The sequence below is a fragment of the Apium graveolens genome, chromosome 6, assembly GCF_009905375.1.
Source record: "Apium graveolens cultivar Ventura chromosome 6, ASM990537v1, whole genome shotgun sequence".
NCBI lineage: Eukaryota > Viridiplantae > Streptophyta > Magnoliopsida > Apiales > Apiaceae > Apium > Apium graveolens.
This window is the reverse complement of record NC_133652.1, coordinates 272,613,023-272,685,111: the sequence shown is the minus strand read 5'-3', so window position 1 is coordinate 272,685,111 and position 72,089 is coordinate 272,613,023. Positions and strand designations below refer to the sequence as shown.

General features: G+C 34.9%; 7 protein-coding genes across 7 annotated transcripts; 4 read left to right on the top strand and 3 right to left on the bottom strand.

Moving 5' to 3' along the window:
• Window positions 1–9,425: 9,425 nt before the first annotated feature.
• LOC141666056 (uncharacterized) lies at window positions 9,426–12,764 on the bottom strand. The gene is made up of 4 exons (XM_074472039.1): window positions 11,863–12,764; window positions 10,906–11,620; window positions 10,138–10,260; window positions 9,426–9,773 (listed from the first exon to the last, which is right to left on the bottom strand). Exons 1-4 carry the CDS (start codon window positions 12,762–12,764, stop codon window positions 9,426–9,428), a joined length of 2,088 nt encoding a protein of 695 aa, XP_074328140.1.
• Window positions 12,765–27,567: 14,803 nt separating this feature from the next.
• LOC141666055 (uncharacterized) lies at window positions 27,568–28,521 on the bottom strand. The gene has a single exon (XM_074472038.1). The coding sequence runs from the start codon at window positions 28,519–28,521 to the stop codon at window positions 27,568–27,570; it is 954 nt and encodes a 317-aa protein (XP_074328139.1).
• A 2,154-nt stretch (window positions 28,522–30,675) lies between these two features.
• Window positions 30,676–32,124, top strand: LOC141666054 (pectinesterase 2-like). Its single transcript, XM_074472037.1, has 2 exons — window positions 30,676–31,333; window positions 31,439–32,124. The coding sequence occupies exons 1-2, from the start codon at window positions 30,676–30,678 to the stop codon at window positions 32,122–32,124; spliced, it is 1,344 nt and encodes a 447-aa protein (XP_074328138.1).
• A 977-nt stretch (window positions 32,125–33,101) lies between these two features.
• On the top strand, window positions 33,102–35,055 carry LOC141668221 (pectinesterase-like). The gene is made up of 2 exons (XM_074474996.1): window positions 33,102–34,117; window positions 34,315–35,055. The coding sequence occupies exons 1-2, from the start codon at window positions 33,256–33,258 to the stop codon at window positions 34,983–34,985; spliced, it is 1,533 nt and encodes a 510-aa protein (XP_074331097.1). The 5' UTR covers window positions 33,102–33,255; the 3' UTR covers window positions 34,986–35,055.
• An 878-nt stretch (window positions 35,056–35,933) lies between these two features.
• On the top strand, window positions 35,934–37,259 carry LOC141666053 (F-box protein At5g49610-like). The gene has a single exon (XM_074472036.1). It carries the CDS (start codon window positions 35,934–35,936, stop codon window positions 37,257–37,259), a length of 1,326 nt encoding a protein of 441 aa, XP_074328137.1.
• A 721-nt stretch (window positions 37,260–37,980) lies between these two features.
• LOC141668081 (uncharacterized) lies at window positions 37,981–38,547 on the bottom strand. Its single transcript, XM_074474773.1, has one exon. The coding sequence runs from the start codon at window positions 38,478–38,480 to the stop codon at window positions 38,148–38,150; it is 333 nt and encodes a 110-aa protein (XP_074330874.1). The 5' UTR covers window positions 38,481–38,547; the 3' UTR covers window positions 37,981–38,147.
• An 8,102-nt stretch (window positions 38,548–46,649) lies between these two features.
• LOC141668197 (uncharacterized) lies at window positions 46,650–50,209 on the top strand. Its single transcript, XM_074474971.1, has 4 exons — window positions 46,650–47,671; window positions 48,055–48,300; window positions 48,390–48,481; window positions 49,202–50,209. The coding sequence occupies exons 1-4, from the start codon at window positions 46,826–46,828 to the stop codon at window positions 49,929–49,931; spliced, it is 1,914 nt and encodes a 637-aa protein (XP_074331072.1). The 5' UTR covers window positions 46,650–46,825; the 3' UTR covers window positions 49,932–50,209.
• The last annotated feature ends 21,880 nt before the right edge of the window (window positions 50,210–72,089 follow it).

The following is a 72,089-nucleotide window of genomic DNA, read 5'->3' as shown; positions in this document are numbered from 1 at the left end:
CCAGCCACAACTTCAGAACTCTGAACATCATCCTTGATATTCATGTTGAATGTTCGGGCCTGAGCAGGATAAGAGAGAGGAAATACTAGAGTTGCAGATTCAAAAGTTTGATTTGAAGGAAGTTGAAGAGTTGGAACTCAAGATGGCATTGCTTGATTGTAAGGAGCGGCCGTCAATTGCATCAACTTATTGTTTCCGGGGGTCTTGCAATCCCTCGACATGTGACCGGTCTTTCCACACTTAAAGCATGTAACAGGAGGCTTTGGGTTTCGGCACTCATTCGCATAATGACCTTTCGAATTGCACTTGTAACAAACGATGTCAGCCTTATTGCAGTTACCCATGTGTCTCTTGTTGCAGAATTTACACTCCGATTTGTTGCTTACTGGGATCTTTGTTCACTTGCCCCTTGAATCCTATTCTTCTGACTCTTATTATCACCCTTCTTAAAGCTTCAGGGTCCTTCTTGGTTCTGGAATCCAAACTTCTTAAAATTCCTTCCACTTTTGCTCCCTTGAGCCGATTCTTCACCATTATTTCCAAACTTTCTTTTATTACTCTCTTTCTCCTTCAAGTTTTGATCACTTTCTCCTTCGATCACCATCGCCTTCTGGACCACTTCAGTATATGTGGCCAATTCAAAAGCAGCCACTCTGCTTCATAGCCAAGGCTTCAATCCTTGCTGAAATCTCTTCGCTCTCTTTTCATCCGTGTCCACATAATCTCCAACAAACCTAGCCAATTCAATGAATTTCTTCTCGTACTCTCCCACAGTCATTCCTTCTTACTTCAATTCAAAGAACTTCAATTCCATTTGAGTCTGCATATACCTCGGGAAATACTTATCTAAGAAAATCTTCTTGAATCTATCCCAAGTGATAACATCTTCTTCTTCTAAAGTACGGGCTGACTCCCACCAATAGTTCGCTTCGCCTTTTAAAAAATAAGACGCATAATCGACCTTCTTTTCTTCCCTTACAACAGCTAGCGTGAAAGCTTTCTCCACCTCTTTAAGCCAAGATTGGGCTTCTACAGGGTCTTGAGTTTCAAAGAACTCCGGTGGTTTTACAGTTTGGAATGATTTGAAAGTTGTAGGGGTTGGTGGTGGTAGAAGTGGTTGTTGTTGAATTTGTTGCTAAAGGAGTTGTTGTTGAGCAAGGGAAACAGATTGTTGGTGAAGTATTTGCATAAGTTGAGCCAAGTTGGGTGGTGGATCTTCATGATCCCCGGTATTGGTATCGTGAGCTCTACGAGGAGGCATGATTCTAAATATAGAAAAGAGGGGTTAATTCACAGTTCAAATTTGTATACACAAGTTATAATAAGGGTAAATATCAAGTAATGAGGTCTTATTCAAGGGATATCTTAGGGAAAGATTAAACATGATCAAGCTCTAAAGGGGTCAACAGTTTTTAAACAACAAAATTATATCTAAGAAAGTATATAACATGGTAATGAGATGGAAATATTATAGAGATAATCAAAGTGCGAATTTAACATTAGTTCGAATGAAAAGTGCGAATAAAGTACGAACATGAAATAAAGTGCAAATAAAGTCTTCCCGAAATAATCCGGGTACAAGGTACAAATGGAAATCAAAGTACTAATCAACAACGATGCTGGAGATAGGTAGACTATATGATAGTCTAAGAGGATGGTGGTGGGGGAATAGGGGCACGAAGACTGCTAATCACTCGGCGAGCTCGTCAGCAATGGCGGTAAGAGTGATCTGACTCTCTCTCTCTCACGATGCGGAATCATCACTGCCAATCGGTCCTCAGCCATCTGGATGATCTCCTCGAGTCTGGCAATCAGTCGGGGTCAGTTGGGCTCGTCATCAAAGTTCTCGTGGTACAACTGGTCCACCCTATATCGAAGATTCGCGTTCTCCCCTTCCAGTCGATCAACCATCATTACAATCTGCTCGTGAAGAGAGAATGGCACAGTAGAAGGGAATCTGGGAGTCGATGAGGATGATGCCTGTCAAATAGTTATATATATATATATATATATATATATATATATATATATATACTCGGTTATAAATAAAAGGGTCAGAAAACCTATAGATTCTAACGTCCCAAAAACCCAAATGATCTAAGTTCATCTTATCCTCTAAATTCTTATCTTATATTCATTTATCCTATGTTGTTCAGTGACTCAAACATGTAGCTCTTATACCAACCTATGACGGACCCACACTACCAACTAGCAGAAATATCCATAATATTAATTAAACAGTATAGTACTATAAAAGATAGAATATTAAGGCTACAACCCTTAACGACAATCCCCGAATCTACAGGAATGAGTTTGAACAACATCTAACATCTTTATTATTACAGACCAAAAATATCTTAAGCCAAATTACTACCAAATTTTTAAACCCAAGGTTTATAACCCTTAGAGAACTACTAGTTCCCTACCTGCTCCAACATCTAATGGTAGGCATACCCCGAGTCCCTAGAAATCTTACGCGCGGTTTGCTTGAAATGAATCATCTTCGGGTTTCACTGAAGGGATAACATCAATAACAATATTAATGAGCAAAATGCTCAGCAAGTGAATAATAGTGAATAACAATACATCATATACTCAATAAAATGATAACAGAAGATAATCAATAATATGAAATCTCAAATAAAAAATCAAGTTTTTAATAAGTGAATGGAATTGAAATCTCATAGCACTATGAGCGATGAGGGGTGATCATCCCACATCAAAGCTTTGAACCACATAACAAGTGATTCACAACTATTAAGGATCCTCGGCACATATTGGCCATATAAAACCATCAGGCTCCCTACTACTGAGGTTTTAACAGTGACTGGCGCCTCAGTCTTATCAGAAGATACCATCCAATTCCTTTTAATAACTCATTTTAATATAAAATGGTTCTTGATCAAGGACAAGATAACAAGGGTTAGTATTGTCAAAGTTCAAATGAGAGGATGTTATTAGTGTTTGGGTTTCCAAAAGAAATGATTCTAATTTATGAGGATTTTAGGATTCACTTGATATATTAAGGAACTATTATAGGGTATTCACATGGGTACGAGGTAATATGTGATGAAAAGGGATCAATTTAAGTATGAAAGCGATTAACTAAATTCAAGATCTAATCATTGAGTGATGTCAGGGACTAAAAATCTCATTGAAACTGTAGTCATGCATTCACAGGGTAATTAATCACAGGAACAGAATTATAGAGGTAAGTTGAGAGTTCACTTGCCTGGACTACGCTTATTGAGTACTTGAATGGAATCGTCTATGGGCTCCTTTCCTGGCCTCCTACTCGAACCTATAATAAAAAGTATCATCGTCACAACTCTTGCTAACTACACTTTCACGTATACTATATATATACATATATATAGACACACTTAAACACTATTAATTTCAAGTAATATATGTTTCACATATTCCACATAACACTTAGCAAGAAATGGCATGGCAATAGTACACTTAGATTTTACTACCCTGATCACTCAAGCAATTATCCATTTAACAAATAATTATCAAGACAAATACTCCTAATCCTCCTTTACAAACCTCAACTCAACCTAGGTTTAGTAAGACACACTTGTGCCTCAACTCACATGACTCACAAATGCAATGCACCCTACTTAACTTACTCGAATGTACACATTGGCACCAATTGTGTGCCTTGGCAAAAATATGAATTTCTACCTTGTGCCTTTACTATATTCTGACTCCTATGACTTCTTATGACTTTTATATAACTTTAACAATTGTTTTGGCATCAAGGCCTCACTTAAAAGATATACAAATGCACTGCACTTCTCTAAAGTTTCCAAAGACAACCCTAATGGTGACTCTCGGGTGTTTTGGTAGAAATAAGGTATCTACACCTTGGGCCTTCACTCCAAAAAAACTCTAAAGGGTTATTAAGACTCTTAATGACTCTCAAAGTTGGAATGACTCAAAGGCCTCACTCAGGCCTCCCTAGGCCTCAAGTGGAAGTTGACACAAAACTGTCTTCCCTGATTTCCAAACTGCCTTAATTTTACCAACTTAAAACTTATTTATCTAATTTAATTATTGGTTTTAATGACTTGTCAATATTTCTAAGACTTCATTCTATCTATTTAGACCAAGGCCCCATGAATTCCGAACCTATGACATGATGATAATCAATCAAAAGTCAAGTTTACTCAAATCTGCCCTGTCTTGAAATGCTCTCGGGTTTATGTGTGTGCCTAACCAAATGCAAGTTTTTATTCAATCTAAAGCCACTGGACTCAAGTATAAACCAATTCCCAACTCCCGTGAGCTCATTCCTACCAAGACCTTGCTAAAACTCACCTAAAATGACCTAAACTTCTAGTACAAAAATCTGCCCAGCTATAATCAATGTGACTCCTTCCACCTTAACACCCTACTTTTCATCAAAACCAAATAACAATCGACAACCAACCAAGGAAAGTCTTAACGTACACTAACACCTACTTATTAACAACATATAAGGTTCATCTACAATTTATTTAGCATGAAGATCACTTATAAAAACAAGCAAAGTAACACATCACAAGACAAGCCATCACTTGGCAGTTTTAAGCAAGAATTCGAAGTAAACATGCATGGTAACTTCATGACACCTACTGACCTTAAGTTTATATAATTATATATAATCTAAACTAGCATTTTATCAAAGGAAATATGGCATGCAACTCATAAAAATCAAGTATCAAAGCACAAAATCGACAAGTATGGTTTCCACTTAGAATATCACTTGTAAATCGACATGCAAGTACTATATCCAACATGCAAGTGCTAAAATCGACATGCAAGGTATCTTGAAGGAAAAATAACATGCAAGTGTTTAAACTTGATAAAAAAACATTTTTAAAGAACAATACTTTCAAAATCAACATGCATGATCATTCTTTATAAGAACTACCCAAGATCAACATTCTAAACATTCGGCTCTTAAGAAATCATTGTCAAATGTTAATGAACAAAATTATGACTTGGAAAAAATAGAAGTTTAACGCCTCTCCAAGATCACATCTTGCTCATTTTTATAAGCCACCATGGTTGCAACCTAGAGTTCATAAGAACTAAGGCCTCAACTTCGGCTTTATCAACATGCCCACACAAAAGTTACCTTAAAATGATGCTACTCCACTAAATGATGAAGATCTTGGTTTGACTAGCTTGAGAAGTGAAAGAACATGAAGAGAAAGTGAAGAAAATGGCAAGAATGGGGGGTGAGTTCAGCCGAGAGGGAGAGAGGAGAGGGTGAGGTGTTTGAGTGTGTGTGTGAGATGAAAATGAGAGTATCCTCTTGGTTTTTTTTACTAAAATGTGGTAGTGGAATGGAGAATTTACTCTAATAACCCTCTTGCTATTTGTAACAAAATTGCATGCAAGGTTAAAGAGGTAAACTAGCAAGTTAGTGGGGTTGGAATTGACGGTCTTAGCCTTGGACTCTTTTATAAACCAAAATGCATGCAAGGGTATACTAGTAATCTATTAATTAATAAAAGGATGATTAAAAAGAAAGGATTTTAGTAAATAAAATACAACTTCATAAATCACAAAATTAATACCATAAATACTATGAAATTTTAGAAGTTTTATAAAATTAATTTTAAAATTTTGAACAAGAATATTATTTTAAAAGAATTTTCTAAGATCAATACCCTATTAAACAAGCCACAATAAACATAATTAAATGTTCTAAGCCACATAAGAAAATGCAAATAATTTGATTCTAAGCCGAATGATAATCTATCGTCTAATCGTAACTATTACACTTATTATCTAATCGCAATAACTCAAATATTATTTAATCGCGTAACAAAATTTGCTTGCGTACATTTAATTATACGCTTATAAATAATCTAACGATATTCGCAATGTCATACAACGAAGAATATACACGAACACATTGAATTCACATAATTTCTGGTATCGAATACACAAAATTTATATAGCACAAAACAGAATATCATATTATATTCATTTCAAATATTTACAGGCGTTACAGTAATTCAAGAGGACACTACAAGAACATATCTGCTGAGACCAAGGGTTTGATGTTAATAGTATTGCCAGAGTCTATTTCTTAAGTGATCCAGATGGTGGAGTAACGATTAGAAGGGCTACTAAGTATGAATGAGTATTTCTCTAGTTTTCTATCTGAAGAAGAAACTAAGAAAGTTACAGAAGCTTTGGTAGATTCGGATTGATTGGGTGATTGCAAAATAAGATGAACTCAATCAGTCAGCAAGCAGATTGTAGGGAAGATGGTATCCAAACCAAATGACAATTTTATAATTGGTACAAGGATACCAAGAAGTCAAAAATGGATGACAATGTCATTGTTACGTGGGACAAGGATAAACTGGATGCTAGGTTACCATCTGGAAGCAGTATCTGACAGAAAGCACCAGTAACAAGACTTGGGAATACTACGATAAATCAGGCACCTGATGCACATTCAAACTTGACATTGGACTCTAGTAGATGTGTATAAGTGTATCCTGGTTGGTGAGTCAAAAGAGGAAGTCAATGCACAACAGTTCATGGACTTTGCAGTTGCAGATCTATTGCACTATGTATATCTCTTCTTCACAAGCTCACTTCAGGTTGTTATGAACTAGTATACTACTCAATAAATCATCAAGGACATGGTATGGCACTCTAACTAAAGTTACAGTTAAATATGAACTAGTAGATTCGTCATATTAATAACTCTCTTATCACGAGGCACAAACATAATGTTATATATGTGCAGCATATAATGATAATGTTATATGTTGGTCTACTAACAAAAACTTGTGCAAGATTATTTTATAAGTAATTGTAGAGTAGGTATGGAGGAGCGTGTTGGAAAGGTTGCAATTCTATTTGGAATTACTACAAGCATGCCAAAAGAATATTTCTTTTAGAAGCTCAAGTAAACCAAAAGAATGATGACAATAAAAGTAAGTTAAGGATCTTTGAAGATGTAAAATTTTGGAAGATTCTGAACATGCCAAGACTACTTACCAACAGAAACCACTAAAGCTTGATCAATGCAACTCGGGTATAAGGACAGGCTCACCCTTTTACTCAAATGCTAATAGACAACATGTAATGTTCTCAAGATGCCAATGTGCAAGGTGCCAAGTGGATCCTAAAGAATCTAATCTTATAGCTATTAACAATATTATTAGATATCTTAAGGGACTATCAACTCTTGGAGTAAAGTATCCTAAAGATATTGTTTTTAACATATTTGGCTATAGAGGTATAGGTTACGCAGGTTGTAAGAAATAAAGGAGAAGCATCTCTGAAGATGTCAACCTAAGTTACAGGACAAGCATCTCGGGAAGCTGTCAACTTCGTGGAAGAAGATTGATTTCTTGTTATGATAAGAAACAACCTCAAATCTAACAACTCTGTGGAACACTCTAAGTCAGTGGACCTTCACATCAGGTATCATTACTTTAGAGAGCATATCTTTTGGTCAAAGAGTCACTTGTAGAAATACTTATTAAATCACTTGTTAAAGTTAATCTTTCAAGACTGGTTTGTAAGTGTGGGATATCATTCATTGCATATTAGTTAGAAATCCCATATGTAAGGGATTCTTAATATAAGTTCACAAGTATTAAATCTTCATTATTTAAAGGATTTGTGAGTTTATCAGTAATCCAGTACCTCGTACTTAGTGCTACTATCTTGATTATCAAGATTACAATGTCATATACATTTGTGGTAATTAAGTATTATAGCTTTAAGTTTAAATATTAGTTTAATTAATTTAAATTATGATGGTAGACAATTCCATTCCATATCAGTCTCATAATTTAAATTATATTAAAATAATATGCAGCACAGTTATTTTTATCATGTACGAATAATTGTGATACGTTTAGCATTATTGATATTATTTAGAATTTTCATTCTATGTAATCAATGCTTATTTCTAAAATAACTAATATTGAAAGTTGAAGTATTTTCTAAGTTATGTGTATAAAACTCTCAATATTTTATATGCTTAGAAAGTATTTCTAAAATTACTAATTATCCAGAGAGTGATTGCCATGTATATAAGTCATATATCCTACTGGTGATTATTCAAGGATAATTATAAATTTTAAGTGCTAGTATCTAACTTATAGATATTTAGTATTTATTTATTTAATATTTATTTTGGATAGTTTGGATTATGGAAATTGAAGTAATTCAATGATTTTATTTGCCCCATAATTCAAACTAACCTAAAATAAATAATCAACATGATTGATCATGACTAAATCTGTTAATATTGATATTTAGTATATTGATTGTAACTAAATGGTTATAGGTTAATTGTGAGACTAAGGTCTTAGTGAATTTAACAGTGGTTATATATCTTCAGAATTCACTGAAATCAGAATCATGATTGTAGCATGATTAGTTGTATGCTAATTTTTGACTTATATCAGTTAATGATATTTAATTAAGATTTTAAGTACGAACTAATTGTAAGGTATTAGTATTTGTGACATTACTTAGAACTCCTCTAAGTAATCAAAGCTTATCCTCAGTCACTTATACTAATATAAAAAGTGTAAAAATCTTTCTTAAGTACAATGATGGTCAATGTGGATAATGCTTTATTAGAAGTAAACATATGTTGTCCACTTAAAATAAATTTTATACTTATTTTCAAATTCCTAAACACTTTGATAATAGATGCAATACACAACGGATCAAAGTATATGGAACTTAGAATGTTTTTCTAAGATTGCAAACAAGGCAATGCTGGTTCATGTTGCTTTATTTATCGAACCAATATTGTTTGAGATATTACAGTTGTTAGGAGTTAACAATTGTATAGTATATGAAATTGAATGTTAATGTATATTTAATAGACAGTTGGTATTTAATTCACTAATATCTTATTTTAATATATTTGAATTATGATGTTAGATAATTTCATGTCAAATCAGTTTCATGATTTAAGATATATTAAAATCAAGTGCAACATAATTATTGGTATCTAAAATACTTGACAAGTATCAGTCAATGATATATTGTTAAAATTTTGTTGCAGATAATTGTGAGATTTTAAATTCTAATGGATTTATATGAGTTGCTATATCTGGAAGATTCACTATAATTTGAAATTAGCAGCATAGTCATTCTTATTAAGATTAGTTATCTATAAATAATGTTGTTGGTAATAATTTTATAAAGATAGATTATGGAGCTGTTGACATGAATGAGAATTACTTAAACTTTTTTTTTTTGCTAAGTTTGTTTGTATTAGAAAAAGGAAGAATATACAAGGGATCAATCATAAGCTCTATGACAGGCCATAGAGAGGACTATTTATAACTAATCTATCTAGAAGAGATTGGAGATAGAAAGCAAAAAAGTGAGGCAGCTGTACAGGCTAAACTACCGCTCGCAACTAAACTACACAACTAAACAACAGAGATAATCAAATCTGGTCTATTACAAGCTAGTCTACTAAACCAAGAATTGGCTGATAGGCGAGCTCGAATATCCAAAACAATGCCTTGGAGCAGCTTCTTTGGGTCAAAGACCCCTTTGTCATGAGTGCAAGCATTGCGTTCCCTCCATATGTGATAATAAAAAACTTGAGCATAGCAAAGAGCAATGAGCCTACGAGGCCAGTCATCAATAGCTAGGATGCCCAAGAGAAAATCAACCCAGATATGACCAAAATCCAAAATACGCAGCTGAGAAAAGATGGCTACCAAAATCCGAATATAAGTGCAATGTAAAAAAAGATGGTTGCAACTCCCTCCCTGCAATGCACAACGAGCACTGCTGAGAACATTGAATACCAAAACGAGCAAGCCTTGAGAATGTGTTAAGACGCCCGAGGCAAACCAGCCACTGATGATGAGCATATCTAACAATGCTAAGTTGATGCCAAATTGCATTAAACCATGGCACTACATCTCCCCTCGTGCGAATAATTTGCCAAATATGTCAAACCTTAACTTTACTGATATATATCCCATCCCAGAGCACTCTATCATGAGTCATTAGAGAAAGGCTAGGAAAATCAATTAGATTCAACCAATGGAGTAACAACGGGTCAAGGTGATGGTGTCTCGGGTTTGGGATAGGCAAAGTCCACACACCTTAAGATAAGATCTCACTAACCTTAGCATCAGGTTGAAGACCATATTGTCTTATAATAGGAGACATAGAAGACGAAGCAAGACCATGATTCCACCAAGGGTCAAACCATAGCGAAGTGGATGCGCCATTAGTAAAGCAACAGGCCTAAGATGGAGGATCTTCTTCCACACCCAGGAGAAATCTAAAGGAATTAGAATTTTCCAGAAATGCTTTCTTTTAAAGCTGTAGCATTAGCCCAGATTGCCCACAAAGAAGGTGCAGAAGAAACTACTTGAAACAAGTGCAGCTGCGATTTATTTAATTCCACCATATTTTTAACACCAAGGCCCCCTTCCACATGAGGCAGGCACAAAAAGGCCCAAGACACCTTAGCTCCACCCTTCTGATTAATATTGCCTTTTCAAAGAAACCTAGTCAAAAGAGATTGAATTTGAGCGTGGACAGATATGGGAAGAAGGAAATGATTGCACCAAAACACCGCAATCGTTGTGATGACTGACTTGATCAACTGTACTCTTCCAGCAAGAGAAAGAAGTAAGTTTGCCCAAGAATTGAGTTTAGCAGTTATCCTATCAATTAGAGGCATGCATTCATTAATACTGAAATGACCTAAGATCAATGGCACCCCTAAAAATTTGACAGGCAAAACACTTCTAGGAATTGAATATGTCGAGTCAAACAATTGAGTAAAATCGATAGAGCAGTTGCACATGAAGCTAGAACTCTTATGCACAGTAGGAAGCAAACCACTCCACTTAGAAAATTGCTCAATGCTTTTCATAATATGACCAATAGAGACCCTGTTCGCACTAGCAAAAAAAAGTACGTCATCTGCGAAAAATAGGTGAGACAAGCCAAGTTCCTTGCATTTCCAATGGTGTTTAAATTGAGGAGGCGTAGATCAATTTTGAGTGCACAACGGGGTACCCCTATTTCTCGATCATAACCCCAAAATAATTCATGTGCCATCAAGATGTTGTCAGAGATTGATCTACCAGGGATAAAAGCTGATTGAGATTGATGGACAATAAAAGGCATGACAGCCTTAAGTCTAGCAGCAAGGACTTTAGAAATGCACTTGTAAGCCACCATGCACAAGGATATGGGTCTAAAGTCTTGCATGCGAGTAGGAGCCAAAACCTTAGGAATGAGAGAAATAAAATTTGAGCTTATGCCCGGGTGCAAAGAGCCCGAGGCAAAGAATGCCTTAGTAGCTTCAAAAAAACATTCGTCAGTCACCTCACAAGAAGCTAGGAAAAATTCAACATTAAACCCATCGGGGCCCAGGGATTTCTTCTTTTTTATGGACTTCAAAGTTTTCAAAATGATAGAATTTGTGACATGCATCTCAAGAGATAACAACTGATTGTGAATGAGCACAGGGGCATCAAATCCTGACAAATCAATGTTCACATGTTGGGTAGTTGAAGGCCCAAGAATTTGTTGAAAATAATCAACAGCCACATCTGCACACTTATCATGACCAGTAACAAGAAGCCCCTCACTATTTTCAATCGAAAAATCTTATTACAATTCCAGTTTTCCTTACACTGCTGATGAAAAAAAGAGTTATTGTCATCCCCTTTGTGCATCCATTTTACTCTAGACTTTTGAATCAGCAATTCTTACTCACGAAGCAGAGCAGTGTTGAGGCTTTGAATAAGAGAATTTTCTAAAGCTATACAGGCATGATTCTTATCATGAACCAGCTAAAGTTGCACCTCACTAAGTTGTTCTAGTAGAGACTGAACATTAGAGTGAACATTCCCTTGAGCTTTGTTAAACACTCGAAGAGCCTTTTTTGTGACTTGCAATTTTTTAATGAGGATTGTCATTGGTTCACCATGACAATCAGGGGTTGAAGCTTGTCTAACAACATCCAAGAAGCCTGGAAGATGTAGCATGAAGTTGAAAAATTGGAATGGCTTACGAATTTTTTGCAGATGCAAAGGGTCTTCATAAAACAGGGGATTATGATCCATTATGCCTCTATTTTTGACATAAACATTTCCTTCAGTAAACTTGAGAAACCAGTGAGAATTCCCCAACATGCGATCAAGTCGCTTGAAAATAGGATTATTTGGGCGTTTGTTGTACCAGGTGAAGTTATCCCCTAAAGTGCGCACCTCGCCTAAGCCATTAGAGGTGATACAATTTTTAAAGACCTGCATATCAGGAGTGAAATGTTCTTTACCCCCCATACCTTCCTCAAGAGCAATAGTGCAGTTGAAGTCACCAAGAATGCACCAAGGAGAAAGAGTTGAACTGAGTTGATTAAGGTTAGTCCAAAGAGGGACCCTGTCACAAGCATCATTGAAGGCATACACATACGAGACTAAGAAACTGATATCATTGTCAATAAGAGTAGCATTGCAGGTTATGTGTTGAGCAGACGTACTACAAAGAGAAACATTCCAAATAGTGGAATTCCAGCCAACCCAAACTCGACCATTGTAATGGTAATCATAATTAAAAATCCAAGCCCACTTCTTATTAATCTTCTTAGAGATAGAGGCAGCTTTATCCACTTTAACTTTTGTTTCTAGAATACCCATAAATTCAATATTATTCAAGGAAATAAAATTAAGCAACTCATCTTGATGGGGGCTCTTTTTTAGCCCGTGCACGTTCCATGAGGCGAACCTCATCTAAGACGTTTGAGGATAGCTGAGTTCCCTTTTAGCTTAGGGCTTTTCCTGTTCACAACCATGGTGAAACCATCTTCATCAACTAATGCTTTAGAAGGTAATTTTGGAATATTTGATTTTGGTGTAGGAATAGCAAGGTCACTAACAATTTCACCAGCCTGTGTTGTGGGTGTTTTGGAGCAGTTTTTCTTTCTTAGACATTCAAATCATTTCCCTTAGAAATCAAACATAACTTACTGGATTATACTCAGATCTTACATGAAATCATCAATTTACTTCTTTTAAACCAAAAACCATTCTAATTTCCCACTATTATTCTAAAACAATAATCCACAATCATTTTGTTCAACAAAAATCAACTTAATAACTTCAAAAATCAAAAACTCATTAGGTTTCTTAGGCAATCACCACATGCAAATACCGAAATTAAGTTTTATGAATATTAGAGCTCATATGCCCTCATTCGAGGGTGTCCAACCATAAAACCCCCGATTTTCCATCAATTTCTCAAAATAACTAACATGCACATCTTAGATATCATTCATTTTCAAGGAATCATGCTTAAACAAGGTAACAACAACAAAAACAACAAGAACCGAGAGGTTCTCGAAGAACACACACACATCGAACATACACAACACACATACACCTACATGCAAGTGTATTCTTGCATCTTTAGAGTATAAGAAGCTTAAATCTTGATTCTAGATTGAATTTTAATGGAGGTTATGGAAGGAACAAGAAGAGAGAGAGATTATACCGAGAGAGAGAGAGAGAGAGAGAGAGAGAGAGAGAGAGAGAGAAAGAAAAAAAGAAAAAGAAAAAGCCGAGAGATAGATGAGAGAGAAAGAGAGTGAACCGGGTGAAGAAAAAGAAAAAGGGGAGGGGAGTGAGGTTATATATAGTGAGTATCCAAGGGTATAAAGGTCTTTTACCCATTAGCTTTTAGGATTTTCTCTTTATTCCTTAATTCCAATTTCTAAAAACAATTTTAATAAATGAACAACCCTCTCGGAAAAGATGGGAATGCAAAGAATAAAAAATTTTAAAATGTAGATCTCGAAATTAGCTTTCCATCCATATCTTCAGAATAATTTTTAAGCGAACGGTCGATTTGATACGGATTTTATAAAATTACGCTGAAAATGGCATTTTAACTCCATAAAATAATTTTAAAATGCAACGATCACGAAATAAATCCGCCAAACATTTTTAGAAAGTCTCTAGGACTATTTTGAAGATGACAAAACAAATTTCATGCCTTGACCATTCTCGAATAATTTTATAAAAATGTATAAAGGTTCAATAAACCTTATTTTAAATCAAATAATTCCCATAAATCCGTTTAAAAAAATTAACAGATCACGTATTCATGCATACAGACAAGAAAGCATATATATTCACACACCACAACTCATGTCTGATCATAAAATTTCTCTTTTTATCATTATTCCTCTTTTCGCGTACCAGGTCACGTTCTGCCTGACGGCCCGACGCTTAGCGTTACAATTATGCTTGATAATTATCTTTACCAACCGACACGTCACTAGAACGCAATATTTACTTAAACATTCCATTTCGCATAAAAACACACATTTCACATTTAAACATTTTATTCCCTTTTTAAGACGGGTTTCATTCTACCTGACGGCCCGATAACACAGCTTAACCCCTAAGCTGACTCTTTAAATTGGAACGCATCATCTACGCTCCCAGATACTAATATACAATAAAGACAATTAACCATCACTTAATCACATAATTCATAATTATACCACAAAAATATACTTTATTCACTTTAATTACGTCGCGAAATTCCTAGTCGTTACAGCATTATACCTTGATTCTCGATGATAGTCAGCGTCCTACTCACCCACCTCATCCAACATCCTCTGAAACCTTGTTACTCATAGCGTTCGACGGTTGAGTAACCTCACTTCCAACCTCTTTCGAGGGGGATTACCACCTACATCACCAACAATCCTTTCAGAACCACCTGCGACTTTGTTCCCAAACTCGTCCAACAGCTCAATAGAAACTAATTGAGAGGAGGGATTCTCATCGACCCTTGGCTTATCAACAGCCCCGGCAACGGATTTCTTTACAAGCATCATCATGGCCTTCTATATCTCTCCTAAAACTCCACTCTCCAATAGCTTTCTCAAAACATTCCCAGCAACTGAACAAACAAAATGATTACTAAAATAATAAAATAAAACAAAAATGATAGTAACATACCTACAACACCATAAACTTTAATCTCTTATGATGATGCTCCTCTAAGAATCGGGGATCTTTTAGGTCAGTATGCGTATAAACGGGTCTCGACCCCTGGAAAGCATCAAGATATGTCGTGTCATATTTATCTAGGTTATTCAGATAATCGACAGACGACTGAGTCACCTTCCGACAAGGTCTAACAAACTTTAAATCCTTTCCCCTACATAAACCCATTTGGGATGGTAACCAGAATTCGAGAATTTTATGATAATAATCTTCGAACATTTAGTTCGAGTGTCTAAATAGACCTGCCCAGTATGGTATCGAATACAATATATAGAGAAAAATAATTTTATAGAAGGAATTCGATCCTTTTCATTACACAAAACTATAAAACCATAAATCTGAGCAGCAGAATTAGGTGACAGATGAGCAATTCCCCAACCTATAGCTTCATACATCACTAAGTGAAATGGATGCACCAACAGCCGAAGTCCTTACTCAAACATAATTAAGGGAATGTTGTGCATCCCGAATTCCGGCATTACCCACATAGGGTCATCGGCCGCCGGCACCCGGAACCTGTACCCACTATTAGATTCTACCCATAAACCCAATTTTGTCATATTTAGCTTGTGATTAGAAAAATGACTAATATAGTCAAGGCTACTACCATGTATGAACTCAACTAGGCCTAATTCTAAGCTTTCACGAAGCACTCTCTCCCTATATGCTATTGTGTCGGGACTCATTGGAGGGGAAACCTTCGACAGTACTGACTCAAAACCTGAGAAAAGATCTTCTTCGTTCATAAAATTGAACGAGTTGCAAGAGTTGAAGTTAGGAATTTCTAAGTTATCAAGATTAAAAGTTGACTCTTCTTCCCCTTCCTCAAGTGGACGTTTTCCTGGGTTACGGGTAGGGATTGTTTTACAAGAAGAAGAAACTAAATCTAGTAGAGATTCAAATGTATTCTATATAGATTTTGAAAACAATGGACCAGGCTCAGCCACTGATGGGAGAGTTAAGTGGCATGGCTATCATATTATAACAGACTCGTCTGATGTTGAGCAATATAGTGTTGCAAAATCATAAGTGGCGAATCCTGGCTACCAAAACTATTACTGTTCGAAAACTATCATAACCAAAAAAACCAAGTGCCTGATAAACCATATAAGATACATTGTTCTTCCCTGTAATTTAAGAAAACAATTGCATTGCCATACAGTTTACACCAAAAGGAAAGAATGCTAGATAAAATTATACAGTTTGCACAAACTGTTGTTTGCTATTTGTTTGTTGTCTAAAATATGATCTTTTATGGATAAAAAACTATGATATATAATTGCTGTATTTATTACTAAGGAACGTGAGCTTCGAGGCTCGATTTGACTGCTCTTGTATTTCGTGACTCAATCTGCCTTAACAAGATGCCTACGTACCTTGCTGATTGCAAAGGATCAAGTCAAAAAACGTAATTCTGATTTGTGGGGTGAGGTCCCTTATATAGATGTTGGGAGTCCTTAAATTGGACTTGGTGTAGGAGACTTGGTAGTCAAGTCTCAGAATTAGAATGGACTTTGGAGTCCTAAGTGGTAGGAAATTGATTCCTTATCCTTCTAGGTCCCTTGGAGGCTAATCTACAAGGAGTTATATCCTTATTGGGACTCTTCTTGATAGCTGATTTTTCCCTTATTAATTAATTAAAAAATTAATTAATATTCAGGGTTTTGGGCCTTCTTTGTTCCATCAGGCCTGATCAATGTGTTAACCTTTTTGGTCTGAATGTCGTACACCTTTTTATTGGGCCTTATAGCCCAAATCATGTGTAATTAATGCAATATTTAATTACGTAATCACGATTTATTTATTCCCTATCATTTTCCCCCCAACTTTTGGGAAACCGTAAAAGTTTTCGCAAAAGTTAAGTTCACTTGTTCCCTTATAGGGTATCGTTTTGGTGTAAAGTGTGGAGCGACCTACACATTTACAATGATTTGCCTCGTATACGGCTTCAGAGTTGTTTTAAAAACTTCCCTATTATTTTCTTACCTTTTTCCCTCTTTTTAGGAATTTTCTGGTATTTTTTAGGAATCTTCCCTTAATTTCCGGGACTTTTTTCTTAATTTCTGGAACTTTCCGAATTTTCTGCAATTTTTCAGAAACGTTTTCCAATTTTCAGCCCTTTTTCGACCAGGATTCTAGTCAAAAATTTGACCTGGATCCTAGTCGAATTTTGGGCCAGCTTTTCAATCATGGTCGAAGAATTTCGACTAGGTTCCACGACCTGGATTTCGACCAGGATCCTGGTCGATCCTTCGACCTGGATTTTAGTCGAAATTACTGTCCTTGTTTGATTCATGTTCGTGATGTTTCGACTAGGAATCACGACCAGGGTTTCGACCTGGATCCTAGACGAACCCACGACCTGGATCTTGGTCGAAGTTCTGGTCCCCTTTTGACTTCTGTTCATAATGTTTCGACTAGGAATCACGACCAAGGTTTCGACCTGGATCCTAGTCGAACCCACGACCTGGATCTTGGTCGAAGTTTTTTTTTGAATCCTTCTCGAAAAATTTCGAGCTTGATCCACGACCAGGATTTCGACCTGAATCCTGGTCTTTTTGATAGGTGTTTTTCTGGCTTTTGTTCGAAAGAATTCGAACTGGATCCACGACTTCAACTTCGACCTCCCTCCTGGTCTTTTTAACGCGCATTTTTCGGGCGTTTATTCGAAAGAATTCGAACAGGATTCACGACCTCAAATTCGACCTCAATCCTGATATATGGTCTTTATTGGGATTTTCCGAATCCAACTTGGATTAGGCCTTTTACTAGCTTATTTTTCCAAATCCTATTTGGACTTGGGCCTCGTTTGGGCCTTTGCTTTTCCAAATCCTTTTTGGATTTGGGCCTTGTTTGGGCCTCTACTTTTCTAAATCCTTTTTGGATTTGAGATGGGCCTTTATAATTATTGAAGATATTCTGGAAAGTTCCCGAACTCAACAAGCCCAAAGATGTTCTGGAACATTTCAGAATTTGCACTTTTTTTGGGCCTTCAGCTTAATGGGCTTTTATGCCCTTTCATCTAACCTTTTTCTCCTTATATAAAGAAGCGAGTGGAGTCACTCACTTTTCACTTCTCATTTCTTACCTCTTGAGCTCTCTTCCTTTCTCTTCGCAAAAAAAACCCTAGGTCTTTTTTCAGAGTTTTCTAAGTTTTTGCTTGCTTTCTCTTCAGGCTTTACGAGTTTCTAGGTATATTTCTCTTTTCTTGTCTTCTCATGCTTAGTCTATGCATCAATCTTTTATTTAAAATTTTCCCCCTTTTTCAGATGGCTGACAAGAAAATGACCCGTTTGGCCAAGATGAACGTGGCCAAAAAGTCAAATGAGTTCCCCATTCGATCAAGGTACACTTCCTTGATTGATATGATCAACACTCGAGGGGACGAGTACCCGTCTAAAGCGCATCTGGACGCGCATGATCACATCAGTATCTTCCGGGATCCAAAGAAGCTGGATAAGTTGAGTACTTATTTCAAGATCAAGGAACCCATCAAGCTGGTTCTTGCGGGTCCGGCCGACAGGGCCTGTCAACGGAAGAAAGATGCTCTATGCGTCTACAGGGACACTCTAAGGGCAGGTATCAGACTCCCCTTTCATCCTTTTATCCCTGTTCTGCTAGCTGATGTGGGCATTAGCCCTTGCCAACTCCCTCCAAACTCTTGGAGATTAATTCTTGTCACAATGCGCCAAGCACAACCTTTCTACTTCGGTTGCGGTGTTTAGAAAAAAAATTCAGTTTAAGAACAGCCCCGACAAGAATCTGGGGTGGGTTTCTTTGAACCAGCGCCTAACTGTGCCCCACCTAGTGAATGAGAAGTCCATCCCTGACAATAACTTGGGGTGGAAGAAGGAGTTTCTCTACTTCCTTTGGGAGGGCGGCGACTGGGGCACCCTCTTTCGTTCGTCTTTTGGGCTAGTTGTGGATGAGATCCTGAATAATATAGTTTTATCTGAGGAGTAGACCAGGGCCTTCAACCTCCTTACTCAAGATAATGGGACTTCCCACTCTTGGGATCTTATCAGGCAGACCGTTCTTGTGGAACTTGGCCTTTCTCCCGTTTCTAAAAAAGGTATTTTTTCTTCCCTTCTCAAGTTGCCTTTGTTTTTTCCACTTTTTACTTTGCTAATTCCTCAATCCACTTCACTTATTCGTTACAGTTGCTGAAAAAATTAAAGAGGCTACCAAGCCTAAAGACCTGGAAATGACCAGGATGAAACGCGCCGGGAAGGTCTTCAAAGACCTGCGCCTTGGGGATCATTTCCCAAAGTTCCTTCTCCAGAAGAAGGAAGGATACGAAGAAGGCCCCAGCCAACCTTTACGTACAAAACAAAAACCTGGGGCTTTCTTTCAACCTGCCTGGGGAATCTGGGGAAAGGATTCGATTGTTGGCAACACAGCACTTGCCAAAGAATGGTCTATGCATTCTATTTCCCCTGTAGATTATCATGACCTTGTCCTTCAACAGGACTTGGAGGCTAACGAGCTTTTCGGAGCTCAGGCCTTGGTGACGGTACGTCTTTCTCTTTTGGTATTCCATAGCTTTCTGGTCGTAATTTTCTTGTTTTCTCACTTTTCCTTTGTCTCTTGTAGGCGAACGTCCACTTTCAAAGGGCAATTCACCAAGTCAAGGCTTGGAAAGTTGGCCTAGAAGACATAAATAAGAAACTGGAGGAGGCTAACCAGCGTATAGAGGCTCTTGAAGCCCAACTTACCTCCTCAACTTCCGATCTTGAAAGGGCCCGGGCTGAGATTGTTATTCTCAAGGCTCAAAAAGACAAGGCCTTTGACGGCTGGATGGATACTCAAGAATTCAAGGATTTAATGGTGGAGCACGATGCCCTCCTCCATCCAGTCAGTTATAAGGAAGGCTGGGATGCTGCTGTGGAGGTTATCCAGGATGAGTTTCCTGAGGTTCTTGAACAATCTTCCTTCCCTTGTCATGTGCAAGTCCCAGCACTTGAAGGCGTTGCAGATAAGCTCGCTGATCTTATTAAGGAGGGCACTTCAGCGTCCCCGATCAGAGCGTCATCAGGAAGCCAGGGTCGAGGCCAAAAAAGGAGAGAGCCCGAATCCATCTCTGAAGAGAAGGAATCTTCTTCTGAGGAGGAGGTCGAGCCCCTTATTAAGAAGGCGAGGGTGGAAGAGCCTCCAAAACCAGCGTCCCCTAAGGCATCTAAGCCGTCCGAGGGTAGTTCTGAGGAGACCTTGACAGAGACTTCTGAAGAAACTTCCGAGGGGCCAATTCAGGAGACGTCCGAGGAGACTTCAGATAGCGGCTCCAAAGAATCCGAGCCTTTTAAGGCCTAACTCTCTTGCATTATGTACTTTCCTTTTTTCAGACATTTTTGAATTTTGTAATCGACTTTGGATGTTTTGATTTGTTTTGTCTAAGTATTGTCATAGTTTTTTCAAACTCAAATTCATGATTTGGTTTTACCCTCATAATACAACAATTCAGCAGGCTAAATCAAACTGAATATTTTTCATTATGACTTGGTATTCTCGCTAGCTTGCATGAGATGGGTTCAACCCTGATAAATCCTAAACATATCTTCTACCAAATATATAAAAATCCTAAGCCGGCAAAGCTTCAAGGTGCTTTTAAACCTACTTGTCATTCCGACAAGTGAGAATTATGTTTTAACTATTTTACACATAGTAAACCTTCAGGTTTTGGGCATGCCAAGTTCTCGGGACTTCAAAACCATCCATAGTCTCAAGCTTGTAGGTTCCTCTACCCTGAACGCTCTTGACCTTGTACGGCACTTCCCAATTTGGGGCAAGTTTCCCTTTCTGCCCTACACCAGAAGCTTCCACCTTCCTCAAGACTAAGTCACCTTATTTGAACAACCTTTCTCTAACCTTTAGGTTGTAGTAGAACGAAGCCTTTTTCTGATATTCCACTATCTTCGCATGTGCCTCATCTAGCACTTCATCAATTAGATCCAGGGCTAACCTTTGCCCTTCTTCATTTTTCGCATTTAAAGCTTGAGTCTTGGGGGAGGAATGTGATATCTCTACAGGAACAACTGCTTCTGCCCCATATGCTAACATGAAGGGAGTTGCTCCAGTTGTGACTCTACATGTAGTCCTATAGGCCCATAGTATTGGGAGTATTTCATCCACCCAGTTATTCCTCGACTTCTCGATCCTCTTTTTTAGTCCATCCAGGATTATTCGATTTGCCACTTCCGCTTTCCCATTGGCTTGCGGGTGAGCCACAGAGGTAAATCGTAACTCAATCTCATTCTCCCTACAATACTTCTTGAATTCATCATTGTTGAACTGTGTTCCATTGTCAGTGACTAGGATGCGGGGAATTCTATACCGGCAGATGATATTTTCCCACAAGAATTGTGCAACCTGCTTAGTTGTGATCTTGGCCAAAGATTTGGCTTCAATTCACTTAGTAAAATAATCAATGGCTACAATCAGGAACTTCCTTTGTGCCGTGGCCATGGGGAAGGCCCCAATATATCCATTCCCCACATAGCAAAGTGGATGGGTGAGTTGATGGAGTTCAGCATCTCGGGGGGTTTTCTGACGACAGGTGCATGCTTCTGGCAGCGGTCATACTTCTTCACATACTCTTTGGCATCGGCCATCATTTCCGGCCAATAGAAGCCTAAACGGGTTATCTTATGAGCTAGCGCTCTGCCTCCCAAGTGTTGCCCACATATACCTTCATGTACTTCTTCAAGAGCCAAGCGTGCCTCATCGGGCCTGAGACACCTTAAGTAAGGAACCACATAAGTTCTTTTATACAAAATCCCATCTATCAAAGAGTATCTTAGTGCTCGAACAGCCAACTTCCGTGCCTCAGTAGCATCGTTTGGCAACCAACCGGTTTGAATATGAGTCTTAATGGAATCTATCCATGGCGTTCCCAGACCTATAGGAGCTACAAGCTTAACATCAATGCTCTGTGTCTTCAAAATGCGGAAGTATACACTTCCTGAACTTTCCTCTATCTCGGATGAAGCAAACTTGGATAAGGCATCTGCCTTAGCATTTTCCTCCCTTGGAATGTGCTCAACATGGCATTCATCGAATTGGGTCATCACAGCCCTTATTAGGCGGACATACTTAGCCATCGTATCATCCCTTGCCTCAAACTCTCCCTTCACCTGGGATATGACCAACTTCGAGTCTCCACATACCTTCAAGTTCTTGACTCTCAGTGTCCCTTCTAGGCCAAGGCCAGCTATCAGAGCTTCATATTCTGCCTCGTTGTTTGTGGTCGGGAAATCTAACTTCATAGCATATTCAATCAAGAACCCATCAGGGCTTTGTAAAACCAAACCTGCTCTACTTGAATTTATTTTTGATGCTCAATCAAAATAGAGGACCCAATATTCCTTATCCTCCTGTTCTTTATTCCCTTTATCAACTTCCTTGTCTTGAGGTATTGTATCCTCCTGCCCCCCGACTTCTTGGTTGGGTATGGTACATTCCACCACGAAGTCAGCCAGTGCCTGGGCTTTTATTGCCGTTCGTGGCTTATACTTGATGTTGAATTCTCCCAGCTCTATTGCCCACTTGATCAACCTCTCACTGGCCTTGGGACTATGAATGATATTTCTCAGGGGTTGGTTTGTTAGAACCTCAATCTTATGAGCCTGGAAGTAAGGACGCAACTTTCTCAAAGCCATTACCAAGGCTAAAACAAACTTCTTAATAGTTGAATAATTCAACTCAGCTCGATGCAGAATTTTGCTGACATAGTATAGGGGTTTTTGGATTTTCAGTTCCTCCTTAACCAACACATCGCTCAAGGCACTCTCTGAAATGGCCAAATACAAGTATAAACCTCATTTAAAGCTGTCTTAGCCAACAATGGGGCCTTAGCCATATATTTCTTCAATTCCTCGAATGCCTTCTGGCTTTCCTCACTCCATACAAAATTCGTAACCTTCTTTAAGGACTTGAAGAACGTCAAACACTTGTCCCCTGATTTAGAGATGAATCGTCCCAACGCAGCAACCCTTCCAGTGAGCTTTTGAACATCTTTGATAATTTTTTGTGGTTTCGTATCTAGGATTGCCTTTATTTTGTCGGGATTGGCCTCGATTCCTCTCTTGGAGACCATCAATCACAAAAAATTTCCAGATCCTACTCCGAAAGCACACTTCACAGGATTTAACATCATCTTGTGGTATCTTAGGACCTCAAAAGCTTGCCTCAAATGGGTTATATGGTCAATCTTTACTAGACTCTTGACTAACATGTCATCTACGTAGACTTCCATGGTCTTGCCAATAAGATCCTTAGAAATCTTATTTACCAACCTTTGATAGGTTGCTCCTGCATTCTTGAGACTAAATGCCATAACAAGATAACAAAAAACACCAAAGTTAGTAATGAATGATACATTTGGGATGTCGTTCTTGTGCATCTTGATCTGATTATATCCACTGAATCCATCCATGAAGCTCAGCATCTCATGTCCAGCAGTAGCATCTATTAATGTATCTATCCTTGGTAACGGGAAACAATCCTTGGGGTATGCGTCATTCAAATCAGTGAAATCTACACACATCCTCCACTTTCCATTGGATTTCTTTACCATCACAGGGTTCGCTAACCATTCTGGAAATTGTATCTCCTCAATGAAACCAGCCTCTAGGAGCTTCTCTACTTCTTGTTTTATAGCTTATTGCCTCTCTGGAGCAAAATTTCTTTTTTTTGCTTCACTGTCTTCCTATTTGGATCCACATTCAGTTTGTGAGTGATCAGTTCTGGGTCTATGCCTGGCATATCAGCTGCCGACCATGCAAACACATCACTATTTTCTTGTAAAAACTTCACCAACTTCCCTCTAAGGGGCTCCTCTAGTGTTGCTCCAATGAAAGTCACATTCTTTGGATCCTCGTGAGCTAAAGGAATCGGAACCAAGTCTTCTGCTGGCTTCCCCCTTTTCTCATCATTCTCTCGGATATCCAGATCTTCAATAGGCAGAACCTATCCCCTGACTCCATCTGCCCTTAAAGAGGCTACATAATAACTTCTAGCCATTTTTTGATCTCATCTTTCTTCTCCAATCCCATTCCGGGTGGGAAACTTCATAACTGAATGGTAGGAAGAAGGGACTGCCTTGAAGGCGTGTATCCCCGTTCTTCCCATGATAGCGTTATAAGTTGAACTAGCCTTCACCACCACAAAGTCCAATATCTGTGTTGCTTTCCTTGGTTCCTGACCTATGATTGTTGGTAACTTGATTATTCCTTCCACGGGGCACTCCACTCCCGCAAATCCATATATCGGCATATCGGTCGGGGTTAGTTGAGAATCATTATAACCCATCCTTAAAAAGGTGTCATGGAGAAAGATATCCACCGAAGCACCATTATCCACGAGGACTCTCTTGACCGGGCTATTTCCTATTATCGGTGCTATGACCAGCGGATCGTCATGAGGAAATTTCACACCCTCTAGGTCAGAATCATCAAAAGCCAATGTTACTTCTGTCATGGCCCTCTTCGGGGCTTCTCCAATAATATGCATAACCTCTTTAGTATATGCTTTCCTGGAGTTCCTGGATAATCTAGTAGTAGTTGGTCCTCCAAAGATTGTGTTTATCATAGGCCCTCGGGGTCGTGGTCCTCCAAAGATTGTGTTTATCACAGGCCCTCAAGGTTGGGGATTTCGCCCCTGATCATCTTAGTCCCTCCTACGATCTTCAAAGTTCTTTCTTCCATTGTTATTCCTATCTCCTCCTTCCCCGGTGTATTTATTCAACCTTCCTTTTCGAATAAGGAACTCAATTTCATCTTTCTGTTGTCTACACTCATCGGTGTCATGGCCAACATCCTTGTGAAATCTACAATACTTGCTCTTATCTAGCTTGGCAAGATCAACCTTCAAGGGTTTGGGCCAATGAATATCTCGATCTTTCTCGATTTCCATCAAGATCTGGCTTCTAGGAGTATTTAACTTGGCATATTCAGTGAACTTTTTCCCAGGTCCTCCCTTCTTTGGGGTTGAATCAGGGTTTTGCTCAGTTCTGGGATACTTGTCCTTAGCAATATATTCCAGATCAGTTTTCCGCTTCTTGCCTCCAGTAGGCTCGTTACTTACTATTGTCTTCCTCATGCTCTCCTCCACCTTGATGTACTTCCCGGCCCTATCTTGGAGCTGTAACATGCTTTCAGAGGGGCGCTTGGCCAAGGACATCTTGAAGAACTCATCTCTAGTTCCTTGTTGCAGTGCTATCATGGGTACCTTGTCATCAAGGTCCGGGACTTTTAAAGCCTCCTTTGTGAAACGATTCAGGTAGTGTCTCAAGGATTCCTTTGCTCCCTGCACAATGCTCATGAGGGATACTGAACTTTTCTCATGCATTCTCCCACTGATGAATTGCTTGATAAAAGCCTGACTTAATTCTCTGAAGGATCCAATGGAGTTCGGGGGCAAACGACTATACCATCTTTGAGCCATTCCCGGCTGGGTTTTAGAAAAGGCCCGACACTTAATAGCGTCATTCACGGGCTGTAGCAACAGTGCATTAGAGAATGTCCTGACATGATTGGCGGGATCTCCAGTGTCATCATAAGCTTTGATAGTGGGCATCTTGAACTTCCTTGAGATATGTGCATTCATCATCTCTTCAATGAATGGTGGGGTAGGATCATCAGGATCTCCAAGGGGAAGAAGATTGCTTGGATCAGCCCTTGGGATAACAGCCCTTCACTGTATTGGACCATCCAGGTCTATGATAGGAGGAGGATTCCTCCCCCTTGGAGGTAGTGGGGGTCTGGTGTTCTGGTGCGCCTCCAAGTCGCGCTTCAGCCTTTGAATCTCAGCCTCGTGAGCCCTGATCTTTTCCTGCACTTCTTGATAATTCGTCCCTTGGGTGCTCCTAGGACGTTGGCGACCATCAGTCATCGGTTCTTTGCCAGCACGCCTCCTTCTTGGGGCCACTTCATCATCCGAAAATTCGGAGTCTCTCTCAGTGTAAGGACCAGAAAATTCCTGATCCTCAGGGATAGGAGCCAAACCTTGTATATAGGGGGCGATCGCCCTCGTGCTTCACTCCGTCCAGCATGTCCACTTCCTCCAACCTCGGGGTAAAGGGGCATCTCATAAGGGGGGTTAGTAGTCACAACAGTTGAATACTCATACCCAATGGGTCGAGAACTCATAGGTGTATGTAGTTGTTGAAGTTGGGGATTCGTACCTTGAGGAGACGGGGGAATTGTCCCTTGAAGTTGAGGTTCAGTTGCCCCTACCTGGGCTCCTCCTTGGGTGACGGCATAAGTTGAATGTGGAGGTACCTCCACGGTTGACGAAATCATTTGGGTTGTCCCCGCGGGTGTCCCTCCTTCAAGGACGCTGCTTGTTCTCCGTGTTCTCGCCCTGGTTGTTGTTGCGGTTTCCCACAGACGGCGTCAAATGTTATGGATCAAAAACTATGATATATAATTGTTGTATTTATTACTAAGGAACGTGAGTTTCGAGGCTCGATTTGACTACTCCTGTGTTTCGTGACTCAATCTGCCTTAACAAGATGTTTACGTACCTTGCTGATTGCCAAGGATCAAATCAAAAAACGTAGTTCTGATTTATGGGGTGAGGTCCCTTATATAGATGTTGGGAGTCCTTGAATTAGACTTGGTGTAGGAGACTTGGTAGTCAAGTCTCAGAATTAGAATGGACTTTGGAGTTCTAAGTGGTAGGAAACTGATTCCTTATCCTTCTAGGTCCCTTGGAGGGTAATCTACAAGGATTTATGTCCTTATTTCTCAGAATTAGAATGGACTTTTGAGTTCTAAGTGGTAGGAAACTGATTTTTTATCCTTCTAGGTCCCTTGGAGGGTAATCTACAAGGATTTATGTCCTTATTGAGACTCTTCTTGATAGCTGATTTTTCCCTTATTAATTAATTACGAAATTAATTAATATTCAGGGTTTTGGGCCTTCTTTGTTCCATCAGGCCTGATCAATGTGTTAACATTTTTTGTCTGAATGTCATACATCTTTTTATTGGGGCTTGTAGCCCAAATCATGTATAATTAATACAATATTTAATTACGTAATCAGGAAAGATTTCCCATTCCTTAGCCTAATCCTATCTCTTACTAAATATAAGTACAATCATACTTTAGGATGAAGGAAAAGTATACTTTACATCATTAAAATTAGGCAACGAAGAGATCACACTCGAAACGAGGAAAAAAATTATAAATGAACAAGTTCTTCAATATTAACAACTTGGATTATCTTATTTTGAATATAAACAAATTTAAAAAAACTAAACATCAATACTTTTGTTAATATTGAATAAAATAAATACATTAAAAAATAACTCGTACGTTACACTGCCCTTATAGAGTTAACATTACAGAAGCATGCATATTGCAAATTTATTTAAACTCTAGCATGCATCTTGCTAGATACGGAATTATGAGTATACTATAATATTATATACAGTGAAAATTCGGGTACACATAGTGCAAAATACTCTAAATACTCTTAAAGAAGTTTGATTGAAAGAATATAGTATCTGATGCACCTCTTAATTAATCGTCGACGTTGTACCCATTGGTATATATACAACTGTGATGTCATATGCCATCATGGAGTAGCCGCTTTGCGCAAAACATGTAAGTTCATGCCAGAACAACCTTGCATGCTCAAACAAAAAACCCCTCAAAGGTCCCAAATATTCCTCCTCTTCCACCGGGATACCCATCCGCTTTTTATCTTCAAAATTCTCGTAGATGGGGATAATCATATACACAATCAAAGTAGGATCTGGAATCCCGGTAACAGCTTGCAGTTCCCGAAATAACCAATCCTCTATATCATCCGTTATTTCCAATGGGGTCTCAAGAGGCACTGCTTGCAACTGCTCATCATATATGCTTTTACGCCATCGTTTAATCCTTTCTTTTATTATCTCAGGAGCCACAGTTCTTGCATCTCCAAACCATCTAGCTCTACGCGGTTGCTCTTGGTTTCTTCTCCTTACAGAATTCACACCATATGATCTTGCTAAATTAACACCATAGGACCAGGTTAAATTAACAGGATCATATGGAGTAGTGTTGCTATATTCATTAATTACTACATCTAGAGGCGGCAATCTGTGTATTAGAATATTAACGTCAGATCCTGAAAAGGTTCTTCGTCTAACATCTTCAGATTTTAGATTGACGAGTTCCTTAACACCGTGTTTACTGAAATCACAAGTAGACCATGAGTCAAATTTTAATTTACAGAGGGGGCACTTTCGATTTATATTGCTCCACTTATGTATGCAGTCGACACAATAAGCATGCATGCACTGTGTAATTACGGCTGCTTTTTCATGGTCAATGCGATTTAAGCAGATTGCACATGGATTTCTTTCAATCGCCTCTGCAAGATGCTTGAATGAAACCTTTTTGCGTACTGAACTCTTCTGTAATTTTGTGCGTGTAGACAGGGGTGATAAAGAGAAAGAAACGCGTGAACTGCTGCGTTTCATCGTCAGGGTTAAGCTATCAACTATACCTCAGCCCTCCGACTAAATTTGTATGTATTTATACAGGAAGAATAATTTCTAATCTGATTATTAGTAGGACTATTACCTAGGTTGGATTCGGAAACCTAACCGGGTAACCCTAAGATCACGTCGACAAATTGTTTAATATATATAGTAAATTTATTTTAAAATTTATAAGAGTAATATTATTATCAACGTAAGTAATTTAGATATTCAAGTTCTGTGAATAAAGTGATGTTTGGGACAAGTTTAACGTTAATATCATCTTGAATTTTGACAATCCAAAATTTATGTTAATTAATTGTAGTTCTTTATTTAGCCAAAATATAAATTTTCAAAAATATTAATAAAAATATGAAAATATGATCGCATGCTCCATTCCTCCAAATGATCCTCCTCAGTCCTCACCCTCGGTAAGTGTATTTACTTGACATGTTGCATGAAGTTTAACTGACGAGGTAAGCCAGTTGGGATTAAATGAGTTGAGTCCGGTAGGCTCTCCAGCTTAACAGTTAAACAAATAAAAATTATTAAAATTTAATAAAAATTCAAATTATATGATAAAATTAATTTTAATTATTATTTTATGCATAATTTAAATGAGTTCAACCTAGTCAAGTTTTGAGTTTCGAGCCAATCCCATTCTAATTTGATCATGCTGGGCTCGGCTGATTTAACTAAACAAGTTTGAATCTTGTGTTACAGTTTTAACCCTAATATTATTATATCTAAAAAAATTATAGAATGGAATTGTATTTTACACCTTTTTGCTTCGATCATATTTCATTTTTCTATACTTATTTTCATAAATTGTACTTTGCATTCCTTTTATTTAAAATCCTATTTAACATTTATCTTTTTTGCCTAATCCAGGTAAATTTTAAGGCCCAAATATTGTTTTATTCTACAATGTTTTTTTTCATTTTTTGTAAGAATATATTAAAATATATCGTAGAAGATAATAATTAAAACTAAGCAATTGACGAGATAACACAAAAAGGGTGGAATAATTAGATTTTAAAGAAGGGTAATACAAACTTCAATTTCTGAAAAAAAATATAAAAAATTTAATTTGGTCAAAATCTAAGTGATATAAAATGCAATTCTCTTAATTTATAGTGATATAAAATTCAATTCTCTTAATTTATAGTTATATAAATCCTATGAATTTTGATATTTGAACAAATTTTTCTACTAGAATATCATGTAACTAAGGATAGCTCAGATGATTATAACAATTAAACATATAAATACATCATACTTAAGGATAAATTTATAGTTTTAGAATAAATTATTAATATTTACAAAAATATCATTAAAATCATCCTCAGGTTATTTTTCTCCTTCTACTATCCTCAAGGTTTTTCTATATGAAAATTTTAAAATTTAACGTCAGGTTTCAAAATCAGCATGTATCTTGTGGATTGTTATAAACTTAAACTAATTTCATGAAAACTATCTGCTCTTAAAATCTTCATTAACATTATCAATAGATATGGATTATCATAAAATTAATAAGATATCTATCTAAGCTGTATTTAAATTTTAATATATATATCTTGTAAAATATACTTGATTAAAATAAATGAAAAAAGATGTTTAATCTGAGGCCAAGCCTTCAAATATTCATCCAGTTTGAAAGTCAACTCGGTCAAATTTTCATTTATATAGAAGCAATAATTATCCACTAAACTAGAAAATCCGTATCAAAAAAAATATCACAACTATTAACTACAATTTGATAAAGATTTTGTTTCTTTTACTAATATCAAATATAATCACAAATATGATCAAAATATATCTATTAGATATCACTGTTATAACAAGATTTATTTTAAGCTGTATAAATATTTGGAGAATTGTCCCTCATAGAGCATAGAAACACACTTGAATTGAATTGTTTTTGACAAATTTTGACATTCTTACTCAAAAATGAAGATACAAATAGTCATTTCCTTGACATTTTCAGTGACAATATTCATTGTTTTAACTCATGTCCATTCAAGCCTCAACAACAGTGGTGACTTAAACTGGTGGTGCAACCAAACACCAAATCCTAACCCATGCAACTATCACATGAGCCACATTCCGGAACCGGCCAGTGCCACAAACATTTCAAGAAATCAGTTCTTAACCATGGCGGAACAGAGAGCCTTAGACGCGGTCATGTATGAACTAGGATATATAAAATCACTCGAGCCAGGAGTTTTAAATAACGGTGAAAGAACTGCCTGGTCAGATTGTTTACTCTATTATGATCTTACAATCAAATCACTAAGCAAGATCCTTAATGTAACAACACAAAGTACAGCTACTGACATCCAAATATGGCTCAGTGGCGCGTCGACAAACATCCTTATGTGTCAAGACGGCTTCTCTGATGTAAATGTGACCACCAACATTTATCCACTTGTAATCTCCAACAATGTGACACAGCTGATAACAAATTGTCTGGCGGTGAACAAGGTATTGTTTGACGAAGAAAAAAGGAACAAGCAGAAGGGAATTCGCAAATCTTATGCAGCAAATGATAGCCTCTTTGATAAAGCAGACTCTGTTGTGGCTCAAGATGGTTCTGGAAATCACACATCAATCACAGATGCTCTACAAGCATCAACTTCTCGACAAGATGTCAGTCAAAAATATGTCATTCAAGTGAAACAGGGGACTTATGCAGAATATCCTGTTGTTACGGTCGATATGAAGAATATTGTGCTTGTTGGTGAAGGCATGGATAACACAATTGTTACTGGAAACAAATTTAGTACCACCCTCGCGGATTCTGCAACATTTCGTAAGTCGTTCTACCTTTTTCCCTAATAGCATTTTTCAAAACTAATTCGATAAATTCTAAAGAAAACGTTGCACAATGATCTAAAAAATGAATTTGTAATTTCAGAGGTTATTGGTGATGGATTTATAGCAAAGGACATCACATTCGAGAACACTGCCGGTAATGATGCTGGACAAGCCGTAGCCTTACTTTCACAATCCGACAAGTCTGCTTTCTACCATTGTGGTTTCAAAGGTCACCAAGACACTCTATTAGCCAATATGAATAAACAATTCTACCGAGAATGTGAAATATATGGAACTGTTGACTACATATTTGGCAATGCTGCTGTAGTTATTCAGCAAAGCACCATCTACGCAAGTAACAGTGACAGAGGACTAGTGATCACAGCTCAAGGACGGACAACCACAGACGATGCCACGGGGACAGTAATTCATAACTGCAAGGTAGTTGCTGGACCTGATCTTCCAGAAGGGGGAAGTCCAGCTTACCTGGGACGACCCTGGAAAGATTATTCAACTGTCGTCGTGATGCAGACCTTTCTCGACAGCCTGGTGAACCCTGCAGGATGGTTGGAATGGGAAGGATCAGATCCGAGTAGAGATTCAACTGTATATTATGCAGAGTTTAACAACACTGGACCAGGCTCAGCAACTGATCAGAGAGTCAAATGGCCTGGCTACCATATTATAACAGATCCTTCAGATGTAGAGCAATATAGTGTTGCAAATTTCATTGATGGTGAATCTTGGATACCTGACACAGGCGTGCCATTTGATTCTGGCATATAAACTAGGCACGGTCACCATGGCATTGACAACCAAGAAAGTATACAAATTTACGAATTTTGATATTTATATACAAAAAATGATCAGTGTTTTTAATCTTGACAAACAATCATAAGAATCTATGCACAATTGTCAAGAATCATTTGTTCTTAAGCACATTCTTAAAATCACCAATAAAATATTTCATAAGGCTTAATGCCAATTGATGACACGCATTTTATAACAAATTATGATATCTAATTCGATAAAGTATCACTCAAAATATAAAGAGTAGTATTAGGTACTCTAATCCGTTTTCAAAATCATTTCGAATAAAGTGATAGATGTCAGGTTTGAATTTGTGGACTCATATATATACACGCGGATCCCATCTCATTACGAGAAAAGTTATCAAATATCTTAAATATTTAATTATTGAGCAATGCTATCTACCTCAAATGGATCACAAATTTATTTCAAGTGACGCATTCATTTTTTTTATTTGTGGCGTTCATATGTATGCACTAGAGCTCTATTCTATTTAAGAGAGATTGACCAATAGTCTAATTACGGAAGGCATGTGTGAACTCTAGCATTCTCGTATTTAATTATTTATTGAGGCTTAGCGGTAGTTTAGCTCATCCTTCGTTATATAAGATATAAATCTGCAATTTGGCTGAGTTTGAACTACTTTCACGGCCTAATAATGTCACGCCTAAACAAGTATAATGTTTCCAATTATCTATACATCATGCATTGACTCCAACTATCAACAAAAGTCTCTCCAGCAACTTAGTAGTAAAATCCAAGCATAACTAACTGGTTTCTTCATCTGCTGAACTAATCTGGACTTATCTCTCGTCACTAAAGAACACAGGAAGATGACTTTATACGGATTAAAGGTCGAAAACTCGAGATAGAAACGAGACTGCATGAGTTGTGTAGCATTGTGATCTCTCAAGATCAAGATAAGCACAGCACTATTAGCCAAGATTAGCTGTTGGAGATCATTAAGTACTGGATCAACTTTTTGGTACTACTCCAATAGATCGTAACCACTTCCTTAAGCAACACAGTTTTTTAAACAGGAGTGCATTTTTTTCTCGCAAGGCATAGAAACACACACTTCATTTGTTTAGTAATAGAACTATAAAAATGAAGATGCAAATGGCCCTTTCTTTGACATTTTTCGCGACAATGTCCATTCTGTTACCTTGTGTCGTCGAATCAAGCCTCAGTAGTGGCGGTGACATAAACTGGTGGTGCAACCAAACACCAAATCCTGAGCCATGCAAATACTACATGAGCCACAGTTCTGAACATGGTAAAATTCTTTCGAGAAAACAGTTTTTAGCCATGGCTGAACAAACTGCTCTGGACAGGGTCACATCAGAATTAGGATTAATCAAATCGCTAGAGCCAAAACTTCTTAACAACGCTGAAAGATCTGCGTGGTCACAATGTTTACAATTTTATCATCTCACAACCAACGCTTTGGCTAAAATCCTCGACGTAAACAGAAAGAGCACAGCTGCTGACATCCAAATATGGCTTAGTGGCGCGTCAACAAGCATCCGTACATGTCATGACGGTTTCTTTGATGTTAAACTGACCACCAACATCTACCCACTCGTAGTCTCCAACAATGTGACACAGCTTATCACAAACTGTATGGCAGTGAACAAGGTCATTTTCGACGAGGAAAAAGCAATCAACCAACCGGAGTTTTATAAATCTTTTCCAGCAAATAAAAGTGTTTCCAAAAATGCAGACTGTGTGGTGGCTCAAGATGGCTCGGGAGATTACAAAACAATTTCAGAAGCTCTGCAAGCATCAGTTAGCAAGCGGCAAGATGTCAATCAAAGGTATGTCATCCAAGTAAATGCAGGGACTTATGCAGAATATCCGAATGTTACAGATCAAATGAAGAATATTATGCTTGTTGGTGGAGGTATGGACAACACTATTGTTACTGGGAATGCAAAAGGTTCTGTACTCATCGATTCCGCAACTTTCAGTAAGATATTCATCCTTTCCTAATATTATAACGGGATATTAAATGAAAAATTCTAATGCAATTATTCAATTAGTATATAAGATTTACTCTGGAGATATTTAATTAGCAACAAGAACACACCTCACTGACACTGGGAGATTTGTGATATGAAACATTAGTTGAAGCTTTAGTTAATTCATTATATTTATGAATTTCAGAGATCTATGGAGAAGGATTTGTAGCGCAGGGCATTACTTTCGAGAACACTGCAGGTGCATCAGCAGGACAAGCATTAGCCTTATTTTCACAATCAGATCAGTCGGCTTTCTACCAATGTCGTTTCAAAGGTTACCAAGATACTCTCTTAGCTAGCTTGAATCGACAATTCTACCGAGAATGTGAGATATATGGAACAATTGACTACATATTTGGCAACGCTGCTGTCGTTTTTCAGAAATGTGTCATCTATGCGGGAGTAGTGACTACAGCTCAAGGCCGTGCAAGCTCAAACGATCCCACAGGAACTGTGATCCAGAACTGTCAGATTGTTTCTGGACCCGAACTTCCAGCAGGGCCTACTCCAGCTTACCTAGGACGTCCGTGGTTCGATTATTCAACTGTTGTAATTATGCAGAGCTTTATTGACAGCGTGGTGAACCCTGCGGGATGGTTGGAATGGCCAGGAGCAGCTCCTGGTAGATACTCAACTTTATTTTATGCAGAGTTTAATAACAACGGACCTGGCTCTGGAACTGGTGGCAGAGTCAACTGGCCTGGTTACCATGTTTTAACAGATGCATCTCAAGTACAGCAATATAGTGTTGCCAACTTCATTTCTGGCAATTCTTGGCTACCAGCTACTGGTGTGCCATTTGATTCCGGTATTTAAACCGAAAGCGAGTACAGTTATAACAGCTTGCTATCTTCATTTGTAAAATGTAGCATTTCTGATACAGATCGTATGCAATTGATGTATTAAAATTTAATCTTTAAGCAAACATATCGGATATAAGATTAAGAATCTGTATGCATTACTCCTGTTGCGAACATTTGATTACTACAACAACTCGAAAGGATTGCAATGAAAACAAATAACCAAATAGGGCTTGAAAGAAGATGTTATAGATAGATGATAAATACAGGGGAGGTTTTAGAAGTTTCAAACAATCATCTAGACTATACAGTGAAGAAGACATGATTAATCCAAACCGTTGAATTAAAATGACACATTCCAAATAATTCATCAACCAGAAACCAGAAATGAGGCAACAATGCAAGTGATATCGTATCATTAGTTGAAGTTGATAAAAAATGTGTTTCTATTTTAAGTTGTAAGTGAGCTTTTATATCTTCAGGTAAAAAGTTGTAAATGTTTTAGTTGAAAATTGGAACATCCATCCATCCATCTCAAATATAGATGTATCAATGTACGTATGGATATCTATGTAACAAAAAAAAGTTAAATATAATTATATAGTAATATAATGTTGATTTATTCAAATTTAAAACCTTGTATAACATTATTTACTTTTTATAAAAAAACTCGAAAAAATCACTTACTTATACGTAAAATTACCTAAATCGTATATAAATAAAAAATGTACTCGTCTGATTCATTTAAAGTAAAAAGCAAAACAACTTGTTTTAGAATGAGGAAGATAGCCTCAAATTTAAGACAAAAGTAGAGTTGGAACCAGCAGAAACAAAAAGTTAGTAACAATTAAGGAAATAGAGTGAGTAGTACAATAAAGCTGCAAGAAACAAGCAAAACAAAGGATAGGAAGATCTAAAGATGAGCTCAAAGATAAGCTCCTCGAATCACACAAAGATCTCAAACATGAGCTCAAAGATAAGCTCCTCAAAGCACAGAAAGATCTTAAAGATGATCAGCTTCTCAAAGCACAAAAAGGTCACAAAGTTGAGCTCCTCAAAGCACAGAAAGATGCAGATGCCCTCCTACAACTTTCCTGAAGAAATCTTGGCTGAGATTATCAAAAGACTCCCCGTAAAATACGTCTTGCGTTGCACGTCCGTCCAAAAATCATGGTATCGTCTCATAAAAACTCCTGTTTTCATCGCACTCCACACAGATTTTCACAAAATGCTTACAGATCAACCTAAATATCTGTTTTTCCTAAATATGCGTGACCATTTATTAACAGTACGTTTCGATGATGTAAAATGTCAAGAATATGGCACACTTAAGTACCCAATTGACTTGCCTAATCATGCCTGGTATGCATTAGCAAATGGTTTGATTTGTGTGTCTTTGATGTTTGATAATGGTGATAGTCGTTATTATTTTAATCAGTGTCGCAATGTACTATCACATGGGCCAGTGCCTGTGTCTTCCTTGTTTAATGGTACACGTAGTTGTTATGATTCTAAGATACATTTGTGGAATCCGCTTGTTCAAAAATATAAAACTCTTCCTGATTCGCCTTGTATGAGCCTTACTTCGAGAGACAATCAGTGGAAGGGTTTAGCTTTTGGGTTTTTACCCGAAATTAATGATTATGTCGTGGTACATATTGTGAAACCTTGTGGATCTGAAGCTGAGAACCACTCAGTCTTCATTAGTGTTTATAGTCTCAACACTAATTCTTGGAAGAAAATAAGGCAAGATAATGTTGATATTAATGTCATCAAGGGTAATGAAGCTGTTTTTGTTAATGGCGCCGCATTTTGGGTCGGGGTTAGATATTTAGAGCATCGCGACCCAATAGTTATGTGCTTCGATACCAAGACTGATATTTTACGATTAATTAGGTTTCCTGACTGGGTTTTTGGTCCTGTTATGCGTCCATTTGGTCAATCTATTGCTTGCTTTTGTGAGAGCGATGAACGAAATGATTTCATAATGTGGGTATTGAAAGATGATGATCCGATGAATGGGTTTTATTGGGAGAACACGATGAGTGGTACTTTAAGTGAAAATGTTCGGGGGAAAGTCTTGGGTGTAAGGAACAATGGTGAGCCAATACTGGCAAAGTTATCTAATTTGATTTCATATAATCTTGATAAGCGTGAAGAATATGATTTTGCTGATTCATGTGATAGTCGGACTCCTTTTTCCTATTATGAAGAAGGCTGTAGACCACCTTTGGTCATTACACCCTTCTCGGAGACACTGCTTTGGCTTGATATTGATCAAAATGAGTAAGCAATGTTTCGCAATAGAAAATTCTACCTTTCTTAAGGCCTCTATTTCCTAATGAAGATGAAGAATAGGTGGACAATATTGGTTGAGTCTCAGTCAACAAACCATAACCTTTAATGTTCCTCGAGTGCAGATCTTCGTACACAGTCTTTGCAGAACAGCCTAGGCAAATCAGAGCAAAAAATAAAGTGGTCGGAAAACATGAAGCATTCATCATCTGATGAATATGGCTGTCCAGTAGTCGAAACATTTAAGGCTTCTGATAGTGTTTATTACTTGGTGGGAGCAGGATGACAAGCAGAATGTAATTCCAAGCATCACTTTCAAGAAGGATGTTGTAACAACAGATTCATTGATATCGTGGATTCTAGTCTTGTCTAATAAATTGCATCGAATGTGGTTCTTAGCTTGATAATATTTATTATGTTTGTGAGGTTCAGCATTGCCATTTGTATTGCTAGGTTGCAAGTCTTTCATGTTGTAGCATTTGACATTTTCAAGTTTCGAAAAGCATGTATGGTTGAATGTTTCTTTGTCTTGTGTTTAATAAGAATCGATCTTGTTTGTAGTAATTAGTATTCCCTTGACATTTCTGCACACATCTGAAAATAGTTTAACTAAGCAGTCAAAGTACTTCAAAATGAGTGCAGAAAAATCAAGCGACTATAAAAAAACAGAGGGAGTAGTTGGTTGCAAGTTCTAAACTGCCAGGTTATCTCACCGGTAAACGAATCTGCTTTTTAGTCTCCGGGACATTTTCCATTGAACGTAAAACAAATATTTATCGGTTGAATTAAAACTATCAATAAAATCATATAAACCAGAGATAATATACAATTGATGATCAACTATTGCAAAGATAACTAGTACTAATATACATCAGGACTTGGCTTAGTTTGAACGTGGATTATAAGTTTTACCATTTTTCGCAACATGAAGAACGCTAGAGGCAACTTGTTTGGAGCCATGAACATTCGAAGTTGTGGCAGAAGAACCTCTGTTGATGCCACTAGAACGCGCTAGATAATCATCATTATAACCGGACTTCTTGTCGAAGAAATCGACGTCTGATCGTGTTCTTCGGTGAGATGATCCTTCCACAGAGGTTGCTGCTCCCATCAAAATGTGGTAGCTGCGGTTGGAGCTGTCCGAAAGTGATCGGTAGCTGTTGTGAGGCTTCTGTTTCTTGATGGTGTGGATGAGAAATGGAATTAAGCCTTCCATGTTTTTTCTTGATCAGTAATTTCTGGTAGCTTCAATCTTTGATATTTGAATATTGTGAAGAATAGTTATGTTGTCAACCGTAAATATATAGTGAGAAATTAGATGGATAAACAAGCACGCGTTCTATCTTAATTTTGACTTTGAGAGAATATTTGAATATATCGAATTGAAGATTGAGATGAGCCGCTAGAATTAGATGACAATCAATTAACATGTTTAACTAACTCGCAGCAGGGACATGTATCCTCCCTTAACTTAAATTTTATGTTTTTTGTAATTAAATTTTTTAAAAATATATGAAAATGTTTCATAAAATTTAAAATTATAAGAGTATTTTATCAAATTTTACTCAATATCCCCTTAAAAAGATTTCAGGATCTGCGAGGGCGAAACTTTATGACAAACCGGTTGCTAATTTTGTACATACTCCCTTTGTTTTATTTTATTTGTGGCTTGAATTTTCCGCACACATCACAAGATGCATTGACTGCAAAGTAAAAATTATTATTTTTTAATTTTTTTTTGTAAATAAAAATTTAAGTTATATATTTTTATTTAAAAAAAGAAAATTTTAAAAATTATTATTTTAACTATTCAGTCAAAACACTTAGAAATGAGTGCAAAAAAATTAAAAGACTATTAAAAAAACAGAGGGAGTAATACAAAAAGTGTGATTTCGTTGAATAGAATTATAGAACGATCTTCCCTTTAAAACCAAGTGCAAAGGCGGTTTGTGTTGTTAAAGAAATCAAAAACTGGGGGAACCACAATAAAACTATGAAAGGCAGGTGATGTCAATCTCAATACGACTGTGTTAAGAAAACAATTAATCTAAAATTCCATCCTATATTATATTTCAAAAGAATAAAATGTTAATAAGATTATTTCAAGAAAGATTTATAGTTTTCTGAGCTGCAAGTGTATTTTAGTATAAATAGTAAGAATATTTTTATAAATATATATAATTTCATGTAATTACTATTAGGGGTGTACACGGTTATGTTTGGTGCGGTTGAGAGGTCAAAATCGCACCAAATCATATAGCGGTTTTCTTAAATTTTTAACCTCAGTCGCATTAGCGGTTGCGGTTAATCTGGTTGGGATTTTAATTCAAAAAAAAAAAAAAATCAATCTACAATATACTAAAATAGAATAGAACTGATGTTATCGTTGCTATCGTTGCTGATGTGTCAAACTCTCATTAAATAACTGATATCATCAATTTTTATATGACAAACTCACATTAATTTGATGATATCATCTTCCAATAACATGTGTCCCTAATTAATTATATTTTCAATGTCTCTCCTTCATTTATAACATCCACTCATTCTCTCTTTTTCTCATTTTTCATTTATCTCTCCTCATTTTTAAAGTCTCCAATAATTTTCTCTTCCGCTAATTTAAATATTTATTAATTTATTATATAATTTTCATAATTAATAAAAAAATTATAATAAAAAATATATTATAATTTTATCATACTTTTTTTAAGCGTTTATATTTATAATATTATTTTATTTCTCAACATCATAATATAACCGGACATGTGCCCGGAAACTAATCTAGTACAAAATATACTAAAACTGTATTCGTGTTAATCGATCTGTAATTTGATGAACCAAAACATTCGTCAATTTTCTGCTACACATTATTAAAAATTGCTTTGGTAAACGAATGAGCGAGCTTCCGTAACTAATAAGACTGATTAGAGAAGAATGTCGCGATTCATGATTACACTGATTGACTTGTTGGGCTAATTGCGCGTTAAAAGACTCGATAAGGGAACGATGGGTCATTGGATAATGAATGGATCCAAGTTTCGTAAACTAATAACGCTAGCACTAGAATGAATTACACACGCTATTGATCTTCAGCTTTGACAAACTCGGGTTTATTTATATCCCAGTTATGCACTGGCCAGTTACTACTTATCTGTCTCGTGCATAGTTTCGAAAAGCAACAAAAAATGTGATTCATAGTTTGCATAAAAGAATCGGGGACGATTCTATTTCTATTTGGTCAAATATCTACCGATTAACAATGTACTAACATAAATCTTGTGCATCGCACAAGTTCCATTAATATTTTAATTTTTTATTTATTCAGTTATATTATATTTTTAAAATATTTATATAAATAAATAATGATTATAAATTTATACTAAAAGTAATAGAATAACATGTGATCGTAATTTAGTGGAATAAATAGACTATTTCTAATAGTTTAACAATTTAGTAATTTAGCAGATATATAATACTATAATTAATATCTTTTAATAATAGGAGAAGTTGTATTCGTAGTTTAATAGGATAAGTATACTATATTTAGTAGTTTATTAGATATATAACACTATTTATCTATTTTTGTAATAATCAAAATTAGGGAATTATCGCTGAACCAAACCGTTGAACCAAATTATCTTTATTCCGGCTATTTTAGTATAGTATAGATTTGCTACTTCAATCTTAACTACATACAAGCACATCGTATTCTCTCCGATGAGAGTCGGCCTCCGTTTTTAGATTTAAAATTTTAATCACCCTTTCTATTTTTCATTTGCCATATCTACAATCCTCTTTTCATCTTTCATAGTTTAATCATTTTCACTTTTTCATCTTCTCTTTTATTTTATTATTTATTTTTCAAAATTTTGAATAAACATCTTTTATGGGTATGATCTAATTATTTTCGGGTGAAATCTTTCTTGTACTTTGTTATCAAGATTGTCCCAAATCTTTTTGGCTGTGAGTATATTTTGTTTAAAGTATTTGTGTCTTTTGGTGTTGTTCCGTTAGAAAGGATTTATATGGTTTTTTGGCAGATCTGGAAAATGAGACGGTGATGAATATCACAAGCGTTTACTTTTCACATTGAGACGGTGATGAATATCACAAGCGTTTACTTTTCACAACAAAAGATTATTCATAGTTTGAGGGTATTTCTTACTCCGATTTTAGTTGATGTAACTAAAAATTCTGAATATTAGGTTACTGATGACATTAATGTGCAGGTCAATTGTGACACTGCTATCTTCAGGGTTGGTGTTGGCTAGATTGCTGGGAAAATTATTATAATCCTTTTTATTTCAAAAATTATTATTCCATTTGTTAAGCAATCCGAAAAAAAGATGACTATTTATTTAGTTCGTTTATTTATTTTCCAAGTTATATTATCAGTTTGGAGGTTTGTTAAAAAAAATGTATTTGTTTGTGCTGATGCACCCAGCACCCGTGGTGATTTTGTTTGTGGATAATTGCTCGCATCGTACGTGGTGCTTTTTTGAAAGATAACATTGCAAAATTAAGGTTCAAGATACCATCTTGTTGATTTTAAAAAGAGAAATGATATAGTCTTTAAAACAATTCTCAAAATCGTTGCTAAATAACAATAGGTAATGTCCATATTTGATAATTTTTGTGTTAATGAAATGAGAACTTAGATGCATACATATATGTGTTTACGAATTAAAACTTGACAAATATCATGTTACGTTATTTGAAATTTTTTTTGAATATATACTTTAAAATTGATGCGAGGCCTCTCTTTTCGGAAACAAGTTAATTGGAATTTTGGAGGAGTGGAATAAGTTTGTCAAGTTCGACTCTTCTTGTTTTTTAGCAAAAAATTACTTACTTTAAAAAAATACAAATTTCTACAGGTTTTCGAAAAATAAGTACTTCTGAATATAAAATAAGCCAAATAGGACGAACTCGTTTCCTATTTTCCTCAGCTTTCGTTTCAAATCTCAAGTAGTATGACTTTTTGGTGTATTGTTCTTCTATATGTTTCAGTTTTTTCCGTTATTACTTTAGTACTAGCATAAAAGCCCGAGGTACGGGCCGTTCGTTTATGTAATATTTTTAAATAATATTTATGTGTCATTATATTATTTCGAGCGTAAATATAATATTTTATTATTTGACAAAATATGAAAATATAATATTTGCAACCTAATAGCATTAATAATAATAATAATAATAATAATAATAATAATAAGTACTATGTTTTTAAAAAAAATTATGGATCAAAAATACATTTGAACTGGTTTTTCTATTTTCAAATTCGTTAGGATATAAGATCATTATCATATTATCTATATGTTCAAAATTACATTCGAAATAGATACTGAAACTTTTAGATTTTAAATATATTATACCACATTAAAAGTATCTGTAATTTATTGTTCAAAATTTATTAAATTATTTCATATAATATAACATGATTTTGATGAAAACATGTTCTTGATATGTGAATTACGATATCCTAAATCGTGATTAGATGAAGATGTATGACATGTGTTATTTTATATTTATTTCTTTTTTTAGGGTTGATTTGGCGTCATAGTTAAGTAATACATGATGGGGCATATCATAATCATAGTCTTTTTAGCATATGTTGCACACACTTTGTATAAATAGAAGTTAGAACATATGTTGTATGTAAAAAAACTCATACCTAATTTTATTATAAAAGTATAATTGAACTACTAACCTTATAACTGTACCCAATTTTTTTTGATATCTTTAATGTGGTTTACCCTTTTAATTTTCATATCAACTATATAGTACTTCAATGTCTTACATTTTTATTGTTAATTTAAAATATTAGAAAATTATTACTTTGATACAGTATGTTATAAAATTGACTCGTTATAAAAATTTAATTTTTCATCATTAGTTTTCTGAGCTTGATGATTAAGACTTTTAATGATTTTCATGTAATTGTTATAAACCAAATCTCAAATAAATGATTTTCTACAATTTCAAATAGCAAAAAGAGAGTAGATATGAGTTAGACCCTATAAAATTCATAAAAACATGAAATATATAGCTCAATTAGTTGTGTAGTTACTATTTTAGCTTTAAGTAAACTACCATTTTTAAATAATTTTTGATACTCGTATTTCTTAGGGGTGAGTAATGTAGCATATCATGTTCAATTGCTAAAAATCAAATCAGATATTCGATATATGAAACTAGTTCCCTTTAATCATATATTAGTTTTAACCATATCGCCTGAGATTATCCGGTTCAGAATTAATTCTTTATTTTTAGTTTAATTTGTAAATGATTAATCAATTTAATTATAGTTTGATTCATTTTGTAATTGGTATGTTATATATTGATTGACGATATATTATAAATAATAGTTTTAAAACTTTAATATAAGTAACTTATTTCTTTATTTTATTTTATTTTAACTAAGTAAAATTTATAGCTCAATTCTTTTAGTAGGTCTTGTAAACGCTTTTTATTATTATTTGGTTGACTTTTGATTAAGAATATAGAATTCTCCTAAATTCACCTTTAAATCACAGGTTATAATATTTCAAATTCATATATCATCAATATTACATCATTTAGATATATTTTCTCACACCAAATTTGATGTCTTTGTCACTATTCTTATATCTAATTTTTTTAAAAAAGATTTAGTTACACGTCGAATTCTGAATTCATAAATTTAAAATAAAAAATAATCTAAATAAGAATATTCTTTCAGTTATCTTATTTAATGTTCTCCAAAAAATTGTAATCTCTTTATAAATCACCTTTTATAATAAAAAAATTAATATGATATAGTCCATGTTGAAGTCCATCAATTTTTCCTTTCAAAAATGCTTACTGAAATTTTAATTTTTGTGTTTAGTTAATTCGTCACATTCATGACTTAAAATTTCTATAATATTGTATTGGTACTCGTTTAAACTATTAAGTTAGATTTGAATTCGTTCATTTTTATTCGAAATGAGTTATATCTGAATCAGGTTCGAGCCCGATTATTCAGATTCTTTTTTCAATTTAAAATTCATTTACGTGAATTATTAATTTATAGGTAGTAATCTACATTTAAACAATATATGAGACTTACCTGAAATAATAACTTGATCTCGAATAAATAAGATATTAAAAAGAATATAAATACAACAGTCTTAATGTATTAATGTATGTGGTTAATGTTTTTTAATAACAAACTGAATGCTTGTGTAGCTCAAATGGTTTATGTGGCGTTTTTACATTCAAGAGGTCTTGGGTTCAATTCTTGTGAATGACAATATTTTTTTTCGGAAGTAGGTAATTTATTTGCTCAGGAGGGAGTCTTGACATGTACCTGTTGAGCTATTATATAGATAAAGGATTAGGGAAATGAAATTATATTTTAAAACACCACTTGCTTTTGTTTTTGTGTTGTAATGTTGTCTTGTATTATTTTTAAGTCAGCAACTATGAGTTATTTGCTTTTTATTTAAAAAAATGTGTCACTCACGGTAAGCGATTGACTACTAATTTACGTCTAATCTATAATATCAAACATAGTCATTAGTGATCTCGTTGGATTCGTATTTATCAATACTTTAATACAGTGAAATTTTTATAATTAATACTAATACGAATTTAAAGATATTAACAATCAAAAGTGTGCATTGACAAACGTGTCCAACACAAATAGAAAACGTTTTTAGGGACGGAGGGAGTAACTTTTAGTGCCGGCAGTAGAGTGATTGAACCATATAATCGCTCTTGTTTAAAACTAGAAACGGTTGAAATGTTGTTATGCAGAGCTGATTGGGTCGTGTGTTGTGAGCTGAGGTATATGGGGTTAAAAATCTAAACAGATAAAAATAAAAATATATTTATATAAATAATCTTTCCTTGCATTCTGATTGCATTTAGTTTCTGACCTGTTTCGAATTGTGACATGCTTGCAAAAGGAGGAAAATGATATAGTCATACCTTGGGATTGAAGGACATGGACAAATTGTAACATGTAAGTACTAGCCTGACTTCATATTTCTTGCTCAGAAAACCTGATTCTGTTATGTATACTAGTTTAAAAGTCTGGAAAGTTTTCATAAATTCTGTTATTGGTGAAATACAGTATTTACATGTTCTTTTAAGTTTAAGACTCCAGCGCTGCAATATTGGAGTTGCAATCATTTACATTACTCGTCGATGTGGATTTATGAAAATGAACATGCATCCGACAATGAGTCTACTGTCTAGGGGCCTAAGCTTGTTTTAGAGGTTACCAGGCAGGTTACAAGACAGCTGATAAATCTCTGTCGTAAAAGAAATTAAGTAATTTTCATCATTTATCAAATAAAAAGAAGTTACATGTGTTTATAAGATTAATGCAGATAATCAGAGCTTTATTATCAGAGAGAGGGTGATCTCTTATACTTAATCAAAAGATGAAGAACTAGTTAACTAAGACCTATTTATCTTTTTGGTTTAGCATCATTTTACTGTATATCTGGTCTAAAAAACACAAGCAGCTGGCCGGAAAAGCTTGCTCTAAAGTACTAAACCAACAATGAACTCTATGTCCATCAGAAAACAATTACGAACAGCACAATGATGTCCAGTGCCAAGTAACTAAACAAAAAACCAGCCTCCAGACTAGGCAGTAAGATCAATGAACAAAGAAATTACAAATACTTTGATATACCGTTGTTTTTAAATTTCAATATTAACTACTTTCTGTTTTTACATTTTAAGATGTAATATTTGTGAAGACTTTAACTTTATAATTACCTTCTTGATCCTAGATTCCTAATCATTGACCAAGTGTGCCTGTGTACATTCTTGTATTTTCTTTGTAATTTTGGAAGTTTGGATTGTATTTTATATTTGAAAGACTTGAAATATTCTGGGTATTATAAAGAATAAAAATCATGATATAGTTATTTTTTCGAACTTTTAACGAGACGATCTGGAGACAAACATGTTAATAGCTCATTCTTAACAAATACTGTTTTATGTTCGCTCGAGCTGTTAACGAACCGATCCAAGTCAAGCCCTTGATGAGCCCAGCTCGAGTTTGCTCACGAATAACAAGTCCAAACAACAAAATTTGAAACCAATAAAAGCACAGCAAAAACTTGCTGGTACTATTTGACATTAAAAATAAAAAGATGTTCATTCTTCAAACAGGCTATCACAATCACAAAGCCAAAGTCTCAGCCCTTAAGATAACAGTTTTAACGACCTTTCTCAATATAAACTAATTTGCACTTGCAATTAAATAGTACCCCTCAATTCTCTCCCGCTTCATTCGTGCCATACACAGCCAGCAATTATTCTTTCTCCTAATCATTTTCATAATTAATGACATCAAAAAATCATTTTCTTACCAATAATTCAAGAATTTGAAATAACCCATAATTTGAAATTTAAGAATCTTCATCTATGAAAATCCTCCATTACAAGATATTGTTGAATCTTTCTTGGTTATGTTAGATTTTAGATAAATTTGGCCTTTTAAGGTTCTGTTTTTTATAGTATTGTTTGTCCAAGAGATTATATAGCCTATATTGTTTGTGTTTTTGTGTACATGCAAAAATGGCATTTTTGAAATCCGGGGTTCTTGTAAAGTTTCTTGAAGACATGAGTTATGATGAAAATGGATTCGAGGGTGATCACAAACCTGCACTTGTGCAAATTACAAGCATTATTCCTGTGTTGGAAAATGGTAATCTTTGGCCTAATAAAGGTTTTTACCTTAAAATTTGTGATGTTACACATGCCATGTATGTCACATTGCCTGAGGAAGAGAATGACATGGTTTTGAGCAACAATTTGAAACTTGGGCAATTTGTTTATGTGCAGAAGCTGGAGAAGTCACGCCCTGTTCCGATTTTAAGAGGCATAACACCTCTGCCAGGCAGGCGTCCGCTTGAGGGGACTCCAGAAGACATCTTTCCTGGAAAATATATGGAGAAGTTTCTTGAGCCATCTCTTATGGATTTGTTTGTCAATAAAAGGGTGATTTCGGAGAAAAAGATAGACAGAATGTCGTTGGGAAAATTGGCTCGTGCAGTATCTGATTCAGAGGCATTGATGCAAAAGAAGGCTGGCTTGGACGAAGGGAATGGAAGACTTTCTCTGAGTGCTTTGATAGACCATGCTGATGTTCAGAAAATGAGCTTGGATTGCTCTTCTGAAAAATATGACTCTGAAAAGATGGAATTTGATGTTGTAGGGGACAACTTTGGTCTTATTGAAAGTGATTCGGATCATAGTACTCGGTCATCTATTTCATCAAGACGGACGTTGAAGAGGCGTAGTTGGACACAGTCAGAACTTTTGAGTGCAAAAGAAATGTTTGACTCTTCCAATGTCAGGCCTGGGAGGAGCAAAAGAAGTACACCTGAGAAGACACGCATTTCTGGTAGTCGCAGCGCAAATGTGAGCATTCCAATGCCTATATTTTATATTTAACTGTTAACTTGATTCCCATCATGATTTTGGACTTTGGTTTAACTGCTTAGAATTTAAATTGTATAAAAAAGAGTCAAAACAAAGAGAAGAAATTATGGTAGAAATGCAACTGAAAATTAGGTAGTTATCAAATTATGTGAAGATGAAAGTTAATAAGATTTAGTCTTCAAGGTGTTGTGCAACCAAGGGCCGAAGGTATACAGAAATAAGCTTGTAATAGCAGTATTATTTTGATGAGGAAAATTATAAAATCTTAATGCACTTGCATCACACGTCGTGCTATGTACGTTAAGTTTTGTTGAGGGACTCCTACCTGATATAAATCTTTCTTATCGTTTTTGTATAGACAGGTTTCACCTGTTCGTTCTGTGAGATACGATAGCTCTGATGATAATTCAAGCTCCATAAGACAAAGAAGAGCTAGTCTCCCTGCTAAAAGACCAGTTAAAACATTTAACAAATCCAAGGTCCCTGCTTCCGCTAGAGTTGATGAAAACTCACATCCAACAACATTTCCCTCTCTTGATGAGTTAAAAGGAGCAGAAACTAAAATTTCATGGGACTCTCTTCCTTCAAGCCTGTTGAAGATTGGCAAAGTACAAATATTATAGTATTTGTTCAATTGAGCTTCCTTCTACATCACATTTTGATTAAGAGTGACTAAAAACTAGTACTTGCACTGCAGGAAGTGGTACGGAAAAGAGATGTTGCTCTGCGAGGTGCAGTTGAGGCTGTGCAGGAGGCTTGTGCTGCTGAGAGATTGATCAGATGCCTAAGGTGCGCAAATGTATGAACATTGGAACTTTTTCACAAGTGTCAGTATGTTTTATTCCTATAACACTTGAATTTTAGGTCACTTGGCAGTTAGCAGTTTTATTAGCTTTGTACATGTATTCAGGAATGTGGTTACTGCAGAGTGTAAATGCAGGTAGTTCAATATTGTGGAATTTAATCAATTAGCAACTAGTTCCCTGTGCTTACTGAGGACTGGGCGACTCCATATAACATTCAGTAACTTGTTCTACGACTGCTTTATATATGTATTTAGGAATGTGGTTACTGCAGAGTGAAAATGTAGGCAGTTCAATAATGTGAAATTAAATCAATTAGCAACTAGTTCTCTGTCCTTACTGAGGACTCGCATATAGCATTCAGTAACTTGTTCTACAACTGTTATTATCTACGCTGGACACTAAACCTTTAGCTATGTACTTCATCTATTCAATTCAACGTACCTCGTGCAATAAGTTCTATACGCATTAAGAATGTTTGATGAGTCACAATCAATTTATGATAGGCTGCAAAATGAGTTTCCTAATTGTGAAACTTCAAATTTACATCTAAATGATAAATTGTTGGAAGGAGTTTTCATCCAGTGAATGCTATTGCATCAATTATTAGATGACGTTCATATTAGATCTCTTTATTTATATTTGTTCGCATATATGTACTGAAGTTTCATTTCGAGTCTCTTATTAGTTTTCCCTGTTTCTTTAGTACCTTCTCAGAGTTCCAGTCAAATGAAGTGGATGATCTGAAGCCAGCCATTGACAAATTTCTAAAACTTCAAGATGATTTAGCAAACACGAGACTAATTATGCAGTCCCTAACAGACATAAGTTTGCTGAGAACATCAGATACTAACAACACAAGTACAGTCAAGGAAGTGTTAGATTTAGCGATTGAAAGAAAGAAGAACGCAAAATTATGGGTGAAGTCGGCTGTGGCATCTGATCTTCTCCCGCTGTCCAACTCTACAAAATCTACAGCTGCTACAGAAACAAATAAATCATGTATATCATGTTGTGCAACTAAGCCAAAAGCCCCCCATATTTACCCAAAGCAGAAGAAGAACGATGAAATGTCACTAATGTTAGCGGTAAATAAGGAGGATCAGATGGAGTGGGTGAGAGGAACTAGTCACAATGCCACTAATGATCTAGCTGCTTCTCTGCAGGATGAATGTCAAAGATGGTTTTTGGGTTGCGCGGAGAAATACTTGGACGAGGTAGAAGCTAAGGCCTCTTCAACTCGATCTGATAGGAGAGTTATCGCAATAATGTTCAAGATCAAAAAAATAAATGACTGGTTAGAAGGAATTGTCAGGAAAGAGGCACATTCACTCGAGGGAGAAAGCAAAGAGGAAGGAGAAATTTGCGAAAGGTTGATAAGTAAAATACATGGGATTATGTTGAAGAATGCTGAAAGGACTGTAATGGCTATTTAAAAGTCTGGTTTTACACTCTGAAAAATGATTCAAGTGTTCAAAAGAGTCCAGGCTTGTCGGTGTGCAAGAAGTCATGAATGCTGTATTTTACTTCAAAACACTGTTGATTGTTAAATGAGCTGATAACTGAGGAAAACAATCTCATTTGCTACTCCTTTTTTTGAGTGTTTTGAAGTAAGCAAAGTCTAGTCATGTTTAGTATTAGTAATGGACGAGTGCCTTTCTAAGCACCTTTATTTCCAAACAAGAACATGCTTAGCATACTACTAATAATCTGATGGTTAAGGATGAATTTTACATTGTATATATAATTTTACTTATAAATCAGAATTTTTTTTAATTAAATGAACTAAAATAAATAATTTTTCAATTTAATTAGCTTAATTCATAAATTTTAAATTGAATTAACATTTAAAATATATATTTTAAAACTAAAGTTAATAAAAATACGAAAAATCAAAATAAGTTGAGAAAAAGTAAGTAGTGCCCGTTTGGGAAATCTTAAAATAAGTAACTTATAACTTAAAATGAATAAGTGACTTAAAAGTGATAAATAGATAAATACTTATAAGTTATATAAGTGTTTGGATAATTTTACTTAAAAGTCAGAATTTTTTACTTAAATAAATTAATATAAATATTTTTAACATAAAATTAACTTAATTTGTGAATTTAAAATTAGAAAAACATTTAAAAACATATATTTTAAACTTAAAGTTAATAAAAAAATGAAAAAATCAAAATAAGTTGGGAAAAAATACGTCATGACCAACATTCAACTTATCAGCTTATAAGTTATAAATTCAACTTATAAGTTGGGTTCACAAACAGTCACCGATAAGTACTTACAGACTTATAAGTCAATAAGTAGCCTTTTATACGGAAGTCAAATATGTCCGTTACTAAAATTCAACTTATCAGCTTATAAGTTATAAATTCGACTTATAAGTTGGGTCGACAAAAATTTCTCGATAAGTAATTAAGGGCTTAAATCTAGAATAAATAACTTTTAAGTAAACGGCCAAACAGGCCCATTGGTTTGACAATCCTAATTTTAAATTTAAATAAACTTTTATGGGATCAAAATCCTTGCATAAGTTCTGAATGAATAAACTTACCCTACGTTAAGACACATGTATTTTCAAACCAATTTTAATTTATGTTTTCAAGAGATCAGGCAATTTGCTAATCATGTATGTTTTGTGGTGATTAACATTATAATAGCTTTGCTTCTCAAAAGTTACTCATTACTCAATTTAGTTATAATTTCTACAAAAAAATTCTACTAAACATAGCTGATTATATGCTAAATAATTTAGCTTAACTTTAATTGAATAGAGAAGGAATATGGGAGGGAACTAATATATACTGACATTAACAAATGCCGAAAAAATGATGTAAAATATATTAAAAGGGGTGTATTCATTTCAGATTTTAAAGGATTGTTAATAATCTATGGATTTTAAAATATTTTCGTTGATTTTAATTTTTCGTGGATTTTGATGGAATTGATCCAAAATCTTGTAGAGTCTTGCAGATTTTGTGGAGTTTTTTAGAAATCCATCAAAATCTCATGTATTTTGAATAAATTTCAAGATATTAAAAATGTACCAGCAAATCCATCAAAATCGACAACTTTTTTAAATAAAAGGAAATCCATGAACTTTTGAATACCATCAGATTTTGATGCATTTTTTGAAATCCAAATTGAATACCACCAAATTTTGATTGACTTTATAAAATCTAAATTAAATACACTCATATTTTAAAAGATTTTTTTCAATCCTTGTTGAATACATTCAGATTTTGAAGGATTATTTAAAATCCAAATTGAATATCACATGATTTCTAAAATCCATAAAAATCCTTCAAAATCTCAATTGAATACACCCCTAAATGTATGCCTGTTTTATTGTATCCGGTCATTTGGAGGAAGCGGTTATATTTCATGGGACCTATGAGTAACCCTAAGTAGGTAAGTAGGGTTTGAGTATTCTGTTATTCGGTAAACCAATTGAAATATAATTCGGTTACCCAATATCGAATAATTTTGATTTTTTTATCGAACCGAATTAATTATTTCGGTTAAAACTGAAAACTGAATAAAAAACTGAATTAAAAAAATATGAATTTTAATTTAAACTTTGTTCCCACTTTTTCTGGTTTTGATGAACTTTTTCATTTTAGTTTTTATAAACGTGTTATTTTCTTTATAAACATGGACGTGAGAATTCACTAATAAATGGTGAATACAGTCTAATATATATATATATATATATATTACAAACTAAACATAGTTTCGTTTGTTCGGTCGGTTAACACTGTTAGATATATTTGATAATGTCATGACTAATATGATTTATGTTTAGTTTTCAGATCTTACTTAACAGGACAAATCAGTACTTATACTGGAAGTCAGGACTTAAGGATATCAGTACTTATATTATCAGGAGATAATCATCAGAAGATGGATATCAGAACTTAAGTGCTGAAGGACGTTCAGATAAGGACAATAACTGATTGAAGGAAAGAAGATCGAGATAAACATAAGAAGAGATATGCATGAAGAAGGAATTCTATGAAGAATAGAATACTTGGAAGAAAATATATCTGATTGATATATTTTAGGAAGCAGAATTATATTCCATATCAATTAGCGATTATCTTGTAACTGTGTAGTATATAAACACAGACATAGGGTTTACACTATAAGTGTTATCATATTCGAGAAGATTATTCATTGTAAATCTAGCAGCTCTCGTGATATTTGTTCATCACTGAGAGGTAACAGTTCCATACTGTAACAGAGTTTACTGTTTCAATAAAGTTTGTTTTCTGTTACTTAAGATATTAAAGTTCGATTTGATTGTACTATACACTGTATTCACCCCCTCTACAGTGTGTGTGACCTAACAAGTGGTATCAGAGCCTATCTGTTAACACACATACAGTTAAAGATCCAAACACAATCATGTCTGACACAGAAACTCCAACTAAGCCTACCAAAACTGAAGAACCTCCAAAGACACAAATTCAAAGTCGGTATGAAACCATCAGAGTTCCCATACTGAGACCATCTGAATATGCCATATGGAAGGTGAGGATGGCCATGTTTCTGGAAGCTACAGATCCAGAATATCTTGATAGAATCAAGGAAGGGCCTCACAAACCAACCAAGCTCGTTGTTGCAGTTGCAGGTGAAGCACCAAAAACCGTACCAAAGGAAAAGAGTGATTATACTGCTGAAGATATCGCATCAGTTGCTAAGGATGCTAAGGTACGACACTTACTGCATAGTGCCATTGATAATGTAATGTCAAACAGCGTAATTAACTGCAAGACTGTTAAAGAGATATGGGATGCTCTGGAAACAAGGTGTCAGGGAACTGATACGATTAAAAAGAACAGGAAGACAATACTCACTCAAGAGTATGAACACTTTGATTCAAAGGCTAATGAATCATTGACTAATTTATATGATAGATTTGTCAAACTCTTGAATGATCTGTCACTGGTTAATAAGGAGTATGATCTTGAAGATTCAAACCTTAAATTCCTGTTAGCTCTTCCGGAATGTTGGGATTTGAAGGCAACAACAATAAGAGACAATTACAATCTTGATGAAACAACTCTTGATGAAATTTATGGAATGCTCAAGACTCATGAACTTGAGATGGAACAAAGAAGCAAGAGAAAATGAGGAAAGTCAAGAACAGTTGCTCTTAAGGCTGAAGAAGAATCCCCCAAAGCACCTACCTCAAGAAAAGACAAGGGTAAAGCTCTTTCACAAAGTCTGATACTGAGTCATCAAGTTCTGAAAGTGATGATGACTCAGATTCTAAAAGCTTGCCTGAGATTGATGCTGATGAGGAGATGATGAAGCTGTGTGCTCTTATGGTGAAAGAGATCACAAAGATTGCATACAGGAAGTTCAGGAAGGAAAAGAAGTTTTCCAGGAAAGGCATAAGTTCTGATAAGAAGAATTTCAGAAGATCTGAAGGCAGAGGAGGAAAGTCTGATAGAGGAGATAATACCAATGTCAAATGCTATAACTGTGGTGAGAAAGGCCACATATCTCCTGATTGCAAGAAGGTAAAGGGTGACAAAGGCAAGGCTCTTGTCACAAAGCAGAAAAGATGGACAGACACCTCAGACTCTGAAAGTGAGGAGAACTATGCATTGATGGCAAATGCTGATAAAGAAAGTGCTGAGAGTAGTTCTGAAACTGCTGAAACAAAGGTACCTCAGACTACTTATGCTTTTCATACTGATGATATTAATGAGTTGAGAAGATATCTTAAAACCATGTTTGTTAGTTATAGAGATCAAACTTTAACATGTGAAAGATTAACTTCTGAAAATCTTGCTTTTAAGAAAAGAAATGATTTCTTAGAAAAAGAGTTAGTTATGTTCCATCAAACTCAGAAGGATAGAGATGATGCTTTTTATGTTAGGGATGAAGTGCTAAAAATGAATGAATCTCTAAAAACTGAGTTAGAAAAGGAAAGAGAGATTATCAGGACGTGGACTAACTCTGGCAGAACAACTCAAAATTTGCTAAGTAGTGAAAATTGGAAAGAAGGCTTAGGTTATAGAGAGGATAAGAATGATAAAGGAACTGTAGAAATTAAGCATATTGTTAAGCAAAAGCCAAAGTTAAAACCTGTTAAGTTTGTAACTGTAAAGTCTGATAATGAGAAATCAGAAGTTAAAGAGGAATTAACTTCTGACAAACTAAAACAGGAAAAGACAGCTGAAGTAAACATAGGCTTGATGACTAAGAAGCAGCTTAAGCATAAGCTGAAAGATGTTAAGAATGCAAACAAGGTAAAATCACCTAGGAAAAATAGGAATGGAAAGGAAGGTGTGAATAAAAGTAATGATTATAAACTTGTTCCTGATGCTTCTAGGAAAACCTGTCATAACTGTGGAAGTTCTAACCATCTGGCTTCTTTTTGCAGGAAGAATAAGAACATTAACTCCTTACCTTCAAAATCAGGAGTTAAGAGTCAGTCTGTTAGATATAAACCACAAAATCCTTGTTTTCATTGTGGTAGTTTATGGCATTCCATTTATACTTGTAAGGAATATCATAGTTTGTACTATGATTATTATCAAATAAAACCTTTTTTTTAAAAAGTTTCCATTGTTCCTTCTAGTGTAAATTCTGATACAAAGTCTGATAGTGTAAATTCTGATAAGAAAAATGTTAACATAAACTCTGATGCTAAATCCGCTGCAAATGTTAACAAACTTGATAAGACCAAAGGATCCAAGCAAGTCTGGGTCCTTAAAACTAATCATTAGTGGTCTTTGTGATTGCAGGGCAACAGGAAAAATATTCTAGTTCTGGACAGTGGATGTTCAGGACATATGACTGGAAATAAGGCCCTGCTATCAGACTTTGTGGAGAAAGCTGGCCCAAGTGTTTCTTATGGAGATGGCAACATTGGAAAAACATTGGGATATGGCAATATCAATCTTGGGAATGTCATCATTAAAGAAGTAGCTCTGGTCTCAGGACTTAAACACAATCTGCTGAGTATAAGTCAAATCTGTGACAGAGGTTATCATGTTGATTTCTTTGAAAAACACTGTGAAATTGTGAGTAAATCTAAAGGCAAAGTTGTTCTGAAAGGATACAGGCGTGGTAACATTTATGAAGCTAAGCTTTCAACAAGAACTGATGGTTCTGCAATCTGTCTGATGAGTAGAGCATCAATTGAAGAAAGCTGGAATTGGCACAAGAAACTCTCTCATTTAAATTTCAACAATATATAAATGAACTGGTCAAGAAAGATATTGTGAGAAGACTGCAAAAGTCAGTATTTGCTCCTGATGGCCTTTGTGATTCTTGTCAGAAGGCCAAACAAAGAAAATCTTTATTCAAGAGCAAGACTGAATCATCAATTCTTAAGCCTTATTATCTACTACATGTTGATCTATTTGGTCCAGTAAATGTCATGTCTATTGCAAAGAAGAAATATGCATTGGTCATAGTGGATGAGTTCACTAGATACACATGGGTGTATTTCTTGCACACAAAAAGTAAAACTGCATCTATCTTGATTGATCATGTCAAACATCTGGATAAATTGGTCAAAGATTCTGTGAAAACCTTAAGGAGTGATAATGGCACTGAGTTCAAGAATTTGATAATGGAAGAGTTCTGCAAAAACCATGGAATAAAGCAGGAATTTTCTGCTCCTGGAACTCCACAGTAAAATGGAGTTGTTGAAAGGAAGAATAGAACTCTCATTGAAGCTGCACGTACAATGCTTGAAGAAGCAAAGCTTCCAACCTATTTCTGGGCTGAAGCTGTGCAGACTGCTTGTTTTACTCAAAATGCAACTCTCATTAACAAGCAAGGGAAAACACCTTATGAGATGGTGAAGAAAAAGAAGCCAAATCTGAAGTACTTTCATGTATTTGGATGCAAGTGTTTTGTTCTCAAGACTCATCCTGAACAGCTATCCAAGTTTGATCTAAAAGCTGATAAGGGAATCTTTGTTGGATATCCACTTTCCACAAAAGCCTTCAGAGTCTATAATTTGAGAACAAAAGTGGTCATGGAATCTATCAATGTATCCTTTGATGACAAGAAGATTACTGGTCTTGAAGATTTTATTGACCATGATCAGCTGAGATTTGAAAATGAAGACTCAAATTCTGATACTGAAAATCCTGACAGTCTAAGTCCTGATACTGTAAAATCTGATGGATTAAACTCTGATGTTATTGAAACTGTGGTTACTACGCCAAAGGAAGATGCACCTGTGCAGGGGGAGCATACTCAAGATCTTACCACATCTCAAGAAACATCAGAACATACTTCTGGATCTTCAAGTTCTGATTCGTCAAGTTCTGATAAGCCAAGTTCTGATAGTGCTGAAAATCTAAATTCTGAAGAATCCAACTCAGAGAGCATAGTTTCAGGGGGAGCATCAGAAAATGAAAATGAAGACAGCATGGATCATGGGGGAGCAACCAGTTCTAGAGAAAACCTTCCTTCTGCAAGGAAGTGGACAAAATCACATACACCTGATTTGATAATTGGAAATCCTGATGCAGGTGTCAGAACTAGAACAGGTACTTCAAACGAATGTCTTTACAATTCTTTTCTCTCTCAGACTGAGCCAAAGAAAGTGGAAGAAGCTCTTCAAGATGCTGATTGGGTGCAAGCAATGCAGGAAGAGTTAAATGAATTTGAAAGAAACAAAGTCTGGACCCTAGTGCCAAGACCAAAGAATAGATCTGTTGTTGGTACAAAGTGGGTATTCAGAAACAAAACTGACAGTGATGGCATAATTACAAGGAATAAGGCAAGGCTGGTTGCAAAAGGATATTCTCAACATGAGGGAATTGATTATGATGAAACATTTGCACCAGTTGCTAGGTTAGAAGCCATAAGGATATTTTTGGCTTATGATATTCACAAAAAGTTTACTGTCTTTCAAATGGATATGAAAAGTGCTTTTCTCAATGGAGAATTGGAGGAGGAAGTATATGTTGAACAACCTCCAGGCTTTGTAGACTCCAAACATCCAGATTATGTCTACAGGCTTGATAAAGCACTTTATGGACTTAAGCAAGCTCCTAGAGCATGGTATGAGACTTTAGCTCAGTTTCTTCTAGAAAGTGGATTCAACAGAGGAACAATAGATAAAACACTGTTCTACCTCAACCATGGAAATGACTTACTTCTGGTCCAGATTTATGTTGATGATATCATTTTTGGGTCTACAAATGACAAACTTTGCAAGAAGTTTGCCAAACTGATGCAGTCAAGGTATCAGATGAGTATGATGGGGGAACTTAGCTATTTTCTGGGCCTTCAAGTCAAGCAGAATGAAGAAGGCACTTTTATTTGTCAAACTAAGTACACCAGAAACTTGCTGAAGAAATTTGGAATGCAAGATTGTTCAAGTGCATCCACTCCCATGGCCACTGCAACAAAACTGGATAAGGATACTGGTAAATCAGTAGATATTACTGATTATAGAGGTATGATTGGCTCTCTACTTTAACTAACTACTAGTAGACCTGATATCATGTATGCTACCTGTCTTTGTGCAAGATTTCAAGCAGATCCAAGAGAACCTCACTTAATAGATGTGAAAAGAATTTTTAAGTATCTTAAAGGAACAACTGATCTGGGATTGTGGTATCCTAGAGAATTAGATTTTAAACTAATAGGTTACTCAGATGCAGATTTTGCAGGTTGCAAAATTGACAGGAAAAGCACAAGTGGAAGCTGCCAATTTCTTGGAGGCAGATTGGTTTCTTGGTTCAGCAAGAAACAAAAGTCAATTTCCACATCAACTGCAGAAGCAGAGTATATTGCTGCAGGAAGCTGTTGTTCACAGATTCTTTGGATGAAGAATCAGTTACTGGATTATGGGTTAACATATTTCAAAATCCCTATTTACTGTGATAATCAAAGTGCTATTGCTATGACAGGTAATCCAGTTCAACACTCTATGACAAAGCACATCAGCATCAGGTACCACTTCATAAGGGAACATGTGGATGAAGGTACAGTGGAATTGCACTTTGTTCCAACAGATCAACAACTAGCAGATATCTTCACAAAACCATTGTGTGAAGCCACTTTTATAAGATTGGTAAATGAACTTGGAATGGTTTCAGGTTCTTTCTCTAAATCTGCTTAGTCTTGTTCTGTTATATCAGACTTTATGATCAGTATTTACATAATTTAATCTCTTTGTATATTCTGTGCTTAATTGACAAATGTGTTTAAGTACTGACTGTTGTCTGATATATGTTTCTAAACTCTGATAAGTGATATGTCTGTTTAAGTAACTATTCAATCCTATGAGGATAACTGTGCTAGATACTGACCTAGTAGTCTTCAATAAACAAATGATCCCATGTAAGAAGTAATTATTTCTGTGGAAATCTATTAACACAAGCAAAATTCTGATAATTGAGCTTAGTTGAGTTTACTTTGTTTATCTTATTACTAAGTCACAAATTAGAATAATGCTACTCATATGTTAAGTTCTGATACTAGTAAATCTGCTGAATGCACTAAGTGCTGATAAACCTCACTTATCAAAAGAAAAAGCAAAAGGATCAAAGAATAAAATCAGGTACTCTTTTGAGATCTAGAGCAAAAATGTGGAAGGGACGACCCAAGTGCATTGCTGGTATTAAGTAAATATGCATTAGAAAAGCAAAATATTTTCTTGGTGACTTTTCACACTCTATGATTACTGGAGAAATACTCTGATAATAGCATAAATTCTGATAAACAGTCGTGACTCACTTACACTGAGAAGCCACTGTGAAATAGAATTTAAAAAGATGCATAAAATTAGCACAAAATAGTTGAGGTGGACTCAAGCATGAACTTATTCAACAGTAGGTTTCAGAATAATGACAGCTCTTTAGCAAAGTTTTAGTTATGCCTTATTTCTAAGATGTACTGAAGTGACTTAGACTTTACTCTTTGTTTGACATTTAGCTTAATGCACACACTAATCACCTCATATGAATGATGAAAATTACTGTGGTGGTCTATGTTGTTTTAGATAAACAGTCATTGTGTCACTTTGCACAAATTCTGAGGACAAGTTCTGATTGCATGTTCTGATGATTAAGTTCTGAAGAATATAACTCAGAACTTGTATGAGGACTTACTAAGATAGGAATTCCTTTTTCAAGTTAAGAAACTATGTTCTGATGACTGTTAAGTTCTGATATAAGTCTAAGTTCTGATATTACAGTCTAATTCGTTACTTAACTTATTTGTGGATAAAATTTGATAACAGTCTCGGTTCAAACTAGAATATGTTGAAGTGGAAGATTAATAGTCACTATGGTTGGGGTTAATGGTATTCGTACTTGAACAGTCAACTTTTACTTGCTTCTTGTGCGCATTAAACCATGTTTTCTCTTTCCAATGAATGTTTTTCTTTTTCCAAGTCTGGGGAGACGAGGTAGAATTAATTCTACCTGTCAACATTAAATTTCTTTGCGTCTCCTGGCATTCTCTAGCCTATATAAGCAACCACTTCACATCAACCTTCCCATCAAATCTTTTCTCACAAACTTACCTTCATACTTTTTCTATCAAAAACACCATGGTCAGATACAACATATTTTTGAACTACGAAACCTTCAATATGGAGCTAAGCTGTGCCGATTGGCAGCAGGAATGGCACGTCACTGCCATTCCTGATGAGATATGGGACTCTGTCCCACAGGAGGTACTCACCCACCTCCTGTTCTTCTATATGGACTACCATCGCCATCTGGAGCGATTGGAGGAGGAAAGGCTGGAAGCTCTCCGCCAGCAAGAGCGAATCATTCAACTCGCCATTCTGTTTGTCGAGAGTCGGAAGAAGAAATGATTTATTTTCTTCTTCCTGTTTTTCTTCATCATCAGCCTTGCCCTGCTTCTTGAGCTAGGACTAAGGCTGTTGATGTTAGGTTTAGCAGCTTAGGGAAATCTTGTACAAGTACTGATGTAATTTTAATTTCATGAATGTATTCTCTTGATATATTAATAAAATTTGTTTTTGTTTCAAGATTTTGTCTCTGAGATATTTTAATGCATTGTTAAATCCTGTTACATATTCATATTCTGATGACCATATAAATATTGTGTTAATTTAAGTTCTGATTTTCCTTTATCAGTACTTACTCATCTGATTTATCTTGGTCATTTTCACTTGATTTATTTTCAGAATATTAATGTTGCAGTGAAAAATAATTAAATACGTGGGAACGGTTTCAATTCTGAATTAAAACTATTTCACCTTGATTAATGGAATATCTGGGTAAGTGGAACGATTTTTCCTTGAAAAACGGCAAGTGGGTAAGTAATGATTACTGTTTTCTCGAGCCCAGTAACTATCCGTTATTACTGCATGTCTGACAGGTGTCCAACGGTAACATTTTTTTCAGAGTATAAGTAATACAGAGAGAAGATTTTTTTTTAATCTTTTATTTTCCTTCATATTTTTTTCTCTCCTTGCTTTTACTCTGTTTCTTCTTCTCACGTTGGTTTTTCATACAGACATTTTACCAAACACCTAACAGGCACTCTTACATCTCAATTTTTCACATGGCACCTAAGGATTTAATCATTGATGGAGCTAAATTTGTTCCAAACAACTATGTTGTAGTTCTTGATCATGCTGAAGCTCCATCTGAATTGCATTTTGTGCAAGATCTTCTTGCACACAGTGAGATTGGGTATGCATTGACCCAGCCTTCCGTCTTTTCGAGCCAACAAGTTCTGACATTTTGGCGGACTGGGCACTTTGATAATGGTGGTACTCATGGCACTCCTAGTATTGTTTTCGAAGTGGGTGATTCTTCATATACAGTTACTCCTGGTACAATACGCAGGGCTCTACATCTTCCAGAAGGATGTACTTTTTCAATTCCAGAGGAATCCGCTCTTCAGGAGTTAATGGCCACTTTGGGGTATGAACAGAGTTTGGAAAAACTTGGGCAGTTGAAACGGGCTCATATCAGAATATAATGGAGCTTCTTCTTCGACTGCATCACTAAAGCTTTTGGAAACAAGTGTTCGAATTTTGATGTTATCCCAATTATGAGTCAGCACATCGGGTATGCTGTTATAAACCAAACTCATTTTGATTTTGCAACTGCTTTAATTGGTTTTATTGGGGATAGGATGACAGAGGATAGGAATGTTGTTTACTTTGCTAGATTCTGTCAACTTATATATACTTTTTGTACTGATGAACCTCAATTAGCCAGTTCCTCAACTCCACCTTTTAAGGTTGCCAAACACTACTTTAATGACCTGATAAATGCTGACACTAAGAAATCAGTGGTTAGACCATTACAGATTCCTCAGTCTGTAAAACAGATCTTAGTAAATGCTGATCCTGATACTTATCGATCTGTTTATTCTGATGTCCAACCAACAACAACCACCCAAACACCACAACAATCAACACCTACCACTCATTCTACTCAATTTAACCCTCAGGCAATATATCAAATCCTATCTCTCCACTTTACAGACTGTTCAACCCTCATCATCAGCACCTACTGTGAAGCCTTCCTCTTCCAAACCTAAGAGGACAAAGACTGTTCCTCAAACACCTCAAAAGAGAAGGATGATTGCTTTGAGAGAAGAATCTGATACTGAGGAACATGTTCCTTCTTCAGAACTTGTTGTTTATGAAGCTGAGAAAGAGACTTCTCAGAAGGATTCTGGAATTGGGGGATCTAGGCTTCTCAAGAGGCTTAGAAGAATGACAGTTCCTGAAACTCTCAAGGAATCCAATTCTACAAAGAGATACAAGAAACAGAGGGCAAATAGGCCAGTTTCAGATGATGAAGAGGAAGCAGCTAAGGAAGGGGATCAGGAATCTCTGATCTCACAAGAAAAGGAATTTGCTAAAGTTACGTCTTCTCCATCAACTCCATCTAAGGAAGCTGTTTCTGAAAAGGTCAACACATCCTCTGTATCTCCTATTGATCCAGGCACAAGTGCTGATTTTGATGTTCAAAACTTGGTTGTGCCTGAAGTAATTCTCTTAAAAGCTCCAACAGCAACTAATCCTTCAACAACACCTGTTACTGATGTTGTTCAAACTCCAGAGTTATTTACAACACCTTCTCTGTATCTAGATGCTGATGATCAGACTTTAGGTGAACATCAGGATATGGCTGTTGATCAGAACTTAGAACCAGATCAGCAATTAGAGGATGTTGAAGCCTCCATTGCTACTCACACTGTTGTTTTATCAGAGGATACTGAGTCTGTAAGTTCTGATGCTGTAAATGCTGGAGATACTGGTGATGCTGCTCCAACTGCAGATGCTGATGAAGCAGGTCCTTCAGGACATGCTCCTCAACAGACTATTCTTAAGTCTGAACTTGTTAAGAAGTTTGTTACCAGAGAAGCACCAGTGCCTTGGAGTGAAACTCCTGCAGGACAGGAGTGGACTAAGGAATGAAACTCAGTCACCTGTGTTCCAACTGCATAGAATCTGGCTGAGCAATTGACAAAAGCTGATGAGATGTTAAGTACTGATGATTTCAAAACACAGCTTATAGTCACTGCATTGAGTACTAAACATTTACAAGGTCTTCATTCAAATACTCATGCAGAGTTACATCTCTTAAGAGAAGAACTAATGAAGCAAGAACAAGTTCACAAGATTGATAAGAAAAAGTTCTTCCAACCTACCTTTGACAGGATTGCTTATATTGAGAAGACTCAAGATAATCAACATGCTCAGATTGATGATATTCTGAAAAATCAAGCTTCTCAGCAATCACAACTTAATGTAATCCAAGCCTTAGTGGAATTGCTTGTCTCTCTTATTTTACCTGCTGATACCAAAAAGGGGGAGAAAGTAATTAAGTCCAAATGCAAGAATGACAAGACACTGAAAGGGAAGGATGATGAAAAGGATGATCAAGAAAACTCTGGAATGGGTAGAGGTCATAGTCAAGGTAGAGGTTTCACATCAAGAAAAGCTGAAATCACAAGTCACAGGACAAGTTCTGAAACTGGGAAAAGAATAAGTTCTGCTACTGGTAAAAGGATAAGTTCTGATGAACTTTTAGATCTTGATGAGGAAATGTCAAGACAGTTATTTCTTCAAGAAAATCCAGGAATGGACTTGGAGAGTTTAATGGAAGAAGAAGCCATACTTAAATCAGAGAAAGTCACATCTAAATCTGAAGCTTCTGGTAAAAAGCCACTTCCAAAACTCAAAGGCATTGTGATCAAAGAAAGGACACATACTGAAGCAACATTGGCTAAATCACGACCGCAGATAGATCCAAGATCCAAGGGTAAAGAAAAGGTTGGTGAACCTATTAAGGTTTATGTGCCTCCTGAGGATGAAGAAATTACTGATGAAAAGGATGATCTTGCTCTAACTTCAAGAAAAGTTCTTAAAACAACCTCTGACATGGCTCAAGTTGTTCAGAGTCAAGAAACTGTAAGTTCTGATATTCAGAAGAAGCAAGTAATCTCTGACATAGCTTAAGTTAACTTGATATCAGAAGATAGACCAAAGACACTCCTATCAGGTTTTACTAAAGCAAAACAGACTCAACCTTTGAAGACTACTGCAAGTGGTTTTGAAGCTAGAGTAGTTACTGGAAAGGAAGCAAGAGATAAAACTGGATTGGGAAGTGCTGATGAAAGAAGAATACATAACACTACCAATGATCCAACTTTCTTGAGTGAACCAGGTATTGGAGCAACTCCTGAGAGATTGAATCAACTGGAATCTGTACAAATGGTTTATCATACCTACTTGAAAGAATACATCTTTTTGTATTTCATGACAGATGGTAGGGTTTATCATATAAGGCAAAATGCCATTCCATTGAAGTATTTTGAAGAATTGGAGCATGTACTATTCTTACTTCAAGTGGATGACAGATTGGCAGGAACTGCTGCAAACTATTTGAAGGATCAGATTCAGAGACAGAAAAAGCTTTATTCTGTTAAGTCTGACAACACATATGTTCTAAAGTACAGAGATCACAAGGGTGATATAGTTGAAATGAAGCCCAATTTTGCTCAAATTATAACTACATTTCTAGGGTACAGGGCTGTGGAATTCAATCTTAAGTCTGATAAAGCTTATTTGATCAAACTGGACCAGGATATAAGAAAAGCAAAGATTAATGATCTCAGGGCTGCAATCTTTCAAATTGGTGAAGATACCGCAGAGCTTAAAGATGACAAAAGGAGAATGATTGATGAACTTAGATATGCTGAGAGATGTTTGTTGAAGAACTATCTCAGAACAACTCCTGACATCAGAGAGATCAGAAGATGAAGCCAAGTCAAAGGTCTACAACTACTTAAATTCTGATTTTTGTACAGACTGAAGCTGTTATCAGAAGTTAAATATTGGTAAAGTTTTAAGGACTGTAAGTTGTAGTTATCTAGTCTAATTCTCATGCATTTGTACTTAATGTTTTTGACATCATCAAAAATCTATTAAACTTGTATATTATGCTAATTCACAAGTTGGGGGAGATTGTTAGATATATTTGATAATGTCATGGCTAATATGATTTATGTTTAGTTTTCAGATCTTACTTAACAGGACAAATCAGTACTTATACTGGAAGTCAGGACTTAAGGATATCAGTACTTATATTATCAGGAGATAATCATCAGAAGATGGATATCAGAACTTAAGTGCTGAAGGACGTTCAGATAAGGACAGTAGCTGATTGAAGGAAAGAAGATCGAGATAAACATAAGAAGAGATATGCATGAAGAAGGAATTCTATGAATAATAGAATACTTGGAAGAAAAGATATCTGATTGATATATTTTAGGAAGCAGAATTATATTCCATATCAATTAGCGATTATCTTGTAACTGTGTAGTATATAAACACAGACATGGGGTTTACACTATAAGTGTTATCATATTCGAGAAGATTATTCATTGTAAATCTAGCAGCTCTCGTGATATTTGTTCATCACTGAGAGGTAACAGTTCCATACTGTAACAGAGTTTACTGTTTCAATAAAGTTTATTTTCTGTTACTTAAGATATTAAAGTTCGATTTGATTGTACTATACACTGTATTCACCCCCTCTACAGTGTGTGTGACCTAACAAACACATTCCTAAAAAGTATGTCATCTTTCAAAATAAAATTTAAACAAATATAATTTAGTAAAACAAATTAAATCATGTATTTGATATAAATACAAACTCTATGAATTATTATCCAACTTGATTTCTAATCGCACTCAACTTCTTCCTAATCTTTTTTTAGGAAAACAAAAACCTTCCTTTTTTATAATTCAAATTATAATATAACAAAATAATTAATAAATCAAGAAAAAAATAAACACACAATATTACTAAAAACAATATCAAATCATCTACATACACCATACATACAATATTGTTATTCAAAACTCTAACTTTCCTATAATCTCTGCACATGCGCAGCGCAGCGACCCGAAAGCTGGAGTAGGAGGCATTTTAAGATTTCAACTATCTAAATTTTGAATTATTCAATAATATAATACATACAAGATAATACTTAAATATTTTAAATTCATGAATCTCAATAATATATAATTATTGTCTTTATAAATTATTAAAAAATTAAATCATGTTTCCGATATAACTACAAACTTTATGAATTATTATTCAACTTAATTTAAAATCACACTCAACTTCTTTGTTATCTCTTTTGGAGGGAAACAAAAACCTTCCAAAATTAATTTTAATAATCTATCTATCTATACTATATTATTATAACCGAAACGTTTCGTTTGGTCGGTTAACATATTTATAAAAGTATGTTAACACCTTGTAAATCTATATTATATTATTATAAGCGAAACATAATTTCTTTTGGTCGGTTGGTTAACACTTTCCTAAAAATTATGTTAACACCTTACAAAATAAAGTCTAAACAAATATAATTTAGTAAAAAAATAAAATCATGTATACGATATAACTACAAAATCTATGAATTATTATCTAACTTGATTTCTAATCGCACTCAACTTCTTCCTTATCTATTTTGTAGGTAAACAAAAACCTTCCTATTTTTATAATTCAAATTATAATATAATAAAATAATTAATAAATCAAGAAAAAAATTAACACAAAATATTACAAAAAATAATATCAAATCATCTACATACACCATCGCTATTCAAAACTCTCACTTTCCTATAATCTCTGCACCCGCGTAGCGTAGCGACCCGGAAGCTGGAGTAGGGGGCATTTTAAAATTTCAACAATCTAAATTTTGAATTATTCAATAATATAATACATACAAGATAATACTTAAATATTTTAAATTCATGAATCTCAATAATATATAATTATTGTCTTTTATAAATTATTAAAAAATTAAATCTTGTATCTAATATAACTACAAATTTTATGAATTATTATTCAACTTAATTTGTAATCGCACTCAATTTCTTTGTTATCTCTTTTGGAGGGAAACAAAAACCTTCCAAAATTAATTTTAATAATCTATCTATCTATACTATATTATTATAACCGAAACATAGTTTCGTTTGTTCAGTCGGTTAACACATTTCTAAAAGTATGTTAACACCTTTCAAATTTATACTATATTATTATAAGCGAAACATAGTTTCTTTTGGTCGATTGGTTAAAACCTTCCTAAAAATATGTTAACACATTCCAAAATAAAGTTTAAACAAATATAATTTAGTTAAAAAAATTAAATTATGTATCTAATATAATTACAAAATCTATGAATTATTATACAACTTGATTTCTAATCGCACTCAACTTCTTCCTTATCTCTTTTGTAGGAAAATAAAAACCTTTCTTTTTTTATAATTCAAATTATAATAAAATAAAATAATTAATAAATCAAGAAAAAAAAATAAACACACAATATTACAAAAAATAATATCAAATAATCTACATACACTATCGCTATTCAAAAGTCTCACTTTCCAATAATTTATGCACCTGCGCAGCGAAACAACCTCGAAGTGGAATAGGGGCATTTTTAGATTTTAACTATCTAAATTTTAAATCATTCAGTAATATAATACATACAAGATATTACTTAAATATTTTAAATTCATGAATCTCAATAATATATAATTATTGTCTTTTATAAATTATTAAAAAAATAAATCATGTATCTAATATAACTACAAATTTTATGAATTATTATTCAATTTAATTTGTAATCGCACTCAACTTATTTGTTATCTCTTTTGGAAGGAAACAAAAACCATCCAGAATTAATTTTAATAATCTATCTATCTATGATATATTATTATAACCGACACATAGTTTCGTTTGGTCAGCTGGTTAACACATTTCTAAAAGTATGTTAACACCTTTCAAATCTATACTATATTATTATAAGCGAAACATAGTTTCTTTTGTTTGGTTGGTTAACACCTTCCTAAAAAATATGTTAACACCTTCCAAATTAAAGTTTAAACAAATATAATTTAGTTAAAAAATTTAAATCATATATCTGATATAATTACAAAGTCTACGAATTATTATCCAACTTAATTTCTAATCGCACTCAACTTCTTCCTTATGTCTTTTGTAGGATAACAAAAACCTTCCTTTTTCATAATTCAAATTATAATATAATAAATAATTAAAATATCAAGAAAAAAAAATAAACACATAATATTATAAAAAATAATATCAAATCATCTGCATACACCATCGCTATTCAAAACTCTTACTTTCCAATAATCTCTGCACCTGCGCAGTGAAGCAACCTCGAAGCTTGAATAGGGGCATTTTAAGATTTTAACTATCTAAATTTTGAATCATTCAATAATATAATACATACAAGATAATACATAAATATTTTAAATTCATGAATCTCAATAATATATAATTATTGTCTTTTATAAATTATTAAAAAATTAAATCATGTATCTAATATAATCGCACTCAACTTCTTTTCTATCTCTTATATAGGGAAACAAAAACCTTCCAAAAATAATTTTAATAATTCAAATTATAATAGAACAAAATAATTAATAAATCATGAAAAAATTTAGAAAACAAAATTACAAAAAATAATACCAAATTATCCACATACATTACTCTACTCTTATTCAAGGCTCCCACATTTTCTTATAGGCTCCGTATCCGCGTAGCGAAACGACATATAACCTATAGTATGAGGACATTTTAAGATTTTAACTATATAAATTTTAAATTATTCAATAATATAGTATATAAAAAATAATATGTAAATATTTTAAGTTCATTAATCTCAATAATATGTAATTACTATTTTCAAAAAATAAAAAATAATATGTAATTACCATCTTTTATAAAATATATTTATAAAATAATAAAATTATAAATATATAATTAGTCCGTGCATCACACGGGTTATATGCTAGTAATAGAATAACCATAAACTAACTTCACACCTTACGTATCTCAGCTGAGCGATCTTTGGGATTGGAATTATTGATTAACAATTAGCATAATAAAGTATTGGAAAATTTTAACAAAATTAATTATACAGTGCAAAATGTGTAGAAAGCTAGCAGCTCTCGTTGCTTCTTAATTGAACCTGTTGAAGAAGGAGAGTGGTGACTGACGAGAGAACAAATGAAAAACAGAAAGAGAAGTTGGAAACGATAGAGTAGTAATCATTGAACTAAAAAGAAACACACAAGTTAACAAAATAAGTAATATATTACGTATTATATAAATATATTATTTAATATATTTTGATAATTTCGGTAATTCAGTTATTTCAGTAAAAAATCGAAAAAACCAAAATACCGAATAAAAAGAAAATCATAACCGAACTAAGACCGAATTATTTAGATTCGATAACCGAACCAAAATATTTCGGTTATTTCGATTTGACATTCTGTTTACCAAACTGAATGCTGGTAAACCGAATGCTTAGCCGTATGAATAAGGGAACACATAATTTTAGAAAAGTTGATCTATTTATTTATCCATCATGTTAGGTATCCCAAATATATTTCTCAAAAAGTTTAACAAATGACATAGCTGACGCATGACTGATTTTAATTCGTCGGCGTATATAAATGCATGCAGGATCTCATATTATTATTAAGAATTTTGCCAAATATTCATATGACACATCAGATTTGGGAAATTTTTTGATAAAAAAATTTGGGATCACTAGCATTTTCCCTTTTTAAAATAATCCTGATCATTAATCATTTAGGCTAGGAAGCACCTTTATAATTAATTCTGTTTTGTTATTTCATAAGTATTCTGGTGGACAATAATTCAAGATAATTTTTAATATTAGGTCCAATTTTGAAAAGAAATTAATACAATTTAAATAATTTGCACTGTCAAATTGTACCCAGATGTGATTTATATCATATGAAAAAGTAATGAATAAATTGTTCAGTTAAAGTACTTAGTTGGACTGGTCAGTATTTAGTTGATAGCTGAAATGATTATGAATGTACTGCGTTCAATCCTTACTCAATCCGATAATTTATTAAAATAAATATTTTTTTGTTAAATTATAAATCTATTATGAATTAATTGTTATATTCACATGTTAAATAGTAAAACTACATGTAGAAGTAAAAACCTTACAATTCATTTAATGTACTTGTTCCCTCTGACTATAAATATCCACATTCAGTAAGAAGCAAAATGCACCCGGATTATCTTCTCTGCTCTTTCTCCTCTTCAGTTATCTCCGATAAAACATAGTAGTTCTTTTAATAACTATTTTATTGTGCTCTTTTATTGTTACTATATCCAGTATTTATAACACGTTATCAGCACAAAACTCTACCGAAACTTAGAATGTATAATTTTAATTAAATCTACATATATATGAGTAGACGTGATTACACCCTCTACATATAATATATATATATGATCGGAGTAGACGTGGTTACATCCTCTACTAATAATTTAAATATATATGGTCGGAGCACCGCCTATTAAAATTATTTTACAGTACCATTTAATTTTGGGGTAATACCGAATTATAATAGGAACCTTAATTTATAAATTGCATACTTATCGGATAATAATTTTTGTACCCTAATTAACTTATGCAGGATTTTTTACTTAAATTTATTATTTATCGGAGATAACCTGAATACGCAGACGTCTGTATGGCGGGTGAAAATCTATTTGTCATTTTATATATAGATTTGCTCGTAATATAAATGATAATAATGATATATACATTGATTATTGCGTATTTGTTAACGCACCCGATTAACTAGAACTTTATGTAATATTTACATTGATAAATTAAAATGTAATAATTTTCGTGTTAATTCAGATTTAGTATGACAAATATTACAAGCTTTTTGTTTGTTTACTTGGACATTTCTGGCGATAATTATTTATCATGGGTACAAAATGTAAAGTTGCACTTGGGTTCAAAGAAATCAAGCGACATAATAAAGGAGAAAATAAATCAACGGCTGAAGAAAACTTTACCTCTATAATTTTTCTCTGACACTACATGCATGAAGATTTTAAATCTGAGTAATTGGAAGTCGAGGATCCCTTTGTTTTATAGAAAAATCTGAAGGATAGGTTCGATCACCAAACACTAGTTTATCTACCTGCAGCTGAAAATGATTGGGCTAATTTAAGACTTAAGGATTTTAAGAGTGTCCGAGCATATAGCTCTGCTTTATTCAAAATAAGTTCTAGGCTTATTATGTGTGGTGAAAAAGTTATTGAAAAAAGAAAAATCGATAAAACACTATCAACTTTTCACCCCAACAATATCAACTTAGCAGAAATGTATAGGGAGCGCAAATTTACTAATTTCGGGGATCTTCTAGCAACTCTCCTCATTGCTGAACAGAATCATGAATTGGTGATTAAGAATCATCAATCCCGTCCAACAGGATCTGCCCCATTACCTGAATTAAATAACATGTCATTCCAGCAGAATGTACGTGGAAAAGGGTATAGAGGTGGACGGGGCCAAGGTCGGTAACGTAGAAAAGGTCGGAGCCACGGGCATTTTCGTCATATAACAACTCTGGTCACCGTAAGTGGCAATCTGAATCACAGAGTAAAAGAAAGGCAACACGAGGAGGAAAAACTGAAAATATTTGCTATAGGTGCGGCATAGATGGGCACTGGACACGTAATTGTCATGCCCCAAATCATCTTGTTAAGCTATACCAATCTTCTCAAAAATCAAAAGAAAAAATGGTAGAAACAAATTTCTCCAATAATAACATAGATGATTTCCCGAGAATCGCAACTGGAGGAATAAACATTAATAGTCCGAATGAACCTAACGAAACTCCCATACGGGAGGCTGAAGATTAGTTTCATATAATTACTATAGTAGTGTGTATTGTGTGCTTTATTTTTTTTGAAATATGTAGTGTGTTATGTTCTTATCAAAATTGTGTTTCTTAATTATATACAGAATGGATTCTGAAGATATATGCATTGCTGATTGTTAGGTAATGAATACGACACAGAGGGGGGGTAAATGTGTTTTGGACAATTTTAATATTTTTGAACTGTTTTTGGATGTTGAACAAAGTAATCTAACTTGTATAGATAATATGTTTCAACAGGAATAATAAAACATGCACATGAACACACTATCTTTCAAAACTCACTTAATTTTATATTAAAATCAAGTATGTGTTTTGCTACAAATTTCTGGGT

Excerpts from the sequence above, each read along its gene's own strand:
- LOC141666056 (XM_074472039.1), bottom strand. The coding sequence starts at position 12,764 with ATGAGGTTCGCCTCATGGAACGTGCACGGGCTAAAAAAGAGCCCCCAT. Across the intron at positions 10,261-10,905 it reads TGCGAACAGGGTCTCTATTG|GCCTGTTGCTTTACTAATGG; the intron begins GTCATATTATGA and ends CCTCCATCTTAG. Across the intron at positions 9,774-10,137 it reads GTCTTCAACCTGATGCTAAG|GGAGGGAGTTGCAACCATCT; the intron begins GTTAGTGAGATC and ends TGTGCATTGCAG.
- LOC141668221 (XM_074474996.1), top strand. The coding sequence starts at position 33,256 with ATGAAGATGCAAATGGCCCTTTCTTTGACATTTTTCGCGACAATGTCC. Across the intron at positions 34,118-34,314 it reads CATCGATTCCGCAACTTTCA|AGATCTATGGAGAAGGATTT; the intron begins GTAAGATATTCA and ends TATGAATTTCAG.
- LOC141668197 (XM_074474971.1), top strand. The coding sequence starts at position 46,826 with ATGGCATTTTTGAAATCCGGGGTTCTTGTAAAGTTTCTTGAAGACATG. Across the intron at positions 47,672-48,054 it reads CTGGTAGTCGCAGCGCAAAT|GTTTCACCTGTTCGTTCTGT; the intron begins GTGAGCATTCCA and ends TTGTATAGACAG. Across the intron at positions 48,482-49,201 it reads AGATTGATCAGATGCCTAAG|TACCTTCTCAGAGTTCCAGT; the intron begins GTGCGCAAATGT and ends CTGTTTCTTTAG.
- LOC141668081 (XM_074474773.1), bottom strand. The coding sequence starts at position 38,480 with ATGGAAGGCTTAATTCCATTTCTCATCCACACCATCAAGAAACAGAAG.
- LOC141666053 (XM_074472036.1), top strand. The coding sequence starts at position 35,934 with ATGAGCTCAAAGATAAGCTCCTCAAAGCACAGAAAGATCTTAAAGATG.
- LOC141666055 (XM_074472038.1), bottom strand. The coding sequence starts at position 28,521 with ATGAAACGCAGCAGTTCACGCGTTTCTTTCTCTTTATCACCCCTGTCT.
- LOC141666054 (XM_074472037.1), top strand. The coding sequence starts at position 30,676 with ATGGCGGAACAGAGAGCCTTAGACGCGGTCATGTATGAACTAGGATAT. Across the intron at positions 31,334-31,438 it reads CGCGGATTCTGCAACATTTC|AGGTTATTGGTGATGGATTT; the intron begins GTAAGTCGTTCT and ends TTGTAATTTCAG.